The 72,089-nt window shown below is 34.4% G+C and overlaps 5 protein-coding genes across 5 annotated transcripts; 2 read left to right on the forward strand and 3 right to left on the reverse strand.

The window, feature by feature from the left end:
• Window positions 1-24,623: 24,623 nt before the first annotated feature.
• Window positions 24,624-26,486, forward strand: LOC132310198 (uncharacterized protein At4g13230-like). The gene is made up of 3 exons (XM_059808407.1): window positions 24,624-24,756; window positions 25,674-25,799; window positions 25,927-26,486. The coding sequence occupies exons 1-3, from the start codon at window positions 24,652-24,654 to the stop codon at window positions 26,140-26,142; spliced, it is 447 nt and encodes a 148-aa protein (XP_059664390.1). The 5' UTR covers window positions 24,624-24,651; the 3' UTR covers window positions 26,143-26,486.
• A 1,361-nt stretch (window positions 26,487-27,847) lies between these two features.
• Window positions 27,848-34,638, reverse strand: LOC132306724 (LRR receptor-like serine/threonine-protein kinase RGI2). The gene is made up of 3 exons (XM_059804249.1): window positions 34,539-34,638; window positions 28,909-34,121; window positions 27,848-28,541 (listed from the first exon to the last, which is right to left on the reverse strand). The coding sequence occupies exons 2-3, from the start codon at window positions 31,835-31,837 to the stop codon at window positions 28,048-28,050; spliced, it is 3,423 nt and encodes a 1,140-aa protein (XP_059660232.1). The 5' UTR covers window positions 31,838-34,121; window positions 34,539-34,638; the 3' UTR covers window positions 27,848-28,047.
• A 98-nt stretch (window positions 34,639-34,736) lies between these two features.
• LOC132306725 (alcohol dehydrogenase 1-like) lies at window positions 34,737-39,457 on the reverse strand. Its single transcript, XM_059804250.1, has 10 exons — window positions 39,300-39,457; window positions 38,923-39,059; window positions 37,234-37,280; window positions 36,340-36,665; window positions 36,137-36,219; window positions 35,983-36,058; window positions 35,799-35,860; window positions 35,585-35,680; window positions 35,087-35,248; window positions 34,737-34,978 (listed from the first exon to the last, which is right to left on the reverse strand). Exons 1-10 carry the CDS (start codon window positions 39,334-39,336, stop codon window positions 34,862-34,864), a joined length of 1,143 nt encoding a protein of 380 aa, XP_059660233.1. The 5' UTR covers window positions 39,337-39,457; the 3' UTR covers window positions 34,737-34,861.
• A 5,305-nt stretch (window positions 39,458-44,762) lies between these two features.
• LOC132306726 (putative kinase-like protein TMKL1) lies at window positions 44,763-49,653 on the forward strand. Its single transcript, XM_059804251.1, has 2 exons — window positions 44,763-46,595; window positions 48,699-49,653. The coding sequence occupies exons 1-2, from the start codon at window positions 45,188-45,190 to the stop codon at window positions 49,337-49,339; spliced, it is 2,049 nt and encodes a 682-aa protein (XP_059660234.1). The 5' UTR covers window positions 44,763-45,187; the 3' UTR covers window positions 49,340-49,653.
• A 410-nt stretch (window positions 49,654-50,063) lies between these two features.
• On the reverse strand, window positions 50,064-55,293 carry LOC132306727 (probable pectate lyase 8). The gene is made up of 7 exons (XM_059804252.1): window positions 55,057-55,293; window positions 54,544-54,597; window positions 53,723-53,797; window positions 51,422-52,064; window positions 51,220-51,323; window positions 50,981-51,119; window positions 50,064-50,871 (listed from the first exon to the last, which is right to left on the reverse strand). The coding sequence occupies exons 1-7, from the start codon at window positions 55,158-55,160 to the stop codon at window positions 50,650-50,652; spliced, it is 1,341 nt and encodes a 446-aa protein (XP_059660235.1). The 5' UTR covers window positions 55,161-55,293; the 3' UTR covers window positions 50,064-50,649.
• Between the last annotated feature and the right edge of the window lie 16,796 nt (window positions 55,294-72,089).

Consider the following 72,089-nt stretch of genomic DNA (forward strand, 5'->3'; position numbering starts at 1 on the left):
TTTTTGGGTAAATGGACAAGCACCCACCCGTTACAGTTGGTATCAGAGCCAGACCCAGTCCTTAATCCGGTGTCACACCAAGCGCCCGACCCGGAGAGCGTTCAGGTCTGTCCCCGAGTAGACAGGGTGGTCTGACCGCAACGAGGGTATTGCGCAGGTTTGGGTGGGGGAGAATGTTACAAGTGAAACTTGTCCCACATCAGATTTGGATGGGGGTTGAAGTGTGGATAAATGGGTGGGTATGCAGCACTACCCAATAGTTCGAGCTTTTTGATAAATAGGTAATCGCCCACCCATTACAGTTTGGTATTGATTAGTGGTATACTGTGTGCGTGTGAGCATATATATATATCCTCTCTATGTGTTATCTGTATCGGACAAAAGTCATCTCCGTTGGAATAGAAGATCTGTTGTTCTAGCCGGTCCTATCTGTATCCTTGTAAGTAATGGAAAATTATGTTTCTTCTTTATTGCTTTGAATTTATTTATTTATTTTTTTAATGCAGGCCAACATCCATACATCATTGATTAACCCGTATTCACTAAGGGCCGTTTGGGCAACTACTTCTATTTTTTTAAAAAAATTTGTCATTAATGTACTGCAACGAAGTAAAAGCGCGAAACATGTTTGATAATATGAATAATACCGAAACGCTTCTGACCAGAAGTATAAAATTGATGCTTCCACGCTATAGTAAAGACACTATCAATACGATGTAATGAATGTCAGCAACAGTACCAAAGCCATAAATAATATGAAGGTTGGTGAAAAGTCCCAACAAATTCTTCATCTGATCTCTTTCATTGAAGTGGGTGGAGATGTCTAAGATTTGAATATGCATCTAGCTTAATTTTCTTCTAATATAATTATGACCTTAGTGCATTAAACCACTCTAATTTTAAAAAGTTGCACAATATTCCCTTCTCCTTTGTTTTTTTTGGAAGCAACAAACAACTTCTATTTACTAACTTGTTCTAATGGTTCCTCGACTATAGGACCTTTTTTGTCAGCTCACTATTAGGGCTGCAAATAAATCAAGTTGTTCATGAATAGCTCAGGCTCAGCTTGTTAAGGGCTCGTTCGTTAAGTAAACGAACCGAGCTCGAGCCCAATTTTTAGGCTCGTTTAGTAAATGAGCCAAGCCCGAACCACGTTAGGCTCGGCTCGTATGGGCTCATGAACAAGGCTCGTATAAGGCTCGTTTAGACTCATGAACAAAGCTCGTATAAGGGTCGATTATTAGCCATTCATAAGTTCTTGATCCAGTCCATATGCGTGAGTCCATTACAATTATACATGATAAGCCCATTTGAAAACCATTACTATAATCTAAATAACAAAGCCCAAAAAAAAATGGCCCATATCATTTTAAAGACCCAACCCATTTATGTTAGCAAACAAACTATTCTATATTTAAAGTGTTAGCCCATATAATACATTAGTTTAGCCTAACTTACATCCTTTCATTAATAAGGCCCAACGACCATTGGCCCATCATCAGATAAGGTTGCATCTTAGCCGTTCATTTTAGTACTCTTAAGTGAAAGAATAAACCCTAAAGAAGACAGTTTCACCACGTATCATCTTCATAGCTGATAAGCGCCGAATATTGCATATTCTAGCGCCCTTATTTACATTAGTTAAGTACATTAGTTGATTATGCAGTATATATTAGCTTTATTTGCATGCTTTTGTTTATTTTTAGGATTGGTTCCCCAAAGAGAGTTAAAAGTGATGCTTTGATAAGTTTTTGAAGATCAAAGTATGCCGTTGCTGGGAACCTTCGTTTTGGCCAAGATATATGACCCATAGGACTTGTGACGCTCTATGCAAAAAGTTCCAGGAAAAAGAAACGCATCAACAGGCCAATCCAAGATCAATAGAAGACAATATGGTGAAAGGCAGAAGCAGCATCTTGGGCGGCCGCCACAGATCCGCGGGCGCCCGCCAATCACTCCAGTAGCTTCTCGCCGCCGCGGGGCCCCGCCGTATCTCACGGGCCCACGCCATCAAGCACCACGGGCGCCCACCAGAAACCTGCGAGCGCCCGCCAAAACCAGCAATACCCTCATGAAGTCGCGGGCGCCCGCCGATCTGCGGATAGCAGATCAACCACCCTTGATTTTGTGCTTAAAGTTGTCCCCTTGACCCTATACTGTGGTTCTGATTTCTCCTAGGGTTGTTGGGGCATTAAAATGGAGGGAAAATGAGATTATTTTGGCTAGATAAGGGCCTTGAGGCTATGGTTAGAGATATCTCACATTTTTACAAGTTTTAGAGAGAGAAATATTGCAAAGTGTGAGGGTTTGTGGGTCTTGAAGCTCTGGGTGCGGAAATGGAGTTGAAGATCACTCTTTTTCCTTCCTTCATTGCTCCTATGAGTAACTAACTCCCTTTCTAGGGAGGTGATGAAGCCCATCCTTGTAAGCATGCTTTAATTTTGATTTATTTTAGGGAATGAAATGTATGTATGGGCCAAGTTTCATAATCTAAAGCATTTTACAATGTGTAATGAATATTATTTTATATAAATAATCATGTTAAATCAATTATCTTGTCTTAGATTATTTGTTCTCATGGTTGTATGGCTAGTATTTTCATAGTGACAATGGATATGAGATTATGAAATGGTTTTAATGGCATGGTTTATGAAAAATTTGTTAATCCATAACTTAGGGCTTCCTTTTGATGGGTTAATCTTGTCTCTTGACTCTATGTGCTTTTATCATTTGATTGAGGGCTTGATAATCTCTAACTTGGTGAGCATGTCTAAGGCTACACACTAGTTTAGGTAATTCAAACATGTAAAGCTTTGATAGGTTATCATTGCCTTGTGATTTAATGAATTTCTTGAAGATATTGTAGCAACCACGTGTTGCTGCATATCATGGTCACATATGTATATTATTTCCCCGAATCAATCATATATTAGCATGTGTAAAGGGTTGGAATGGATTCACTTCCCTAGTCCTTTCTATCTATATTTCTTTCCTCTAAATTTCTTACACATTATTGTTTTATGAAATTTTAAGTTAAGTGACAAATCAAACACAACTCTATACCCCTTTTATAAAACCAAAAGTGAATTTAACGACCTTGGTTGCCATAAACTAGCAATTCCAGTGGTTCGACTTACCCGACCAATAGCCATATTTTACAATGATTTATGCTATTGCAAAGGGTTGATTTATTATAGATCGAATCTCAAACCGATCAATTTTTGGCGCCGTTGCCGGGGAAGAGATTCTTCGACCACTTCATCGACCACATCAATAAGAAAACAATCATCCTCTTCCAAAGGATGTTGAGTGGCATGGAAAATGTGGAGTTTGACTTGCATATTTCCAAAAGCGATGTCCATCACCCCAGTTCGGTAATTAATTGAAGCGTTAGCCGTAGCCAAGAATGGCCTACCAAGGATCACAGGACTATGCTTCTTTGGATCATGGACCGGTTCCGTGTCAAGAACCACAAAATCTATCGGGAAGTAGAATTTGTCCACTTTGATTATGACATCTTCAAGAATGCCCCATGGATGCTTGACCGATCTATCGGTAAACTGCAAAACCACAGAGGTTGGCTTTAAATCTCCCAATTCAACCTGTAAGTAAACTGAATATGGAATCAAATTTACACTAGCTCCTAAGTCAAGGAGGGCCCTTTCTATCTTGTTGTCGCTAATGACACACGTGATTGTTGGGGCACCCGGATCCTTATACTTTGGAGGAGCACTGTGTTAAATGATTGCACTCACATTTTCAGTTAATCTTACCTTCTTTGGCAAATGATTTTTAGAAGTTCGTTTTTAAGTGCACAAATCCTTGAGGAATTTTGCATAGGGAGGGATTTTCTTTATAGCATCTAAAAGAGGCAAGTTGATTTTTACTTGTTTGAAAACTTCCCACATGTCTTGAACTTTACAATTTTTGTTCCCAAAATGTGTCGACTCTTGGAGACGTTGGGGAAACGGAGCCTTAGGCTCATAAGAAGTCTCCACATTTGGGATGACGAGCTTAAAATTTTTAGTGCTAGCATTTGGATCTTTATGAGTGGGCTTTAGATTAGAAGAGCTAGGATTTGGGTTTTTGGGAGGAATAACTTTTTCTTTCCCTCCATCAACCTTGTTGTCCACAACTCGGCCACTCCGGAGGGTGGTGATTGCTTGGACTTGTTCATGAGTAGGCCCACTCGGATGAGGGGTTTCGTCAATCACGTGCATCCCTCTGGGATTCTCAAATGGTTGAGTGGGAAGTTTCCCCTTATCTCTTTGAAGAAGTTGGTTCATTGAAGTAGCTATTTGTCCTACTTGATTTTCAAGTTTTACAATAGATTGAGTATGAGAATGAACCATTTGAAGAGTGGGCTGCAATGATGTCAACAGTTGCTTGTTAGATTCCATCATTTGCTTGTTTAGAGATTCCATCATTTGCTTGTTTAGAGATTCCATCATTTACTTGTTTGCAGCGAGAATTTCATCAGTTGGAAATGCAGGAGGTTGATTAGAGACATTGGGATTATAAGGGGGATGGTAGCTTGAAGAAGCCTGAAATTGCCTATTTTGAAATTGAGAAGGGGGCTGGTTTTGTTACCCTTGATTTTGAAATTGCGAATTTTGTGGGACTTGTTGCCTCCAAGAGAAATTCGGATGATCTCTCCATCCCGGATTATAGGTATTTGAATAGGGGTTGTTTCCGAGCCTGGAAAACATCGCATTTGCTTTCTCTTAATTGGGATCAGGAAATTGCTCCGGTGTGGGGCAATCTTCCGAGAGATGGAAATGACTCGTGCATGATGCACATACCGCACTTGCTGAATTTTGAAACAATGAAGGAAAGAGGTGTGGTACCATCAATTGATAGAATTTGTGAACTATGGCATCCACTTGATAGGATTCTTCTCGCATTGTTTTTGGTTGACAAGAGTTGGTGTTCTTTATATTGGTTGAGGTCGGAGCACTACAAGAATTATGTTGCAGTGAGTTTTCACTCAAGTTCTCAAGTAGGGACCATGCCTCATCCGCACTTTTGGACATAAACATCCCTCCACATGATGAGTCAACCATGAATCTGTGGGTATCGGTTAAACCAGCATAGAAAACTTGTACCAATTGCCATTTTGGAATTAGGTGGTGCGGGCATTTCCTAAGGAGGTCTTGAAGTCTTTCCCAAGTCTCATGGAGTTGTTCCCTCTCGCTTTGCGAAAAGCTAAGAATGGAACGCCTCATTAGGTTGGTTTTACTAAATAATAGTACTTTTTTAAGAATTCTTATTGCAATTGAGCCCATGTAGTAATGGAATTTGCAGCAAGGAAGTTCAACCAATATTTTGCCCTTTCTTTTAAGGAGAATGGGAAGAGATGCAAATGCAGAGTATTGTCAGGGAAGCCCCTCAGCTTGATGGTAGAACATATTTCAAGGAATTCATCAAGGTGTTTATAGGGGTCCTCATTTTCAAAGCCATAAAAAGATGGAAGCATTTGGATGGTGCTAGATTTGATCACATATTGGGCTGCCTCGATGTTTGGCATCACTATGCAAGAGGGAGAGGCATAAGTTGTATGGATGAAATGGTCCCTAAGAGTCATAGGAGCATTTGGATCTTCAGCCCTATCATTATGAATCCCCTCATTCCCGACATTTCCCTCATTGTTGGCCATTGTATTAATCTCAAGATCAAGTCCTCTTAAATTTTCTGATTCCCTAAGGTTTCTTCTAAGAGTTCTTTTAAGTGAATTTATATCAATTGGCACTTCAAAAATAGGTAAGGATAGTGACCACCTATGGCCCAACATCAAGTACGCAATTCACAACAAATATAATATCCCTGCACCATCACATCCACATACGATATTCCCGTTCTCCTCAATTATTAATAAAGACAAAAAAGTAAATGGCCACGACAAGGACCGATGCTTTGCAATATAGACAAACAATAAAATAGCCTCGACAAGGGCTCCACAAGCTAAGTATCTCTAAATTATACACATGCAAGATATTCACAACTTTGAAACTAGAACTTCGAAAACTTACCTGAAATCATTTAGACTTACAAATTTGCTAGCCTTCGCTCAGTAAGCCTTGAGTACCTAAAATCTCACTAGAATACTTGAAACACAAATTTGTCGAAACCAACAAGAAAATATGTACAAGAACACAATATTCACAATCAAACCAAAGTTAATCCTAAAACCTCGGTTACAAAATCATTTGCAATCCTCGGCAACGGCGCCAAAAATTGATCGGTTTAAGATTCGATCTATAATAAATCAACCCTTTGCAATAGCACAAATCATAGTAAAATAGGGCTATTGGTCAGGTAAGTCAAACCACTGGGATTGCTAGTTTATGGTAACCAAGATCGTTAAATTCACTTTTGGTTTGATGAAAGGGGTATAGAGTTGTGTTTGATTTGTCACTTAACTTAAAATTTTATAAAACAATAATGTGCAAGAAATTTAGAGGAAAGAAATTTAGATAGAAAGGACTAGGGAAGTGAATCCACTCCAACCCCTTACACATTCTAATATATGATTGATTTGGGGAAATAATATACATATGTGACCATGATATGTACCAACACGTGGTTGCTACAATATCTTCAAGAAATTCATTAAATCACAAGGCAAGAATAACCTATCAAAGATTCACATGCTTGAACTACCTAAACTAGTGTGTAGCCTTAAACATGCTCACTAAGCTAGAGATTATCAAGCCCTCAATCAAATGATAAAAGCACATGGAGTTAAGAGACAAGATTAACCCATCAAAAGGAAGCCCTAAGCTATGGATTAACAAATTTCTTATAAACCGTGCCATTAAAACCCATTCATAATCTCATTTCCATTGTCACTATAACAATGCTAGCCATACAACCATGAGAACAAATAATTTAAGACAAGATAATTGATTTAATATGATCATTTATATAAAATAATATTCATTACACATTATAAAATACTCTAGATTATGAAACTTGGCCCATACATACATTTCATTCCCCAAAATAAATCAAAATTAAAGCATGCTTACAAGGATGGGCTTCATCACCTCCCTAGAAAGGGAGTTAGTTACTCATAGGAGCAATTGAGGAATGAGAAAGAGTGATCTTCAACTCCATTTCCGCACCTAGAGCTTCAAGACCCACAAACCTCTCACCTTGTAATATTTTTCTCTCTAAAACTTGTAAAAATGTGAGATATCTCCAACCATAGCCTCAAGGCCCTTATCTAGCCAAAATAATCTCATTTTCCCTCCATTTTCGTGCCCCAACAACCCTAGGAGAAATCAGGACCACAGAAAAGGGTGAAGGGGAAAACTTTCAGCACAAAATCAGGGGTGGTTGATTTGCAATCCACAGATCAGCAGGCGCCCACAGTCGCCGGCGGGCGCCTACGACTTCACGAGGGTATTGCCGGTTTTGGTGGGCGCCCACGGTGCTTGATTGTGGGGGCCCGCGAGACACGACGGGGCCTCGCGGCGGCGAGAAGCTACTGGAGTGATTGGCGAATGCCCGCAGTGCTGCTTCTGTCTTTCACCATATCATCTTCTATTGATCTTGGATTGGCCCGTTGATATGGTTCTTTTTCCTAGAACTTTTTGCATAGAGCGTCACAAGTCCTATGGGTCATATATCTTGGCCAAAACGAAGGTTCCGGGCAACGGCATACTTTGATCTTCAAAAACTTATCAAAGCATCACTTTTAACTCTCTTTGGGGAACCAATCCTGAAAATAAACAAAAGCATGCAAATAAAGTTAATATATACAGCATAATCAACTAATGGACTTAACTAATGCAAATAAGGGCGCTTGAATGTGCAATATTCAGCGCTTATCCCACCCCCAAACTTACATTTTGCTAGTCCCATAGCAAAACCAAAATGCAGAACCTAACAAAAATGACAACATTTGAAATGTTATCAACATGCATCAATCATGAAGCAAGAAAATACCTACAAAGCTCAAATGTAACTTGGAACAACAGAAAATTGGAGACAGAATCATTAAGCAAACTACCTTGCATATACAAAGCCTTGATAAAACAAAATGGCTAAACATATTTTAACTTTCATGCCTCAACATCATAGTCTATATAAATACTTCAATTGTCATCTCTTGAATAGAAATGAACTCTAACTTCAGTGAAAGTAAACCGGATTCCCAATATGTGGCTTTTACCCTCTTTATCCAATCTTAGGAACACAAGCATTCAATTCATTGAATTTCCTTTTAAATGAGGTCTCTAAGGCATGACTTTATTCACAATACAACTTTTGTTACTTGCTGATATATATATATATATATATATATATATATATATATATATATATATATATATAGGTTAACATCAACATGATACGTATTATGGTCGTGCAATGCCGAAGTCCCTTAAACTTTCTAACCAACCCATATAGTAAACATTAGGCCAGCAACTCCCAAACCGGACGGCTTTAGGGTGCTAAGTGTAGAGACACTCCTAGAGCTTAATAACTTGAGTTGGCAAGGATATGAATTCCAACGAACCATATTTATTTTTTTATTTTTGTGAATGACCGTGCAATGTCTAAGTCTCTTAAGCTTTCTAACCAACCCATGTAGCAAGCGTTAGGCCAGCAACTCCCAAACCAGATGGCTTTAGGGTGCTAAGTGTAAAGACACTTCTAGGGCTTAATGACTTGAGTTGGTAAGGCTACGAACTCAAACTGGTTATTATCATTATTTATTTCATTTCAAAATAGGTTCTTTTTTTTTTTTTTTTTTTTTTAAACATGCCAAAGGTATCCATTCATTAAGGTCATCAATTCACATCAACTGTGTCAAGGTTAAGGTCAATTAGGTTACATACCTCACAATTAGGTTTCTGATGTGCATCTGTACAGTGTGAAGCATAGAAAAGTAAGAAATCCGATGAAAATCTAATTGAAGCATTTATACAAACCATCATGAATTAACATGATCATTTTAGATTTTTCTTTTATTTTCAAAACTCTAATTTACCTCTATACACAAAGTCTTAAACACATGCTTCAATCTCTAATAAGTTCCAAATTACAAGATCATTGTTTTCAACAAAAATTGATTTTATTAACTTCCATACGAGCAAAAATGTAATAGTTCCTCCTCCACTCCGATGATGGAGTGATTTCATGATTTTAGTTTCTATTTTTCTTTCTAGTAGTACTTCTTAGACTTATTTTGGGGCCGCGTTTGGCATTTACTTTCCAGTTCATATTTTGAATTTATAACTGCAACTCTTTTGCTGCTTTGCATGGATTTTGGTTTTTAGATAAATAACTTGCAGTTATTTATATTCATCTTTGTTCGGATTCATATGATGTTACTGTGTATAGATGTCTTTTGACAGGTTTTTGAAATCAAGTTTGGGGGCATGCTCTTGGAATTCACATGGTGGCTCATTTTTACACCGCCACTCAATTCCTCTTCAACTTGGTACTTTTGTTCTTGTTACACTCCTCATTTTTCATTAATTATCCTTTATCTTCTCACATTGAGGACAATATGACATTCAAGTTTGGGGGTGCATTATTACATTTTTGCTCGCATGGAAGTTAATAAAATCAATTTTTGTTGAAAGCAATGATCTTGTAATTTGGAACTTGTTGGAGATTGAAGCATATGTTTAAGACTTTGTGTATAGTGGCAAATGAGAGTTTTGAAAATAAAAGAAAAATCTGAAATGATCATGTTAATTCACGATGGTTTGTATAAATGCTTCAATTAGATTTTCGTTGGATTTTTTACTCTTCTATGCTTCACACTGCACAGATGCACATCAGAAACCTAATTGTGAGATTTGTAACCTAATTGACCTTGACCTTGACCTTGACATAGTTGATGTGAATTGATGACCCTAATGAATGGATACCTTTGGCATGTTAAAAAAAAAAAAATTAAAATAAAATAAATAATGACAATGACCAGTTTGAGTTCGTAGCCTTGCCAACTCGAGTCATTAAGCCCTAGGAGTGTCTTTACACTTAGCACCCTAAAGCCATCTGGTTTGGGAGTTGCTGGCCTAACGTTTGCTACATGGGTTGGTTAGAAAGTTTATGGGACTTAGACATTACACGGTCATTCACAAAAATAAAAAAATAAATATGGTTCATTGGAGTTCGTAGCCTTACCAACTCAAGTTATTAAGCCCTAGGAGTGTCTCTACACTTAGCACCCTAAAGCCGTCAGGTTTGGGAGTTACTGGCCTAACGCTTGCTACATGGGTTGGTTAGAAAGTTTAAAGGACTTCGGCATTGCACGACCATAATATGTATCATGTTGATGTTAATCTAAAATATATATATATCAGCAAGCAACAAAAGTTGTATTGTGAATAAAGTCATGCCTTAGAGACCTCATTTAAAAGGAAATTCAATGAATTGAAAGCTTGTGTTCTTGAGATTGGAAAAAGTGTGTAAAAGCCATATATTGGGAATCCGGTTTAATTTCACTGAAGTTAAAGTTCATTTCTATTCAAGAGATGACAATTGAAGTATTTATATAGACTATGATGTTGAGGCATGAAAGTTAAAATATGTTTAGCCATTTTGTTTTATCAAGGCTTCGTATATGCAAGGTAGTCTGCTTAATGATTCTGTCTCCAATTTTCTGTTGTTCCAAGTTATATTTGAGCTTTGTAGGTATTTTCTTGCTTCATGATTGATGCATGTTGATAGCATTTCAAATGTTATCATTTTTCTTAGGTTCTGCATTTTGGTTTTGCTATGGGACAAGCAAAATGTAAGTTTAGGGGTGCGATAAGCGCCGAATATTGCATATTCAAGCGCCCTTATTTGCATTAGTTAAGTCCATTAGTTGATTATGCTGTATATATTAGCTTTATTTGCATGCTTTTGTTTATTTTCAGGATTGGTTCCCCAAAGAGAGTTAAAAGTGACGCTTTGATAAGTTTTTGAAGATCAAAGTATGCCGTTGCCGGGAACCTTCGTTTTGGCCAAGATATATGACCTATAGGACTTGTGACGCTCTATGCAAAAGTTCCAGGAAAAAGAACCGCATCAACGGGCCAATCCAAGATCAGTAAAAGATGATATGGTGAAAGGCAGAAGCAGCACCGCGGGCGCCCTCCGTAGATCTGCGGGCGCCCTCCGTAGATCTGCGGGCGCCCGCCAATCACTTTAGTAGCTTCTCGCCGCTACAGGGCCCCGCCGTGTCTCTCGGGCCCCCGCCATCACGCACCGCGGGCGCCCGCCGCAGATCCGCAGGTGCCCGCCAATCACTCCAGTAGCTTCTCACCACCGCGGGCGCCTACCAAAATCGGCAGTAACCTCATGAAGTCATGGGCGCCCGCCGATCTGCGGATAGCAGATCAACCACCCCTGATTTTGTGGTAAAAATTGTCCCCTTGACCCTTTTCTGTGGTCCTGATTTCTCCTAGGGTTGTTGGGGCACGAAAATAGAGGGAAAATGAGATTATTTTGGCTAGATAAAGGCCTTAAGGCTATGGTTGGAGATATCTCACATTTTTACAAGTTTTAGAAAAAGAAATATTGCAAGGTGAAAGGGTTTGTGGGTCTTGAAGATCTAGGTGCGGAAATGGAGTTGAAGATCACTTTTTCTCCTTCCTCCATTGCTCCTATGGGTAACTAACTCCATTTCTAGGGAGGTGATGAAGCCCATCCTTGTAAGCATGCTTTAATTTTGATTTATTTTGGGGAATGAAATGTATGTATGGGGCAAGTTTCATAATCTAGAGCATTTTATAATGTGTAATGAATATTTGTTTATATAAATGATCATGTTAAATCAATTATCTTGTCTTAGATTATTTGTTCTCATGGTTGTATGGCTAGCATTTTCATAGTGATAATGGAAATGAGATTATGAAATGGTTTTAATGGCATGGTTTTTGAGAAATTTTTTAATCCTTAGCTTACGGCTTCCTTTTGATGGGTTAATCTTGTCTCTTAACTCCATGTGCTTTTATCATTTGATTGAGGGCTTGATAATCTCTAGCTTAGTGAGCATGTCTAAGGCTACATAATAGTTTAGGTAGTTCAAGCATGTGAAGCTTTGATAGGTTATTCTTGCCTTGTGATTTAATGAATTTCTTGAAGATATTGTAGCAACCACGTGTTGCTGCATATCATGGTCACATACGTATATTATTTCCCCGAATCAATCATATATTAACATGTGTAAGGGGTTGGAGTGGATTCACTTCCCTAGTCATTTCTATCTAAATTTCTTTCCCCTAAATTTCTTGCACATTATTGTTTTATGAAATTTTAAGTTAAGTGACAAATCAAACACAACTCTATACCCCTTTCATCAAACCAAAAATGAATTTAACGACCTTGGTTGCTATAAACTAGTAATCTCAGTGGTTTGATTTATCCGACCAATAACCCTATTTTACAATGATTTGTTCTATTGCAAAGGGTTGATTTATTATAGATCGAATCTCAAACCGATCAATAGCTTCACCACATACACGCGCCGGAAGCCCTCACAAGCAACAGAGCTCTGATAAACTCCAACGTATAATCTGCTAGTATCCCTCCATAAGCCACTCATCCCTCCACTCATCGCTGTCATCAAAGGAAGGCTTATAGTGAAAACCTTGTAAGATCTAATTTTAACTTCTTTATTTGTTACTTTCTTTCTATATTTTTTCTTTTTTCTTCTTCTTATCGATTAAGATCTGATCTCGTGAAAGAGAGCTTGTTTAGTTCTTTTCTTGAATCGGGAATTAATTCTACAACTTTGGAATTTTAACTTCTTTATTTGTTTTTTTTCTTCTATATTTTTTTTTCCTTCTTCTTAGATATTGAGATCTGATCTCGTGAAAGAGAGCATGTTTAGTTCTTTTCTTGAATCGGGAATTAATTCTACAACTTTGGGTATATGCGCTATTGTCAGTTCTTTGCCTTCTTCTATGGAAAATTGACTAATTGCATAAATATGCCCTCTGATGACATCCCTGTTATGCAGAGTTGGGATGCAACATTTGGAGGGTGCATGTAATCGAGTCCGAGCCGAACCGAGCCCGAGCTTCTGGAAAATCTACCGAGCTCGAGCTTGGCTTAGCCAAGCTTGCCCGATCCTGAGCCGAGCCCGAGCACCTCTATGGGAGTGACGAGTCGAGCCCAAGCAACCCAAAGCTCAGCTCGGCTCAGTTCATTTGTAGCCCTACTTACCATGAAGATTGTGTTTTTATTTTTTTATTTTTTTTTTGAAATACAAAACTATATTAATAGAAGCAACTTCTTTTTTCAGGCCTTGAAGGGCATTATCCGATAAAACCCGGACCCAACTTAATTTATTCTATATAAATTAAGGCCCTTTTGCTAACATGGTCCCACCAAATTGGCACAATGCTGCTTATATTTATTTCAACTCATTAAAAAAATAATATTAATTATACATTCAAAATGTAGCCACAGAGCTTTGACTGATCTAGAGGAATTGGCCGGATGTAACAAAGGTCATTTGGCCCACATCGAACCCAAATGAAAAAATGATTGGATATAAATAGATGGGTATGCAGTACTACCCAACAACTTGAGCTTTTGGGTAAATGGGCAAGCGTCCACCTGTTACAGTTGGTATCAGAGTCAGATCCAATACTTGATCCAGTGTCACGTTAATCGCCCAACGCGTCCGATATTTTTACCCTGGGTAGGCGGGGTGGTTTGATCGCAACGAGGGCGTTGCGTGAGTTCGGGTTTAAGAAAATGTAACAAAGGTCATATGTGCCACATCGGATCTGGATGAAAAAGTGACTGGGTATAAATGGGTGGGTATGCAGCACTACCCAATAGTTTGAGCTTTTAGGTAAATGGGTAAGCGCCCACCCATTACAATAAGACTATTAGATTCCACCCCTAGTGTAACCTGGAAAGTAAGTGGTAGATCAAAAAGTGAATTTGTGTGGAATAGGGGAGATGATAACATTGTTGCATTCATTCTAAAAATGTAAGAGTTACATCACATCCAAAATTTAATTGAGTGGATTAATCAATTAAAAGATAGATATATTAATAATATATCATATTCTCTACGCACAATTCAAAAGGAGATTTGAAGCCAACACTTCATACTGCTTGTTCATTTCTAAATAGGAGATAGGAATGAAGATCTAGAGACACCATAGTTCGTTGGAGATCAAGAACTATGGATATCCATTTAGCAATCAATTAATTATCGGTGAAAAACAATTATTTAATATTGCCTACAAGGTATGTTAATCAAACATTCTTCAATAATTGAGGATTAATAATGATTCGTTAAAGCTAATTTTGAGATGATCTGGGATGCTCGTAAAAAAATTATTTTTATTAAATTAAAAGTTGCTTCCGCTTTATTATTTTATTATCCTATGTGCTATGTACCCAACATAAATTTTAAGCATATTGAAGATTTAGAAGATTCCATTCAGAAAGCAGGGTTTTTGTTTTACCTTCACAAATTCGGAGGATTGGATCTAGCTACACAGGGGATCGAGCATTTGTGGAGTGTTTGCGTTCTTCTAGCTACCATTCTACAAGGATTGAGGAGTAAGCCTGAAGTCTAAAAGATTTGAACTGGGGAGTCGCAAAGCCAGTGGAGTTCAAGAACTAGTTCTTGGTAGAACTAGTTTGTTGTACTTTGGTTTGAGGTAGTGGATCGTTTTGCTCGAGACTACAAAAGTCTCCGTGGTTTTCATTCCAATTAGTCAAATTTCTTCCAACAAGGTTTTCCACAAAATTCCGGTTTCTATCTCTAACTCTCTATTTACTTACTTGAACTTTGTTTTTGCTTTGTGGATTGATTGTTAGTTTTATTTCAGTAAAATTAAATTAAGGAAAAGTCAAATAAAATGGCGAGTTAAACCTATTCACTCCCTTCTGGGTTATTTTTCAAAAGCATTTTTCCACAACCATTCCGCCTAACAGAACTCACACTTGGTATGAGAGGAGGTTCTCTAAACAGTGAGTTGTTCCTAGTGGATCAAATTGTTTTCAAAATTTTATTTTTGTTTTCAAAAATTGATTCCATGGAATCTATGATGAAAGAGGGTAGTTCGAATCAATGTGGTCATTCAAATGAGTTAACTATGCTTTTTGAAAAACAGAGATGATAGCTTATTTTAATCAAGGTAAGAAAGTTGCTCAATAATTGAAAAAAGTTATACTCCTCCAACAATCACTATTGGTGGATGTGATCTTGAGACAGAGTTTGTACGATGTACTTTGTTTCGAGATAGTGATTCGTTTTGCTTGAGTCAACGAAAGTTTATGTGATTTTCGTCCTGGTTGGTCGGATTTCTTTCAATAAGAGTTTCCATGTTAAAAATTTGGTATCAATCTCTAACTCTCTATTTATTTACTTACACTTTATTTTTGTTTTGTGGGTTGATTGTTAGTTCTATTTTTTAAGATTAAATTAAGCAGAAATCAATAAATTGGGCATTCTCACCTTGATTATATTAATATAGTCCTAAATAATTTTTATTTAAATATTATTCTCACTGCATAATTTACAATAAGCTCAAGAAAATATAAATATTTTAACTTTATTTATAGATGGTAATTTAATTGTAATTTTAACTACATAATTTACCCTAAGCATTGTCTTTAAAATATATACATATATATATATATATATATATAACTAATATTATAAAATATAAAAAACTTATATTAAATAATAAAATAGCAGTTGTATTTATTTAATAATTAATACAATACGCAAAAAATAATTACTCCATTCGAAGAAAATATATAACTGATATAATGAGACGTCGTCCACTTCTTCTATTGGGGGGCCTTACTTGACCGCCTTAATTGCGTTGAGTTGGCACTGACAACATTCTTAAAAGAAAAGGAAAGTACTGTTACGCTTGATGATAAATTATTTATTTATTTATTATTAAATGTGACAATCAATAGTTTCCAACAATTCTTAATTAGTTATAGATAAAAACGTGTCTCTTTCCTTTCAAAATATATAACTAATATAATGAAATCTGGGGTCAGTTCTCCTATTGGGGGCTTTAAACAGCCACCTTAATTGCTTTATGGTGGAGCTGCTCAGTCCAATTGGTCAGTCGTTATGGTGTAATGTCAAAAGTTGATTCGAGCAATGGTCACAACAAATTATAATTAAAATTTTCTCCTTTTCGCAATATAACAAAAAAAAAAAAACAATTATATTATTTAATAAGATTACACACAGAAAAAAAAAAAAAAAAAAAAAAAAAAAGTTAATCAATGTCACAAATTTCTACTCCTGAGCTGTTTTGTTGACGTGGCTTTTCATAATTGGACGTTATAAAATAGGTAAAATAATCAGCAACAAATTAAGATTTATTAAATCTATAAATTAGGGGTATGCTTGCAAATTGTGAGATACAACAGAGCAAATTCTCCACACAAGAATGGCGAAAAACAGTAGCTCTCTATGCGTTGGATTCTCAGTGGCTATTCTATCCACCTTTTTGCTTCTGAGTTCAGGTCAATTCATATTTCAACTTTTATAATACATATAAATATATATTGTTAGCACTATGCTTGTTTTGAATTATTTTACCCCGATTTAAACTCACTTTAGTGGTAAAACGCTTTTGCTTTAAAAAGACTTGTTTGGTTAATCAGATGAAATATATTATTTTACAATTTATTAACTAATGAATTGATTAAATTTGTATCGTAATTAGTGTTAGGCTGATTCATGTTCGAACTGATGCATATTTGATAATGAGAACCTGAAAAATTCTTCTTTATGTTGTTCACTAATCAAACATGTCTTTTGATCAAGTTACTTAATCTTAATCAATTTAATAATAATCACTTATAGAATAGTCAAAATCATTCTGAATAATCTTTATTTTTTTAATCCAAAATTATTCTTAAATAAGCATTTAGGCTCTCTCTCTTTTTCTTTTCTTTTTTTGGGATAGGCTTTGCCCTACTTAATTCCCGAGTCACCGTACAAAGCGCTCCCTTCACATTAATCGGGGGTTACTTTTAAGATTTTAGATATCATGAGGTACCAGACGCACGTGAGCCGACCGGTTTAAGTTTTGACAAATATTCAAAAATTTTGTTGCAGGGGTAGCAGCTACAGACGTTGGCATAGTGACCCCAATCTGCTTATCGGATTGTCCAAAAAATCCAGGCGACTGCTGGAACGAATGCATCCAGAAAGGGCATCCTAAGGGAGGAGCATGTCTGGGTAGCAGTGTATCGGGACCTTTTCAATGTTGTTGTTGGGTATGATATATGGTTGTACATTAGAGTACAACTCTAAGTCTAATCTCCCTTCTCTGTATCTTTTCGAATGGCTAGCTTTGAGTTGTAACCCTTTAAGCAATAATGTTGAAAGTTCTATATATTTAATATAAATGCTATGCTTCCATTTGGTTTTCTTTTCTTTTCTTTTTCTGTTTTTTTATATATATATAACTGCAAATCTATTAAGTTTTAATTCGGTTCATCTTCGTGTACAACAGTACAACAACGTTGTATAGAAACAAATACTGTCTGGAACCTGTGATTTCTAGCCGGTTTCCATGGCTTTTTCGAGGCATGATACTTAGATTTTGTTATTATCTCATCACTTGATTTATAATTAATATAAGTTATTGTTTCTTATTTAAAATTCAGTTCAATTACATCGGCTGATCAAGTTCAAGAATATTAGACTGACAGAATTTTGGCTTTGAATTTATAAACAAAATATAATGAATCAAGCTACTTGATTCATATTGAGAATTTTTTTTCTATGGTTAATAAACATTTAACACAAAAAGCTAAATCATAATTTTATTTTTATTTTTATTTTTTTCTAATAAACCTTAAGCAACACTACCAGCATGGACTTGATACTCAATGCTGTTTGTCAAACTCGTAGTTTAACCTGTTTGGCATGCGTTTTGTTTCTACTGTTTTTGTTTTTGGATTGCTACAGTGTCGATTTTGGCAACAAAAATATATTTGGTACGGCCTTGTTTTACTTTACATGTTCATGAAACACCAAAAAGTTATTTTTTCTTATTTTGATAACAGTTCATGACTCAAAACCATAACAGTAGCACAACACAAGCCAAAAACAAAACGCCTAAAACATCGTTTCCAAAAGTGTTCGATTTTTTTCCAAAACACCCCTACAGCAAAAACGTTGTTTCTATTTTAATCAAAAACAAAATGCCTAAAACAAAACGCATGCCAAACGGGTAAGGGTTATGGACTTATGTGTTTAAAACCAAATTATTTATTAAAAAAGAAAAACAATAACAATTTACCCTTATTTAATGAGACTTATACATACTCAACAATATTAACAAAGGTCCAGTTTTATGCTAACTAATTGAAACACAAGCTGTTATGACCTTCCACTAATTAGCACTTATTTTTTTCCAGACAATGAAGGCAAAACAAGTTTAGTGAATAAATAATATTATGAAATTTATTATTATTTTCATATGATTTTTAAAATGATTTAATGCAAAAAAATTGATAAAAATAATCACTAAAAGCTGAAGGGAGGTAGATTTTTAGTTCAAAGTAAATTAGGCTATAATTCTTTTCAAAACATTAACCAAATGATGGATGAAAAAAGTCTCATATCCCAACATTTATTCTGCAAAATTACCATATTGTTTCTGTAATTTACTATCTATGAGTCTCCTCTTAAGCAAAACTGCTTTTAGCATTTCTATTTGATGGAAAAGCATGAATATATAAATTTGGTACAGTTATTATTTTAAATATTTTCCCACTTAACTCATGTTCACAAACTATGAAGTATGCATATTTATTTGGTTATGAAGTATTTAATGACTTTATTTTCTTATAAACAAGTATTTAAAATGTTGTTGTTAATATAAATGCTTGAAATTTTATGAAGTGGGAATTAAAATACGGTCATTCTGCCAAAAGAGAACAGATAGGAGAGAAATTCTTCTAATATTGGTATTTTAATTCCCACTTATATTTATACCCATGGTACTTTTCATCCAGATCCGATGTAGGATAAGTCTCTCCTTGTAACATTCTTCCCCACTCGCGCAACGCTCGCACCTATCCAGGATGAAGACCTGCGCTTAGTGTGATACTGGATCAAGAATTAGATCTGACTCTGATACCAACTGTAACGAGTGAACATTTATCTATTTCCTTAAAAGCTTAAACTGTTGAGTAGTATTGCATACTCATCCATATATACCCATGTCACTTCCCATCCGGATCCGATGTGGGACAAGTCTCCTATTGTAACACTTAACCATAAGGCAATTAAGACATCTCTTAAGGCCTATATATATATATATATATATATATATATATATATATATGGGTGTCAGGAGTATCTCATTTATAAGGCAATTATGATAGTCGTCTAAGAGCAACTCCAATAGCATCTCTAAAATTTGACTTTCCGGATTTGCCATATTAACTTTTTGGAGTCTCCAAATTTTAATTATCGCATGTACTCCAATGGTACATTTTTGCTCTTCAAAATTATTAATATTTTAAAAACATTAATAATTTTTTTTATGCATGCAATATTGTAAATAATACAATATCTATTGTTATTTTATTTATTAATTTATGGAGGTGAAAACGACGGCACATTTATAAAAAAATTAAAAAAATCATTTTTTTAAATAAATTTCATTTTGTTAGGGGAAAAAAAAAAAAAAAAAAAAAATTCGAGCCAATATAGCCGTTAAGGCACTGTTTGGTTCAGCCAAACAGTGCCTAAAACGGCTATTATGTCAGTAGGAACATTGATTTTTTTTTTTTTACTAAAAAAAAAAAACAAAACAAAAACACTTTTCTCCATTTTTTTTTTTTTTACTTTTTTTGCCCAACAAATCATTTAAGGCATTGTTTGTGTCAAGCAAACAGTGCCTTAACAACTCTTTGGTTCAGTTGTGTGGGGAAAAAAAAGGCTAAAAAACTCCCAAAAAAACAGGTTTCTAGAATTTGTTTTTCCAGCCAAACACACCCTCAAATGGCTTTCGGGGCTACAATGTTTTGTGTCACAAAAATTAAAGGGCAAAAAACGTAGTGGGCCCATGCGCCCGCAATCGCCATGTGAGTCACCCAAAAGGCGACCCATTTCCTGATCTAAAAATTCTGGCTCACAAATGGCGACCCACAATGAAATAACTAGGTCGCCACAATGGAGTTGCTCTAAGGCCCAATATGAGGCCTCCATGAGGCAATTAAAGCGATTTTCTAAGGTCCCCTATAGAAAAAGTGGCTCTGTGCATAGTTATATTAGTAATATTCTTTGAATTCATTATGATTCGTGCATTATTTTAATTACTAAATAAATATAATCGACTATTTTGTTGGTCAATACAAGTTTCTTTAATATTAATTATATATATATATATATATATATATATATATTAATTAATGATTTATTTATGAGGCAATTATGGCAGTCCGTCCCCAATAGGAAAATAGGCTCAATATATCATTATATGAGTATTAGTTATATATATATAACCACTCTTCTATTGATGAATACAAGTTTCTTTAATATTAGTTATATATATAAATATATATATTAATGATTCCAATATAAAAATAGGCTCAATATATCATTATATTAGTAATATATTTCATCTATAAGGCAATTATGGTGGCCCCAAATAGAATAAGAGGCCCTATATCTCATTATTAGTTATATATTTATTTGAAGGGTATTGTCTGGGCAGCTCATCCATGAGCCAATTAAAGCGGTGTCTAAAGTTCCCAACCGAAAAAGAGGCTATATAGATCATTATATTAGTAATATACTTTGAATTAATTATGATTCGTGTATTATATTAATTACTAAATAAATATAATCAACTATTTTGTTGGTCAATACAAGTTTCTTTAATATTAATTTTATATATATATATATATATATATATATATATATATATTAATGATTTATTTATGAGGCAATTAAGGCAGTCCGTCCCCAATAGGAAAATAGGCTCAATATATCATTATATTAGTATTTTTTTTTAATGAATTAATTATGATTTGTGTATAATATTAATTGCCAAATAAATATAATCACTCTTCTATTAGTCAATATAAGTTTCTTTAAAAAAAAAAAAAAAAAAAAAAAGATATTGCAAGGGATATCAGTGCACGAATCACGTGCAAAGTAATCTCAAAATAAGAAAACAATCACTCTACACGTGATTCGTGCACTGATATCCCATGCAATATCTTTTTCTTTTCTTTTTTTCTTTATTTTATTTTTTATTTTTTTTTCATTTATGGAAAAATGGCCTCTTGTTTCACTTTAAGATTAGGTTAAAGAGATATAGGAGAGAGGGGGTGGAGAGTGCCAACTAAATTGTCAACGTGGCTACTCACGTAAACTCTGCCTAACCAATCGGCCAAATATTTTGATTGGACGTATCATTTTCCTACATAACAAAAAGATTACACTCGTAACTTAATTGCAGTGAATTGTCGATCCGATCATAACCCACAATCCGATCATACAATAAAGATTTTAGCGCAATAAATGGGTATTTCTATAATCATAATAAATGTTTTATTTTTCTACAAAGAAACAAAAGGTATATATATATATATATAAACTCATAATAAATGTTTTATTTTTCTACAAAGAAACAAAAGGTAATTATGTCCCTAATTTCTGCTCCTCGTGAGCTGTGTTATCTTGATGTGGCTTTTCATAATTGGAGGTTATAAAAAAAAAAGGTAAAATAAGTTTACCACCAACTTATTAAATTAAATCTATAAATTAGGGTTTAGCAAATGGTCAGATACAACAGAGCAAATTTTCGACACAAGAATGGCGAAAAACAGTAGGTCCCAAAGCGTTGGATTCTTAGTGGCAATTCTGTGCACTTTTTTGCTTCTGAATTCAGGTCAATTCTTATTTCAACTTATAATAAATATATATTGTTAACACTATGCTTGTTTTGAATTATTTTAACTTAGATTAACTCACTTTTATGTTATGTTTAGTGGTAGAGAAGAATTGAGGAGGAATGGATAAAAGGAATGTAGGAGAGGGAGGAAGCAAGGAGGGATGAAGCATTCCTTCTTTCTTTGTGTTTTTCTATCTGTTCAGTTTTAGGAAATATATAAAGGAGAGAAAATAAATAACTAGCTACACATATACAAATTTTTAATTCTATTTTTTTCAAAATATTTCAAATGGATAACTACCTTATATTATTTTATACAATGAGGGCATATTGATAAAAATATATATAAAAACTCTTTTTCCCTTACGTCTAACTAAAAAAAAGAAAGTTTTACTCCTTCATTTCTACTATACATTCAACCAAACAAAAATAGGAAGACATCTTTCCTTCCCTAGGGATTCTTCATCCATCCCTGATCCCTTTCATATCTCTTCTATCCATTTTTTCATCCCTTCAATCAAACAAAACTTTAGTGATAAAATACTTTTGCTTTAAAATACTTGTTTGTTTCATGAAATGAAACTCATTATTTTGTAATTGTTTAAATAATGAATTGGTTAAATTTGAATTGTAATTAGTCTTAGTTGGATTTTTTTTAACTAAATTTTTATTGGATTCCAAATCCAAATTACTAATTTGATACACTCCCAGTCACAACATTAGGTTGATTCGTTTTGGATCGGATGCATCTTTGTTAATGAAAATCCGGAAATTCTTAAGTTTCCTAACCAAACATGTTTTTTCACCAAGTTACTTGTATCCTAAACAATTAAAGAATAATCACCGCTGTAATATTCAAAATTGTATTAATATTGAAAAAAAAAAAAAAAAAAAAAAAAAATCATTCTCGATAATCCAAGCAAAACATAACCTAAGAAACATGTTTATTGTACATTACATTACATAATCTTGATGGAAATTCTGATGGAAAATATGGGCGGATATTCTATTGGGATTAATTTATTGTGAAGGTTAGTATTTTTCATATATATATATATATATTTTCACATAATGTATGTTGATTAAATTGCAGGGCTAGCTGCTAGAGAAGGGATAGTGGAGCCAGTGTGCATAGGGGATTGTCCACAAAATCCAGGAAACTGCAATAACCAATGCATCCAGAAAGGGTTTCCTAAGGGAGGAGTGTGTTTGGGATTTAGGGGGTCGCCTTTTTCTTGCTGTTGTAACCCTTAGTAATGCTTAATTACATCGTGCCTTAAGACTACAGCTCTGGTCTAATTTATAATTTCTTTATCCATTCAAATGGCTTTGAGTTGTAAGAATCGTAACCCTTAAAAGAATAATATTAAAATTATCGTAAATTAATGGAGATGCTTTTTGGTTTCATTTAATTTCTTTTCTTTTTCTTTTCTTTTTCTTCTTTTTTCATTTTTTGAGATATATACAAATCTAATTAAGGCAAAATTTTAAATTATTTTGGCTTGGATTTTTTATTATTAACTCATTGGCTTTGGCTTTTGACTCATGACAAGGTCAGAAAACTGAATTTTTGACTCACTTCATTTTGGTGGAGTGTGTTGTTGTTACTTGCAAATTGCAAGTGCAAACTTCTATAGATACAAAATGTAAGAATGAGAAACAATAAATCAGTCTAGAAACTGCAGTTTTTGTTCAAATTTTTGATTCATGTGTAAGGTTGAAAATTTTATAAAAATGAAATGTGTGCGCGTTATCTATCAGGACCCAATTTAAATATCGTTATTGAGAACTGAAGTTAGACTCAGTGCTATCCCGCTAACAGAGCTGCCGCTATCTTTATTGCAAGAATGTACGAAAACAGCAGCCAGTCCTTGGAATGTCGAAAGATTGAATCACTTACCCAACAAGCTAATTCTATGGCCTTAGCAAAGAAGGAAAAACATCTGATTTGAGTGGAATCACTTTTCCTTGATACTATTCTATTGTTATGGCTTATGGGATTGTTCATGCTAAACTTTTCTAACTATTGTAAGTCACAATTCTCAATGACGACAATTCTTAATGTGTGAAAACAGCAGCCAATGGCATGATTCACACTGAGACACGCAAACTTTTTAACGGTATTGCTCTCACGCTCTGGGTATATTTTTATTCTCACGTTCTGTACACTTTCTTTCGTGTTTTTACTATTTGTGACTTAATTTTGTTATTTTCATGTTACTGATTTTATGTGACTTAAGATGCATATAACTTATGATAGTCAACTCAGTAGGGTGTCGCTTTCACACTCCAAGCGTGCTCCCGCTTTATGTGACTTAGGATGTACATAGTTTATGATGATCAACTCACTAGGGTGTCGCTCTCACGCTTCAAGTGCGCTCTCGTTTTATGTAACTTAGGATGCACATAACTTGTGGTATTCAACTCATCAAGGTGTCTCTCTCATTCACTATTTGTAATTTAATTTTGTTGTTTTATGTGACTCAGGATGCTCATACCATAAGGTAGTGAACTGATCATGAAGATGAAACTTGATTCTCGGGAAACAAACAGAAAACCGACCCTCAAATACTGGGTCATCTTGATCACAAAAAAGTAGTTAGTTTATTGCCATAGAAAAGAGAGAAAATCGGCATACTCTACACTAACACCTAAAATGAAGGACACGATGTCCCAATTCAGTTGCACTCCTTCCCTTCTTATATATATCACCTGAATAGTCAAGACAATTAATTAAAAAACACATACACACACGTCACAAATTAACAAGCACAGAAAAATGGCAAGCATGGCTCTTTCCAAAATTCCACACGCAAGAGCGATAGTAGTACGTAGCCCATGGAGCTCCAGGGTCTTTGTTAGTGTTGCTCCCCGGCCTTTCCAGGTCAAGTTCAATCATCATATATCTTTATTTCTATATATCTATTTAAATTTGTATTGCCTATAGTGAATTGCAATGTATTTTGTGACAGTTTGATATACTTTGTCAAAGGTTCTTTAAATTCAAATATCTACATTTACATTTACATTTCTTTTAAGCTTAATTTTATCTATTTGTACAAGTTTGTACTTCACTTTGTTTAGTTTCCTTGCTTTGCAGTAATTTTATTTTATTTTATTTTATTTTTTTTAAGTTTTATAATTATTATTTCTTTTAATATGTTAGTTTGAAATGGCAAGAAAATATGAAAAGAAAAGAAAGGAAAATTTTTTTAAAAATTTTGAGGGAAAATCACTTTCTATAACTATCTAATATTGCCCTATCTTTTATGATAAGTTTCATGCTATTCAAACCACAAAATGATAATTTCCTATAATTTTCTTGCAAAATTTTCAAGCTAACGTTACTAGTTTGGGTCTAACCAAACTGATGATGGTAAATGCAATGAAAACATAGATATATGATTAGGGACGAAGGCATATTGAAGGCAGTGGGGGCAATTACTCACACTGAAATATTTTTTTTTTACTGTTATATATTCACTAAGTTTTCTTATTTTCAATTATATACCTATAAAATTTTCACTTTGTCCCTCCTAAAATTACATTAAATTCACTTTTGCCCCCCTTCCACAACTTCTTGGATCCGTCCCTTTATATGATCAATCAAATATCTAATAATTTCCATATATATCATTTTAGTTCAAAATTCCTCCTTTTTCTTATTACTATCTAAATTTCTAACTTCAACACTATGCAAGAAGGATGATGCATGAGGAAGGGAGCGAGAGCTGTGTGTGTGTGTGTGTGTGTGTGTACATTTTAGACTAGTATTCTCACTGTTTGTGCATTAATATATAGGCAAGTTCAAGGCATGAGGCCACAGCTGCATGTGACAATGCTTCTGGGGCAGCAAAGCAAGGCGCCAATGAAGCAATAAGGGTTGGCCAAGACATGAAAAACAAGGCTGCCTCTAGTGCACAAGATGTCAGAAATCTACTCCATCTATTACTATCGAATTTGATCTGCCAATTCTTTCTTATAATTCACTGTACAATTTATATATAATGTATCACTTTTTAAAAATTGACCTTATATATGTGTGTGTTTTAAGGTGAGCCAAAAATCGAACGATGTGGCCGGAAAGGCGTCTGAATCTGCACAGGATCTAGCAAATAAAGCGAAGCAGACGGCTCAAGATGCATGGGGTTCGATGAAGGATGCCACACAGAAGATCAAAGAGAATGTGGCGGGAAATGCTGAGGGAGCAAAGGAGGCCGTTAAAGAAAATGCTGAGACTGTTAAGCGCTCAATGAACACCAAAAATTAATATCGAGTGTTGTCCTATATATATATATATATATATATATATGTGTGCTAAAATTTATTAGTTCAATGTTTTTGTTTTTGTTTTTTTGTTTTTGGTTTTTTTTTTTTTTTTTCAGTTTTCTTCAATCATTTTCTTGTGATTTGAGGAACCCAAAGTTGGGCTAATTGTTGCTTTTTAATTTAAAATTGTGCCAGATGATATGATCCATTTATGTTTTGTTCTTATAGTCATGCTTAGAGGGTTCGAACCCCTCAACTTATTTAATTTGGTATTTCACTATATCTTTAGATTAAATTCAATAGGGTTTATTTTGGTATTTCACTATCTCATCGACAAAGGTTTTGTTTCTGGGTAAAACCAATACGAAAAAATACATAGTTGATTCCCATGGGCCAAACCGCCCAAACAGCAACTGTAAAATAATGGGCCTCTTTGGACCAACTACACAAATGGCATACCTGATCCGTGGTGGGCCTAAAAGCTCGTATTTTCAATCTCTCCTCATGCATTTTTAGTGAACCCTCCTCAATTACCGTTACAACGCAATTGAATTTAGAAGTTATTCTTTCCAAAACTTTTCCAACAATTTTTTGTTCATTTAAATTTTTACCAAGAGACTTTGCCTGATTTACAATAGAGGTAACTCTAATCAGATAAGCATGAATTGTCACATAATTTTTCATCATTAGGGTTTCAAATTCACAACCGATAGTCTATAACTTTAAAGCAATTACATGACTCCATCATTCGTACTCATTCCGAAACAACTCCTATACTTCTTTGAATGTTTTAGCTCCCATTATTCTAGAAAAATAGTATCATCCAAGCCTTGTTGAATATAGAACAAAGCCTTAACATCTTTCTTCTTGTTTTCTTTCAATGTTATTCTTTGTGCTTCACTCTACCAGATTACCATTTTTTGCATAACCATTAAAAAAACGGTGTTCATTTAATACCATGGGAACAATTGGATGAGATTATTGTTCATTTTATATTATGGGAACAATTGGATGAGATTATTGTTATATGTTTACAAATAATACTATTTTTAATTTAAAATTGTATCAGATGATATGATCTTATATAATTTTGGTCTTATAATCATGCTTACAGAGTTCGAACTCTCAACCATCCATTTGAAACGAAAATATTATTGATAGAGGATTTGATTTGTTGCGGATGGATGCAATTCATTGGGCTCTCCAAGTGAGCTTATTTGTTTGGCTTAAAATAATTATCCTTTTCTTTCTTTCTTTTTTATATTGTTATTTTTGAGCCTAAAAGCTGGTATTTTCTATTATTTTCTATTTTTTGCTTGAAAATTCCTCCTTTTTTTCCCTAGTCTTTTCTATCAGACCCCATTCATTGCGTTCTTTTAGAAGTCTAATGATTGTTGCAGAACCATATAAACATATGAAAATGTGGGATTCTGATATTATTACATCACTAAAGATAGTTGAATACAGAGCACCAAGATTGCTTAGAAAACTGTAGTAAAAAGAAGTCCTGTAATTATGAAAGAAGATTCACGATCATAACAAACCTAAAAGTTGTAACACCACAAGATAACTGAGTAGACATAAAGTTGTAAGTGGGATTCAAAATTTTGTATTTTGAGAGTCTGGGATGAATGGTAAGAATTCAAGTCTGCGTAGCGACAAATGGGTGCAAGAGTTTCTTGCCAATAAAATTAAACATTGCTATGATAAAATAAACCATTTCAATTGCATCTGCCATAGGAATAGCTTGTTTGATCTGTTCATCTTCAAATTACAATATTCGAATTTCTTTTTTTGTTTTACAGCAAAAACCAAAGTTAAAGAACTAGAAAGGGGGTTGAGGAAACATAAATGTCTATTTTAGACACACACAACTAATGAACTAGGTCTAACAAGAAAGCAAATCTCAATCTATATTAAAAGCAAGTCTTGCATTAGATGAAGAAGAGTATAGGAGTGATGATGCAGAAAAACTTGTATTATTGCTGTGAGAGTACAAGCTCTGCATTGTTGTTGATGAACCTCCTCCACCAGAATGCTTATTATCTTGTCCTTTGAGGAGCATGTCAGCTTTCACACCCTCCTCTCTGTCTTGCCTTATTTCCATCAGCATTGCAGCCACATCCTTCATGGTAGGCCTGTCCTCGGGTGAAGGGTTGACACAAAGCAAAGCCACTCCCAAGGTCTGCATCATCTCCCCGATTTCAGACTCAGGACGGGAACATAAGCTCGAGTCTAACACCTCAATCCCACCTCTCCTCTGCCTTACCCAGTCCACAATGTGTAGCCCTTCTGGTATGGTTGGATCAATGGGTTGCTTCCCCGTTAACACTTCCAAAACAACTACACCATAGCTGTAAACATCGCTCTTCTCTGTGATCTTCATCATGTATCCATATTCTATATTGAACAAGCAAGATGATATTGTTGGAATGAGTGTTACCATTGTGACACATTAGGATCAGCCAAGCCTTCTAGGACTAGTAACTCAAGAATTGTTTGTTTAATATGTGCTAAAATGGTTGGACTCTTTTGAATTACAAGGAAAACTTTAGTACTAGTTTGAAAATTTTGAAATTGTTGACATGATTGTTACCATTGTGACAAATTAGGATCAAGTATTGTCTGTTTAATATGTGCTAAAACAGATGGATATACGTTGGACTTTTTTGAACTACTGTGAAAACTGTAGGACTAATTTGAGAATTTTGAAATTTCATCTAAGAACACTAATAAGGTGTATAACTTTTAAGGAAGTTGAACTAACCTGGAGCAATGTAACCATAGGAACCAGCAACTGTGTTAGAAGATCTTGCATAGTCTTTATCATCAACAAGCTTGGCAAGCCCAAAATCAGCAATGTAGGGCTCAAATTCAAGACCAATGAGGATGTTGTTGGCCTTTATGTCTCTATGAACAATGGGAGGAACACAATCATGGTGTAAATAGGCCAAACCTTGAGCTGATCCTAACACAATCCGATACCTCAAATCCCATTCCAAGCAGCTACCACTTCTTTCATGAAGAAGACTGCCTAAGCTTCCGTTAGGCATGTAATCGTACATAAGCAATCTGGTGTTTTGGTTCCAACAGCATCCCAAGAACCGAACAATGTTCTTGTGACGGATTGAGCCAAGGGTTTTTACCTCTGTTGAGAAAGAATCGCGAACCCCTCCATTAACTCCAAATTGGTCATTAGGACAGTTGTATCCAGCAGCCACTGTTGTAGGCCACAGCTTCTTCACTGCAATGACTTCCCCATTTTCAAGTTCTGCACGATAAACTATCCCTGAACATCCCTTGCCGATCACATTAGCTTCCACTAGGCATCTCAGCACTTGCTCAACCGAGAAATTCAGCTTTTGGAATGGAGTGAATTGCCAAGGAAATGAGTCCCCTCCACCCATTTCAGAATCATTATCACCACCACTCATTCTTTTCACGCGAAAAACTGCCACTATTCCAAGAACTGTCAATGCCACAGCCACAATGGTGAGTAAGGCAATGGCAAGCTTAAGCCGGCTTGACTGCCTAAAATCACTGTCTTCTGACATTCCAGTTGCTGCAGCATTACTCAAGATACACGAATCAAGACCCGAAGAACACAAGCCTTGGTTTCCCTCTAACTCTGTTGCTGAGAGCTGTCGGAACAGCTGGTTGTCAGGAAGATAGCCAGTGAAATTGTTGTATGAGATGTTCAGGGACACTAGGTTCTCGAGTCTGGAAAGAACCATCAAATCACCTTCAAGCTTGTTGTGAGAGAGGTCTAGGGTGGACAACTTGTTAAGAGCAGAAATTTGGGGTGGGATTACACCTGTTAGTGCATTCCAACTCAAATTCAAACAAATATCAAGGCCTTCAATTTTAAACAGTTCCACTGGAATTGCGCCAGAGAGAGCATTGCTACTAAGATCAAGCAACTGAAGACTTGAGCAGAGGCCAAGCGACGAAGGAATTGATCCTGAGAGAGTGTTTCTGCTTAGAATGAGCCTATCAAGAGCATTAAGATGACCAAAACCTCCTGGAATCTGACCCACAAACCTGTTAATGGACACATCCAACACCTGAAGCCTATTGAGAGATGACAGAGAACTAGGCAAAGTGCCTCCAAGGGTGTTGTTGCTTAGGTTCAGCATCTGTAAATTTGTGCAATTGCCAATCTCATCTGGTACTGATCCAGTTAAGCGATTCTCAGAGATATCAAGAAAACTGAGGCTATTGAGACGCCCAATTTCTTTAGGAATCTCTCCACTGATTCTATTATCAACCAGCCTGAGCCGAATGAGAGAACTGCAGTTACCAATCTCCGGTGGGATCAAACCTGAGATGTCATTGGAAATCAGGAGAAGCTTTGTCAGATTTTGAAGCTGAAACAGGCTAGGAGGCAGACCGCCGGAGAGCAAATTGTGCGACAAATCTAGAGCTTCGAGGCTTCTGCAGCCTGCCAAAGATGAAGGAATGCTTCCCTCGAGTTTGTTCTGCCAGGCAAAGAAAACTATTAACTCAGTCAACAGCCCAAGCTCTGGAGGAATCAAACCTGATATGTGATTAGTATCAAGCTGCAACTGTAATAGGCTTGAAGCATTGGAAAGAACAGATGGGATCGAGCCAGAGATATTATTGTTACTAATCATCAACTCTACCAGCATTGAGAGGTTCCCAAGTGACTGAGGTATGGAACCTGATAAGAAATTCAGAGAAAGATCAATAATCTTTAGGCTTCTGCAGTTCCCAACTTCTTCTGGAATAGGCCCAACAAGATTGTTCTGCCAAAGCAACATCTTCTCTAGCTTCTGAAGCTTGCCTAACTCCGGTGGAAGCGGACCTGAGAGGCTATTTTCGTACAAATACAAGTCCATGAGGTCTGAACAGTTGCCCAAATCTGGCGGTATTTCGCCTGAAAGCATTGTTGTATAGACTGACAATGTTTGAAGCTTGCCTAGTTTACCCAATGAAGCCGGTAAAGAACCAGAAATTTTAGTATCTGCCAGACCTAACACCTTCAGGTTCAAGCAGTTTCCTAGCTCATCTGGGATCTTCCCAGAAATTTCTTTGTTCCCACCGGCTCGTATAGCTTCCAAATTCGAACATCTTCCTAATTCAACTGGAAGATCCCCACTAAGCTGATTATCAAACAGTAGGAGATTCTTGAGGTCAACACAATTGCCGAGCTCTATTGGGATCTTCCCAGTGAGCTGATTGGAGTTCAATATCAAGTCCTGGAGGTTCAAGAGCTTACCAATGCTTGTTGGAATAGTACCCACAAGACTGTTTGAACTGACATCAAGGACTCTAAGAGAATCACAGCCTCCAATGTCAGGAGGGATTGTTCCTGTGAGATTAGCTCCGGAAATAATGAGTGTTTGGAGAAAAGGAAACGAGGAGAGGTTGGAAGGGAAAGGAAGAGCTAAGTGAGTGAACTGTATATCAATTTGGGTAACAAAGTTTTTGGGAGAACAAGTGATGAATGACCAGTCACAAGGAGTGGGGTCTGAAGGGTTCCAGTTTGAGAAAGCTGCAGGGGGTGGTGAAGGAGAGGTTTGAAGCCATGAAAGCAGTGTAATGACTTCATTGTTTGCTGCAGAAGTAGAAAGTGATACAACAAGGACTGTAATGACTAGGAAAATGAGAGAGTGGTGGTGGAGATAGTGGTGGCTTTGGGTGTTGAAGGATTGCCTCGGCATCGGCATTTGCATTGGCCTCAAATTCCAAGCCACTCTCCTTGGTTTTGCATTCTGTGTGTGTATGTGTGTGTGTCTATCTCTTGGTTCTTTTCTTGCACTCTTCTCTGTTACTGCTTCTAGTGAAATTAAACTAATGGTATTCTACTTGCTTTGTAGTGAAGCAAGAAAAGAGGACACACAGAAAGAGGAAATTTGATTTAAAATATGGAATCACTCACAACACCTCCACCATCTTCACCTCGGGGTTCTCTCACTGCGCTCTCTGTTTTCTTTCATTATAATTTTGAATACTCCATTGTTGGATTGCTCACACTAGAAACCAGATACACACCATGTGGTTTTGCATTGTTTTCATTGCCATAGTCAGTGATATGAATGGTTTTTGCTTTTGAAAATTGGGCCACACCTTTGAATGACAGTTAAATTTGATAGAAAACCCTCCTCTGGAATTAAACAATTTCAAGTTTGATGCCAAAAATTCTTTGGAAAATGAAAGCTTTTTACTCTCTTACAGGTAAAATAATTAAGTTGTTCTAGCAAGCCTAACAAGTAAATCATGTTCTTGAATCTTAATCTAGTTGTTCACAACCTAAATTTTACCACGTGAATCAAGATTATTATAGGATCGACTCATTTATTAAACCGAGTTTACTATTTGAGCTAGACTCATTTACTAAGTAAATGAAAACAAATCGAACCCTTAACTCGTCTGAGATAATTATAAATAATTCAGTTAGTTTCTAAATTTTGGATTAAGGCATTGTCTGTCCAATTAAGATTAGTAACATGGTGCAATAAAGACTGACCAGTGCTCATGTCTAAGCTGGTCACAAATTGCTTGTAGTAGGCTCTATCTAGCCCACAGCCAAAACAGTGTGTGTTTGTGTGTGCGCTAGGGTTTTGTGTAAGCATCTAATATAAGCAAACCTAGCACATGGTTTAGAGGGAACTAATTAGATTACCGACAGTTAAACGTCATTTCCTGATTTTAGGGCCAAAACCATGTGGCGTGTGAATTCTTTTTGCTGACCCATACCAAACCCTTTTCTTATGAATTATTTGATTTAAAGTTACTATTGTTTAATGGACAAAATGTTACTAGTACATATTAGTATATTTCATATAGGTTATATTTCATATAGGTAACTATAATAATTACTAGGACTGCTGACCAAAGGCACAAACAAAGGTGAAAAGAAAATGAAATTAAATGTAGGTGCCAAGGACCAGAGTTCTAGGGCATGACCTTGGAAACCTCCCCCAATATGGAATCTATACACGTTTTGTTTTGTCAAAACCCTAAAAGGATCAATCTCTGTTGATAAAACCAAAATTTGCCACCCCCTTTTTCACAATGGGACCAATTATTGTCATTAAATTGCACTCGATCTCTATCAAATTAAACAATTGTTCAGGCTGAACTTGAACTCAAAAAGGGAAAGAAAAAAAAAAGTAATTAAATTTTTGCTGGAAATTTGAAAAAACAATAGCAAGTCTCATAGTAATTGTTTTTGTCTTTAATTTATGAGCAGTGATATTCACACCAAATACTTATAGTGAATTGTCTAATTGAATACTTTTTTTATTGGTATTGGTTATTTATGTTAAATACAAGTAAGTGGAAAACCCACTTCTTTATTTATTATATAAATGACTAATTAAAAATAATAGGTGTAGCAATTCAGTGCAAATAGTTGATGCAAAAATTATTTCATTAATTTATATATCCAAGTCTGAGTAAAAAAGAGCAACTGTGTAGGCTTTTGAGAACATATGTTATATATTTGAAGGCAGATAATGGCAAATGACTGAGGTGTGCCGGTGTTGTTCGAGTGGTAAAGGGTCAGGTCTAAAATGTCCCTACTACTAATTTTAGATTCGAATCCCCTTCTGCCTAACTCCACTAACTTCAAACTCTCTAACCATTGTCAAGTAGGATACATATATTTGAAATAGACAAATTTTATTTTTCATAGACTACAATGAAAATCATCGTCACAACAAATGATTTCATTGACAATGTTAATCCCAGTGCAAAGGGAATGCTTCAAATCCTTGCTGAACAGAGATACGGACCTTTAGAGTCTTTGATGACTAAGGGAGCAATTGGGCGGGCCAAACCCAGGCCGACTCGAGACCAGTCTAAAACATTTCAGGCCTGGGCTATATAAATTGCAATTCAGTTCGGGCTTGGGTTAAAAAGTAACTAACCTGATTTCTTTTCAGGCTAGACTCAGGTAGTCGGGTTAGTGTGAACCGAGCCCATTCCGAATAACTCAAGCCCAAACTGAGTCCACTGCGAATTATAAAACCAAACGAACCCATCTTACAAAACCGAACAATGAACCAGATATATTTGTAACATATCATATACAGTATAATATTAATGGCCCGTACTTGTGTTGGTTTCATATCCTTCAAAAATATTAATGTTATGTCTGGGAGCAGCAAATCAGTGTCTTGGATTGGAGATTGAAATTAGCTTGGTTTAAAATTATATTAAATTTTCTCTAATTTCAAGTCCAAGGCGCCGATTCGATGCCACCAAACATAGCATAAGTTACATCAATCTAACAACCTCAATCCGAAATAGCAAACAGAGCTGGAAGCACGAATTCAACTCAAAATTTCAGTCCGAATTCAACCCAGGCTTAAAAAACTTAAGAATGAATGGGGCTCGGGTTGACGGTTGGGTTGGATTGAAGATTTATACCTTGGATTAAGCCCGAGTTGAGCCTCCAATCCACCTGAATTGCACTCCTAGATGACACAATGTGAGGCAGACTGAAGATGCAACCAAACATCTAGTGTGCTTTTATACCTCTAATGATATGTTTCACATTCTGCCCCCACTTCTTTTTCTTCTTACTCATAGAAAAATGCAGTCTTTTTAGCTAATTCACCCTTCATATAGTCAAAGAAGGTACTATAGAAACCATATTATGTCATATACATCATAACAAGACTTAGAATACATCTGGAAAGATAAAAGGATACATATAACGATATTGTTTTTCAGTTTCTCCATCCAAAACACTAGTCTTCCATGCTGATTATACACCGCAGGCCCTCCCCTTTCATCATGTACTCGAAGGCCTTATTGATTTCGGAGAATGGGAGACGATGGGTTATGAACTTCTCTACTTCCAGTTTCTGCAGGGCAATACAAAGGTAACTTTGTGTACAATTTCAAATGCAAGCATTGAAGGCGAGTGAAAGAATTGGAATTTGTAAGAGAGGAAAGTCAAAAAGTAATATTACCTTGCTCATGTACATTTCAACGACAGAGGGAAGGTCAGTCCGAGGTTTATAGTTACCAAAAAAGGTTCCTTTAAGCGTCCTTTCATTAAGCACATTAATTGGCTTGGTCTTGAAGACTGCGTCTTTGTTGGGCACTCCAACAAGCACGGCCACGCCCCATCCCTGCATTGTATAAATGGTCCACCATAATAAGTGAGATAAGCTGATATTCGAATTATGCAGGTCAGTCAGCTCAGTTTAGTATGATATATCGATGCCACTTGAGAAACAACTTGAGAATTTGTAATCCAAGTATGATTTGCTCGGTAAGTTTGAGGCTGGGACGGTTACTTAAAAGTTCTTTGTGGAAACTATAAAAAATAAAAAAACGATAAGAAAATAAAGCTTAATGATCTATGTTGAGCCAACTTGACCTACTGTCACAAACCCCAAGTTGCTGCATTCTCAGTACTAGCAACTAAATAAACCCCTGCATGAAGAGCTAGCAAAAGAGCATACATCGTGAACACATTCGAAAGCAGAAATCATGGCATCAATGTTGCCAGTACATTCCACGCTCCTGTCAACTCCACCATTTGTCATCTCGGCAATAACCTGTGGAGTGTGGGGGTTAACCGTTAGAAAGGTGAAACGCGCCATCACGAACAATGATGCACATATATATGGCTTCCATCTGAAATGGAATTTTTAAAATAGAGAAAAGAACTTCCACCTCTTGAACTGGTCTGACATGGTCCTTAAGATTCACAAACTCAGTCACTCCAAATTTCTTGGCTAACACCAAAATATAGAAGAAATAATAATAATTAAAAATAAGTAAAAAATTCACCATTTTCCTCCATTAATCACTTGTCACCAAGGAAAATGAGAACTTAACAAACTATGACAAGGGATACCTTCTTCAAATCTTGCGGGATTCCTATCAATCCCGATGATCCTCGATGCCCCAGCAATTCTTGCACCTTCAGCAGCCTAAAAATATATGACAGGTAGGTAATAAAGCCAAAATGATGCCACATTAGATTGAAAAACAGATTTCGCCCAACTTACAGCTAGGCCAACAGCACCCAATCCAAAGATAGCAACTGAGGAACCCTTTTTAGGTTTTGCCACATTCAAGGTTGCACCCAATCCTGGTTTGAAATATATATACATATATCAATATACATAATTTGGAAAGACAATTTACTCTATTTCCTAAATACATAAGGGCAACCAAAAAGTGGAGAAGAAGACGAAGAAGAATTCAAAACCTGTTGAAATGCCACAGCTGAGTATGCATACTTTATCCAGCGGTGCCAGTGGATTGATCTTTGCAAGGCAGCCGGAATGAACAACTGTGTATTCACTAAAGGTGGATGTGCCAAGAAAGTGATTGATAGGTTTCCCGTTTATGGAAAACCTAGATTTTCCATCACTAAGCATGACTCCTCTGTCTGTGTTTATTCTCAGCAAGTCACACATATTGCTATCCTCAGACTTGCAGTGGCCACATTCTCCACATTCCCCAGTGAATACTGGAAGCACATGATCCCCAATCTGGAGGTCTGATACACCTTCCCCAACACTCTCTACAACACTGAAAGGAAAGATTTAGCAGTGAGGATGTGGAAAATTTTATGAAAACATGTCTAATTTAAATACCAACAGCAGAGATTCATCCCGAAGAACCAATTGAGAAAAAGAATCAGGAAGGGAACTTTACGCATAGAACTGAAAGTTAATAATGGTCAGAAGGGGATTCTTGTAATTGCCATTGTTCTTTTATTTGAGAAATTTTCTGTGTGTATATTTTTTTACTTATATAGGATCATCTTCAATTAAGTGGACAATTAAATGAATGATATTAATTCTAAGTAGCATCCAAAATCATACTTACAATGATGATTAATAGCTGCACATCATCTGCAAGACTATTTGAATGTTGGTGTTTTAGCGTTGTTTTAAAATATAATTTTCAATTCCAATTATTTCAATTCCCATCTTAAAATATAACCCCGCATACATGGAATATGAAATGAGTAATGCATTCTTATCAAGAACCTGATTCTTCAATTAAGGCTTACTTGGAGAACACAACATCTCAAATGGAACAATTACAATTTCTAAAGAAACATGCAAAATAATGTGTATTCTCAAAAACATACCCGGATGCTTCATGACCAAATATGCGAGGAAACAATGGCGTCTGGCCCTGTAACTCAAACTCCATAAATTAGGCTTCAAAATATGGCAAGGGACTTTATGCATAGAACTGAAATTTTCTTTTAGTTGAGAAATTTTCTTTCTATAAATGTTTGTTCATGGCTTGAAGGTAAGATGCATATACTTAATCTGGAACAATTTATCATCCGTACATAATATGAACTTTGAATCTGAATCACAACATCTATTAAGAAATAGGCTAGCATAAACTTAATCAGGTTTCACCAAATTTAGAACAGCTAAATCTTTAGAACACAACGACAACTATCCCTGCATAATTGTCACGTTATTCTAGTACAGAGAGAGAGACATAGAAACCTTGGCAGTAGTACAAGTAGTAGTATGATGATGATTCATAGCGAAGACTGAAAAGTGATTGCTGCTGATAATCTCCTAGTAACTAGGCCTACTACAAATATCTTCCCACCATACCTTGAGATGTGGACGATCGTCCAGTAAGGAGCCAGCCGAAGTATAGGTGAGTTTATCTATTGGATTAATATATTTTGATGTAGAGAATGAAAGAATTTTACTTTTGAAGAAAATGAGAGAGTTTACCTCCACCAAATCTCCATTCTTTTCATCCAAATACAACAGTATGGATAGGTTCAACTTGAAATAAATAAATAGAAATAAAAAGAAACTGCATATAGTTCATACCATAATTGTCACTTTAAACGGATGTCACCATGTTTGACATCTTAAAAGTCGTTATTAATCTGATGCATATATTTCATCCATTCAAACAGATAAGTTTTACATGGATAATAATCACCCGTTGTAGCCTCTCTATTTGGAAAAAGAAAAAGAACGGGGAAAAAAATCAAAAGCCAATTCCTTCAAGTTTAATTATTATATATCAACAATGAATTAACCAAATGGTTCTATAATATAATGGTAGCTTGAGTTTCTAAAATTGAGTTTCTAATACCAGACTTGAATCCACAACAAACTGCAAAACATGTAGAACAATTATGAAGCCCAATTGGGATAGCTCTAAACGAAGATGATGAATTGTGGTAATGTTAACTAATTTAAATTCCCCGATAAGGTCATGTTTAGGCCGAAAATAAGAAAACTTCTTGGAAAACAATTTATTTTATTTTAACTTCTGAATAGTAAAAGGAATAACTACACTTACCTTCCCTATAGATTGCCTAAATAACAGGAACCTCCCCTCTAATTTTAAAAATTAAACACTGATCTCGCCTCGTCTCGCCTCTGGTTCAGGTCTAAGTACCTTGTCATAATATCTGACACACTTCTCTACTGATGTGATGCTCAAAATTTACTTAAAATTCGATAATTTCCTTAAAAAGCTTGAAAATGTTATTTTATACGTATGTTGAACTAATAAAGTGCAATAGCCAATAGGTATGATAGTCATTAACCCCAAAGGTTGGAACTTGGCTCGTGAAGCATCGTGTCTAAAGTTCGAATTTAACACATTTGGAGCAAAGTTAACACTGACGGGAAAGGTCCCTAGAGGTAAGTGTAATAATAATATATATAATTGAGAATCAAACTAGAAGAAATAGTAATAACTATTTTGGTACAATGGTAAATTGAGGAAGAAATGATCCATGAGAGACCTAGACAGATACTGTGGAAGTTATGGTGTACTGACTGACCTTTGCTTCCCAAAAGTAGAGATCAGTGCGACAAAGTGAGGTATATTTAATCTTGACCCTCACTTCCATGGCCTGTGGTGGAGCCACCTCCACATTCTCCATCACCAGTGGCTTCCCTGCTTCCCATGAAACAGCCGCTGGAATACACACAGATTCCAAATTTCCCACATAATCAGGAATTGCAAGTTAACAAACATTTAATTTAAACCCAATCTAAGAAAAACTATATTATATATTTATATATATAAATCAATTCATCCTTTACCCAATTCAAGAAGGAAAAAAAAAAAAAAAATTTGAAGCCCAAATAAATAAACAAAGGAGAAAAAGGGAAAAGAAGAAAAGAAGAGAAGATGAATTGATGTGATTTATTATACCTTTGCAGGGAATCACAAGACCAGCAGTACTCGACATGGGTCTGTGGAAGAAGGAGCTTTCTGAGATTAACAATGTCTATTAAAAATGTCCAACCTTAAACCTCTGTATATCACCTACATCTATGTGAATATATGTGTGTAGGTTATATTGGGCAATTGATTGCTGGACCTGTGAGGGTCCATTTCATGATCAGATGTGGACGCGTTAAGTTGAGTAGTTGGTGTCTTTCTCTAGGAGTATTTGGGACTTAGGTAGAGTCCGATTTACCTTTCTTTATCACAAACAGAACGATTCAAGATGTGCATGATCCACCAACTACTGTAGTCAATGGGTCCCTATTAATATCAATAGGGTCTCATAGGAATGAGTAATTAATATGTGATCGTAGAATGAACCCACCTGTTGATGGCACCTAGATAGAAAGAGAGGGTAGTTTAGACTTTAGGATTAAGAAGTAGCCAATTGGAGGAGAAAAGCATATTGTCATCTTATCATGCAATTTCGCGGGTCCAATCATCTATATATATATAAATTTAAAATAAAAATAAAAATAAAAGGATTTGGATGGAAAATGAGGGTTAGACACTCTCAATTTTTATATTTTATTAAAAATAGGAGAAAAATGAGAGACTTATTAATGAAGAGTTTCATAGTTCCTATATTAGTCAAAGCTTGAAAAAAAAAAAAAAAAAAATTTGACTTAGGTTTAAATTTGAGCTAAAATTGATATCACACTCCTCTTATCTGGTTTGATTAATTTTTTTCTGACACTCTTCTTTAAATTAATAAAAAAAGAAAATGTCTAAATTACCTTTCATTATAATAATTAGCTTGGTTTTGGGGACCGATAATATTATCATTTCACATTTTACCTTACATATTATAAGTTTGGGAGTTAAATAAAAAGTTAGGGATAATTTAGACATTTTGAGTGACAGAGCAAATTAAACCAAACCTCATAAAGGGTGTGATAGCAATTTTGGCTGTAGTTTTAATCTAACAACAATAAACCCAAGCTTTAGAAAGTGTGGAGCATTTAATCCAAATATATATATATATGTGTGTGTGTGTGTGTGTGTGTGAGGAATAAAAAAGTAAAAGAACCCAAGCTTTAGGAAGTGTGGAGCATTTAATCCAAATATATATATATATATATGTGTGTGTGTGTGAGGAATAAAAAAGTAAAAGGTAGGCAAGATGCTTCCTCTCTTTTGTTGTCCAGAAAACAAAAGAAATTGTAGAGAAGACCCTCCCCCTTTCCCTGTCTCTGACATCAAATTTTGAGAAAAAAAAAAAAACAAATCATGTTGGAAAATTGGTCCCCATTCATTCCTTAAATAAATAATTTAATTCTAAACATTGATTATGTTGTTTTTTTTTCAAAAATTGAACTTTTATAATTGAAAGTTTCTTCCCGCGAGTAATTTTCAACTTCCACTGATCTTTTGTGCAGTCTTAGCTATGCTTACAGGGTCGGTTTGTATAAATTTATATCAGAGCCTTTTAAAATATTGGGTCTCTCAAGACCGATCTGTCTGTCTATATATTCTTAAAGAAATCTTAAACAGTAATTCTACAATCTCTCTAACACGTGGATTTACTAGAGAAATGGGGTAATTGAAGAAGGGTATGGGTCAATTTGATGAATGATTGGAGCCTGAAGCAACCAATAATCAAACCATAAACTCGTTTTAAAGCCATTAATTACTTATATAAAGTGTCTCAAGAAACGCCTAGTAGGGTATCTTAGACTCAGAATCTTCTTCCAGTTACTACTAGCTGAGGCTTCAGATTCCAAAAAACATGATAGGTAAGCATGGCATCACTCGACCTAGATATATACTTTTGAGAGATGGGATTGAAAGAATCAGTTTAGATAGTGAAAAAAAAATGCTATAAACTACAAATTTAATTAGCCACTTTGATCCCACTTCTTTTGGATCATTCAAATCCCAACTTATTAATTAATTCTTTCTTCTAAATCAGTTTTAGTTCTTAGCTACTCATGATTAGTCTTATTGTCTTTTTGGTCCTAACAGTGCATAGAATTAAGATCTCAATTATAATATTACTCAAATTAATCAAGTATTCTATGTAAACTCAAAAACAATGATAAACAATATTGATTCAGTGGCGTGCGTCTTCACTCCCATAAATTAGTGAGGTGAATTTTTCAAATCATTTTTCATAAAGTATTTAATTCTAAAACATTGATGAGGTGGAATTTTTCAAAAACAAAACAAAACAAAGCTTTGGTAATGAAAAGTTTCTTTTGCTTATTTTTTATTTTATTTTTCCATGGTAAAAAAAATATATATAAAAAATAAAACATATGAGATAAGCCTCATTTCGCGCCTAAGCCTTGTATGATTGGGCCAATAACACATGAGAAAATGCAGCTTCTGTTATTGGGCTTAGGTAGGCCCAAAATTCAGATATCTCTCACAGACTAGACCTTAGTGCATTTCTTATTCAGTGGTTTCCAAGTCCAGGGTCACACAACATTAGAACATTTTGTTACAAAACAATGAAATATGTTTTTAAAAAATATTGCATTGATTGCAAAGAATAAATTGCTTTTGACAAGAATGCAAAGGAGGCTTACTGATAAATTCATTATGTGATTTTGACAATATTAGAACATGTTGGATTCCAATGTTTCCTTACCAAACCGTACACATATGAAACCAAGATAATGATTAATATGTTCCCACCATGCTTAACATAGTTTAGGGCTTTATGTTTCATTGTCTTTGGATTGTTTTTTTTTTTTGCTGCTAAATTTGATTGAATTTGAAAAGACTGACTGTTTGAATATTGAAAGAATTGGAATGAAAAAAAATGTTTGGGAGAATAATGAAAACTTAAAATTAATTGTGTTCCACTAAAAAAAATAGTATTTAAATTAAATAAATAGGAGAAAAATGAGTTTGTTAACCCCTCAAATAATTGAACAAATGATTTTCGGTTTTTACCTTTTATTCAAACAATTTTTTTTTTTTTTAATTTTTTATCCTTCTGATTTTATTTAGGGTGAATTGCCTAAAACTCCAATTTTAGTTTTTTATTGCCAAAAAAACCCCTTCAACTAATTGCGGTGAGTGTATTTTTGGCAATTAGTGAAAAAGTAACCCTCTCGGAGGAGTTTTGGGAAGTTTACTGTAAAAGACTACCAAGAAGAGTGGTTTAATGTAATTTGCCCTTTTATTTATTCATTCATGAGATTTAATTGAATTCGAAACAAACTCAGGGTTGAATTACTCTAATGTAGTGATAAAAAAATAAAAAAATAAAAATTTACTCTGGGTAAAAAAGCTTGAATGATTAAACTATATGCCATCCCTATACAAACAAACAGATACAACATATGTAGTCATTGGAAGCTCGTACAGTTGACTGAGTGACACATTATCAACATAAAAGTTCTTTTTAGACTGGCGTGAGTTTGTTCAAGTAAATCCCATCATATAACATTTTGTGGTTTGGCCAATTGGTTCTGGCTCATAGAATCTCCTACCTTTTTTACCCTCTTGTACTCTTTTAATTATAAGACATGTTTCTTGTTCTTTTTTGAAATTATTTGTGGGACGTCTTTACAAATTATGATTTCTATATGGAAGTCTCAAGGACTCTTTAAAAGCATAGTAGTATTTAATTATATAGAGGCCGGGATAGACTCTAATAGCATTTTGTCAAGTCGGTTTGCACACTCTCTGCTCGCATGGTTTATACGTATTTACACAATTAAGGGATATTTACTTATTTTGTTGAGTCGGTTTGCACACTCTCTGTTTGCATGATTTTTAAATATTTACACAATTAAGAGATATTCACATATATATAACTATCATCAAACCTTTCACTCTAGACAATATGGAATGTTACAAATAGACTAAAAGACTAAATTCACTAATTTGATTTTTCCGTTCGTAAAATATTGCATGAAATATGCGGGTTCTTATTTCTTGGCACAATTGAAATACAAGAAATACATCTGTTATTGTTTTGAACTATGCAATTTGAATATAAGAAGTGCATTGAGAATTTCACATACTTGTCGTTGCTTGGCATAATGATAATGAGTTGCACAAGATACATACGATAATAAAGTAATTTTAAGGCTTTGTTTAGATATACAGAAGAGAAAACAAAAGAAATTATTATAAATGAAATGAAATGAGCTTATAGTTATAATTTATATTTATGTTTGGATAGATAAGAGAGAAAAGAAGGGAATTAACAATATTGTTGTTTGGATGACAAAAAAAAAAAAAAAAAAAAAAAAAAAGGTGAAATGACAATAATAAAATTATCATCTTACCCTTTTTTATGGGGTTAGTAGAGATTCCAAATGAAGGATATTTTTGTCATTAGCTCTCTTTCTCTCCAAATTCCTCCAAATCTTGTCAATTTTGAAGGAATTCCAAATGAGAGATTTGGAGGAATAGCTATCCTTTCAAATCCTTCTAAATCATTTCTTTCCCCTTCAAATTATCCCATCCAAACATAACACTCCTTATCTTTTCTTTTCTTTCCAAGTCTCCCCAAATTTTTCCATCCAAACGAAGCCTAAGGAAATAGTTTAATGATAAAACTCTCGTCTTACATATCAGCGATTGAGTTCAAATCTCCTGAAATAAAATTTTCAATAATGATTCGATACATGTGAATATATTGATTCACGATGTCTGAAACTAGACATCACTAAAGCGTAAGACAGAGTTGAGTGGGACTATTGACCATGAGTTTTGAAGGTGATGTGGGATAAAGGTAATGAGGGACTGTCTTTCTCCATTGAGTGTTTCTTTCATGGTGAATGAGACCTTCAAAGGCTTTATCTATCCTTCCAAAGGATTACACAGGATCTCTCTTTCCCATTGTCCATGCTTCTTTGTAGATTTATCAGTCTAATAAGGTTGAATGGACTGAAATGTCTATAGACTAAAGTTTTATTTTTATTTTTTTATTTTATTTTATTTTAAGTTGGAGGGGTTATTTTAAAACATGAGATGATTCATTCAAATTATTTATCTCTTTTAACATTTTGCCTTTCATGGAATTTAGAAGTCTATGAGAAAATGATTGTGTGTGAAAAAAAACCTAGTGAAAGTCACTTTTTCTGCCAATAACTTGTTCAAGTGTTTTCACGTACTAGCTGGGTAGCTGGGAGAACATGGACCGACCTCCAACCTCTTCTTTTCTTCATCAGTCCCTGCTTTTGGACGGTGGCCCACAAACCACCTGGCCCCACCCACCACAGAACAACACACAATGCACACCAAGTCCATCGAACCCAACACATACCCATCATCTCTCACCCTTTATAATAGACCCACCCCCTGTCATCACACATCATCGACACGTGTAGGGTGTAAAACACTTGGTTCGTCTTTCATCAATTTTCAAATCCAAGCTTTATCTTGAGTGGACAACACTCGGTGCCTTCCTGCAAAGCAGTTTCTCCTTCTTTCGTGAAAGAAAGCTTTGAAATGAAAGAATCTGCAATGCCAAAGGTGAGCGTGCAGTACATATATATATTTATACTATTAATAATATATAAACAATGTTTGTGTTTCATCTGGGTAGTACCTCTTCCTTTAATCCACACCGTCTGATCATCATCACATCCTTGTGATACTACTTAATAGTAGTATCCAACGGTCAAGATTAAAAAAAGTGGACGTCAAACACACAACTCAAGGAATAGTTATAGTTTTAGAATTGAATCAACACCGTACAATTAATAGACTATGAGATCACTCATAGTCAACACTCTGTCAGCTTTCCCCAAAAGAAGAAAACATCAAAGAACTCTTCCCCAACCAAACACTCTTCACTTTTTCCTTCTCTCTCACACTTTGTTTCTCTCTCTTTTCCTGCTTCGACCATGGCGGTGTTTCTGAAGCTTTTCTCTCTCTACATCACCTTCTTATTCTTCTTATTCTTCATCTTCACAAGCTCATCTCACATTTTCACTCAGTCTTTATCTCCTTCTTCTATAGATGTTGAGCTTCTCTTGAGCAAAATCAAAGCTTCACTACAAGGCAACACAGAGAACTTGCTGTTGTCTTCATGGAACACCTCTGTACCACTCTGTCAATGGCGAGGACTGAAATGGGTCTTCACAAACGGCTCTCCTCTCGTCTGCAACGACCTCTCTTCCCCGCAATGGACGAACCTTTCTCTCTCTAAGGACCCATCTCTCCACCTTCTCTCTCTAGAACTCCCATCGGCTGGACTCTCCGGAACACTACCCAGAGAACTGGGAGAGCTTTCTAATCTCCAAAGCCTCTATCTCGGCGTCAATACACTCTCTGGAATCATCCCTCTCGAGCTGGGTTACAGCTCGTCGCTCACAGACATCGATTTGGGGAACAATTTGCTCAATGGGTCTCTTCCCACATCGATCTGGAACCTCTGCGATGGTCGACTCGTCTCGCTTCGTGTTCACGGTAACTCTCTATCTGGGTCTCTCCCTGAACCTGCATTGCCAAATGCTACTTGCAAGAATTTACAATTTCTTGATTTTGGGCACAACATGTTTTCGGGAAATTTCCCCCAATTTATAACTCGGTTCCATGCTCTTATTGAGCTTGATCTTGGGAACAATATGTTCTCGGGTTCGATTCCGGAGAGTGTAACTGAACTATACTTAGAGAAATTGAACCTTTCGCACAATAATTTTAGTGGGGTGTTGCCAAATTTTGCTCAATCCAAGTTTGGGGTGGAGGTTTTTGAAGGAAACAATCCTGGGCTATGTGGGGCTCCTTTGAGGAGCTGTAAGGGACGCTCTGGATTGAGTTCCGGTGCTATTGCCGGTATTGTGATCGGTTTGATGGCCGGAGCTGTGGTTTCGGCGTCATTGTTTATTGGGTATGTGCAAGGGAAGAAGAGGAAGAACAGGGATGAAGAAGATGATGAATTGGAGGAAGGAGACGACGACGAAAATGGCGGTGGCAGCAGAGGTGTTGGCGAGGGGAAGCTGATTTTGTTTCAGGGCGGCGAGCATTTGACACTCGAGGATGTGTTGAATGCGACGGGGCAGGTTATGGAGAAGACGAGTTATGGGACTGTGTATAAAGCAAAGCTTGCTGATGGAGGAACTATTGCCTTGAGGTTGTTGAGAGAAGGCAGTTGTAAGGATAGGAGTTTGTGCTTGCCAGTGATAAAGCAGCTCGGCCGCGTTCGGCACGAGAATTTGATTCCCTTGAGAGCTTTCTATCAGGGGAAGAGAGGGGAGAAGCTCCTCATTTATGATTATCTGCATAACAGAAGCCTCCATGATCTCTTACATGGTAAGTGTATAGTTCATATTTTTTATGTTTAATTAATCAGCATTTGTATGTATGTGCTTTGATTATAACTTATCTTGTATGGAGGAGGGTTTCGGAAATTAATAAAGAAACATAGGAGTAACTAGAAGAGATACGATTAAGAATCTATTTTTTAAGAAGAAATTTGGAGTGTCACAGTGGTAGAAGACTAGAATAAGAGAAAAAGCATGTGTAGTTGCACTAACAAAGCTGAAACTAACAAAGCTGATCTTAACATAGTGAATTAATAGTAGAAACAGCTTCTAATAGAATAGGGTGGAGGAAGAGAATTTATGTGGCCTGACCTCATTTGATCCCCTCATTTGATTGGGATCAAGACAACCACGATGAAGATAGATTGTTAATAGATGCTACAAATGTCACCAATGTAAGTACATTTAACATTGTAAAATTCATTCTGTCATACACTCCATGGGAGTGAATTTTGAATTTGTGAAATTACTTTCAGAAGTCATCCAAGAGTTCTCATAACAACCTTCTCTCTTTAGGCAACACAGAGACAGTACGTAACATGAGATCTTATGTCTCAACTTTGGTAGGTTAGCCATCCCACAACTAATGCGTCTGAAATCCGAAAACCGTCAGGAAAGTCCAAAACAAATGAACATTTTTTTTTTTTTTTTTTCTATTTGGAAGTTGAACGAAGCATCAATTGGTATCATATTTTCACTTCAAAATTCCTAGTCATCTTGGCCCAAGATTTGCTTTGGCTAGGTGAGGATATGTACTTATGCAAGCATGTAGGTTCTAATTTGGGCTTAATGGAAGAACCTTTTGGTTTTTAGGCCAGGCCCAAGCTCCATAAACTTGAACTGAGCTTTGCTGATATGGCTGACAATGCTTAGTCACTGTTAGGTATCTACATATGTGTTACAAACCTTAGTTTTTTAATGTAAATGTTTATAATATATACTTGTATGTCAATTTATAACATAAAGCAAAGCCTAGACTCAATAATGTACTTTGCCACCATTTTGAATGTTTCATCTTGACACATGCCACCTTTAATCCTAAAGAGATGGAAAATTGAAATAATTTCTGACCTATCAAAAAATATATATTTGAAATAATTTCTGAGAAAGTATCCTACCATCAATCAAATTCTGTTGAGATGACAAAAAAATCTTCATCGTCTGTGATCGTTTACACCACATTATGTCTGATGATCCAAAATCATTTGCACACTTTGGCCATGTTGTTGTGTACATGGTGATCAGATATCCACAAAATTGGCCTCTTTTATTAAATTTTTTCCTTTTTCTTTTTCTGCTTCCTGTATATCAAGCTAGCAACTATTGAATGTTGTATTTCTACAAATAAGATCCATCTTTAACCAACTTGCAAAAGCTTGGAAATTATGTGCATATCTATGACAAACCCAAAGACAATGTGAAAAATAAAATGATAATCTTCAAAAGTACTTTAATTAATGAATCCCACTTATAAAAAAAAATATTAAAAAATAATAATAATCCAGAGTCCGAAAACTGAATGTTACTTTTCATCACAAAATAAACCAATCTCAACAGATTTATGCAAGAAAAACACCTGAACTCATGGCATGCCTCTGCACAGTGGTGTATGGAATGAGAATCACATTCTACTTTAATTATTTAACATTTACCATGCCCCCTATATGTGGCTTGTCTCCCTAAATCTGTGTATCAATTATAATTTTTAGGGTGATGATGAGGAAGATTTAACTTTAATTACTTGTATCCTCTAAAATCAAACTCGTGGAAAGGGGGAAGGGGTGATTGGTTACCATACAATGAGTGTTTCACATATAGTTCCTTTGCATAATCATAACTAAGTTCAAACTTCACAGCAAAAGGCAACGTCTAATTACTCAAAGCAACCCCAAACTAACAATTTTCTTTGGGGAAGGGGTGGGGAAAACAGCATATCTATAGACACAGTAGCACTGATATTTGCTTCGGCTCCTGTGAGTTTGACGATCAATGGTCCACAGTTTTGCTATATTATGATTTCTGAATAATAGGTGCTGAATAGAAATTTCTATCTAACTCTTTTTTGTAAACTATCCATCATGGTTAATTGCAGAATCAAGGGCAGGGAAAACGGTGCTGAATTGGGCTAGGCGACACAAGATTGCGTTGGCTATAGCCAGAGGGCTAGCATATCTTCATACAGGTCTTGAAACACCAATCACTCATGGGAATGTGCGATCAAAAAATGTGCTTGTGGATGAATTTTTTGTGGCCAGGCTCACTGAATTTGGACTAGACAAGCTAATGATCCCTTCTGTTGCTGATGAAATGGTGGCACTTGCTAAAACTGATGGTTACAAGGCACCGGAACTCCAAAAAATGAAGAAATGCAATTCTAGGACAGATGTTTATGCGTTTGGGATACTATTATTGGAGATTTTGTTGGGGAAGAGGCCTGGGAAAAATGGGAGAAATGGTGAATTTGTTGATTTACCCTCGCTCGTGAAAGTGGCAGTCTTGGAGGAAACAACAATGGAGGTTTTTGATGTGGAGGTTTTGAAGGGAATAAGGAGTCCCATGGAAGATGGGCTAGTTCAGGCATTGAAACTTGCAATGGGCTGCTGTGCACCGGTGGCTTCGGTTAGACCTACGATGGATGAAGTTGTGAAGCAGCTAGAGGAGAACAGACCAAGAAACAGGTCTGCATTGTACAGTCCTACTGAAACTAGAAGTGAAATTGATACCCCCTTTTGAGCTTTGCTTTCTACATTTTCATGGTGTTATTTTATCTTATTTTCTAGTTGTTTCTCCTAAAGGAGGGACATGGGGTGTAAGATATAGCGTTTCCTTTTATTTTATTTTATTTTATTTTATTTTTTTTCTTGCAAGGGAGATTGTATTTCGAAGGATGCAAAATTATTCAGAAGCTATTTTAGTTCTTGACATTTGTAACTTGAAAGCAGCTTATTTGATTGTTAGAGACGTGCATAAGAAACTGTCTATCTGAGCAAAACATTATTGTAATTCACACATGGATCGTTTCTTATACAAGTGATATATTTCATGCCCGTATCTCTCTTTTCAAGAGTTTATGTTCTTTTATTGTATTATTGTATTTCACAAGCATATGTCACTGTTTTAAATGTCTGGCTTGTGTGTTAGATTTCACTCATTGTTTTTTTATGGTTGGACCTAGTATATATTCTGTGTATATGGGTATGTCAATTATATTGCTGAGATGAAAGAGACAGCAATTACTTGTCCATTGTATTTGGAAGTTCATATTCAATCACCACCACCACCACAGCAAATCTTCACAATCCTATCATGTCTCTGATCATCATCCAGATTTGACTCAACGCATCATATTTTTTTGCTATGATATGCAACTAGTGGTCAACAGACAACTAACCATGGCAGATATTTATGAAGACAAAACACAAAACAGAGAGAGAGAGAGAGAGAGAGAGAGCAGAAATGGTGAAAACAATAATTATATTACAGAAGGATAATAACAGAAAATCTTGATGCTAAACATCATCTCATATATGACAAAAACGCAATATAGAAACTATTTTTCATTTCTCATTTTCTTTTTTTTGGTTGTCCCTTTTGTTTTTTCTTTCTTAACTATGCATTTGACTTAACCCCAAAGAGGAAGAGTATTGAGAAAGGGAGTGGGAACCATTTAGACCCTATTAACCAAGAACAGGAGATGTAATTGCTGAGGCGAGTGGATGATTTTGAAGGGAAATACAGAGATGGAGTAACAGGGACATGAACAACGCTTCCGGACCTGTTCCACGGATGTAAATTTTTCGAGTTGAAGCAGGCTGAGGTTGAGCAATGGGCATGATGAAACGCAACTTACCGACAGGGACATACAGAGCACTTCCCGAAATTGAATGGGTGGGTGGGAACTGCTAGATTTTGATACAACAATGCAGAGAGAAGGAAAAGAATGGACACTTTCCCTTTCTTTCTTTCATTTTTTTTTTTTTTTTTTTTTTTTTTTTTTTCCTTTTTTTATTTATTGTTTTTGTTTTTGTTTTTTTACGACAAGATCAACACCGGAGGCCCCTGCGGCAGGCAAGAGCGCCGGCACCAGAAGTAAGGGAGCCCACCAAGGAAGAGGACTTGGCTCCTAAGCTTGATGCCCTAGCATAGCTGGCTGCAGCTCCAGCTCCAGATGGAGTGAAGTAGGCTCCATTCAGCATCATATCTCCCTCTGATCTCCAATTCCAATGCTTCCATCCACCATTGTCTAGTTCTACTCTCTTGGTCACCTATTCATAACATTCCACAAAAATTGTACATAATTCTCATTATCAATAAAAACACAAAATGTTGAATATCAATAGTAGATGTAAGGAATGTTCTGTTTCTTTTGCATACCTCCTTAGCAAAAGGGTTGACAGGGGCTAGGTATCTGTTGCCCTGGCTGTTTATAGTGGGGTCAGCACTCCCGCCAATGGCATACATTTCCCAGTGAGTGTAGTCATTATTCACCACATGGAAATACCCATGCCTACATCTGCATTTTTATTAATTGCTTCCCAATGAGAATTGTGAAACTCAAACAAGAAAATACACTTTTTATAAGTATGTTCATGTTATATATATGTCTTATATACCTTGGCATTCTCTGGATCAGACCTTCTCCAAAATGGTTGTAGGCAATTGTCACTTGCATGATCTTGTCTCTAGTGTAGGTGTCACTGTGACCCAATAGCATCACCTGTTTATGAGTTGGGAAAAAAAATTAGTGTCTGGTTACATTAAATAATTTGAAATGATTGAATTAATTGGTTATGTGGATGTATAAGATATAAATACCTCATTGTGGTGGGTGAAGTAATTGTTGGAGATAGTAATTGCAGTTGAGCCCATTATAGCATCAATAAGGCCATCAGCGCAGTTAGACAGAGAGTTATGATCAATCCAAATGTGGCTTGAGCCGAAAATGGAAATGCCGTCGCCATCAGCAATTGTCCTCCACCCATAATGAGAAGGCGAGCTTCGGACCATTGCATTGCCAGTGGGCTTGCAGTCATGAATATGGAGACCGTGAATAATGACGTTCGTAATGAATTGGAGCGTGAGGCAAGCTCCATTGGAAATGTGGACATTGGTTCCCCGAGCGTCAATGGTCTTGAAGCTGTTCATGATCAGCTCTTCCTTCAGTGTGATCACCATGTCGCGCTTGAACACAATCCACAAAGGCTTGTCCTGGATGACAGCATGGCGTAGGGTCCCAGGTCGGGGATTCACAGGGTCGTTGTCGCTTGGATCAGTGACAACATAGTACTTCCCGTCACGTCCACCAATGGCATTGCGTCCGAAGCCAATGGCACAGTCGGCCAGGCTTTTCCGGTTGCGTTGCCAGTTGGGGTCACAGCGCCAGCAGTCATCAATTGGGTTGCCAGTTCCACACGACAAGAACCCCAACTCCCTCCTCTCTGTGCTATTGCGAATGCTCCTGCACATTTCAAACTCTTTTGTCATAGGAAGCATTTTGAGAAACATAGTTAACAATATTGATCAATTATTATCTTGATAATAGGACATTATTTGAATTGTCCCTATAAAAGGTGTTGTACTTGTTCAAGAATTGAAAGATGGTGTCCATGTCAATAAAGAGTAGGCCAAGTGAAATGACTCCATTTTACTATGTTATTGCACGGATAGATGGAATACGGAGCATACGGAAACTGAATGATTTTCTTGTACACATTTTTCTGTCTGAAAATAATTAATGGCATAAGGAGGGAGTGTGATGTGTCGGTAAAGGCCAAAGGGTGAGTCACTGAACAGATCTGAGGTCATTAAATAAGGTCATGGCTGTGTCAGTCGGACACAGCTGATGGTCTAGCCTAAAATTTCCAAGAGACATGACGGTGTGCGATCCCGGATCTGAATATATTTTGGACATGGTCGATGCCAGGCTGGAGAATGGGAACAAGATTTATTTGGCCTACTCCAACTTGTTGAGAGATGGGGTTTTTGCAAAATAATGGAGGTTCTGATTGTGACCGACACATTCCCCTTGTTAAGAAGGTCCAGTTTATTTACTGCAATGACCATTCTCACATCAATTATTACATCACTTATGCTAATTACTTTTCATTTAAACAAATATTATCTGAATTGAACAACGTATTTGTACCGAAGCCCAAATGCCTCTATAAAAGCAAATTAAAGAGACCAACGTGAATCAAAAGAAACAAACATGGGTCCATAAATATTGTAACTAATAAATCTAGAAAAATAAAAAAGAATAATGAGGAAGGAAAAAGACGTGAAATAAATTAAATACGTGATGTGCGGATCTTGTAACCGAGGCATGTGGGGGGGAGAGTTGGCAGCATTCAGTTAAGTAGACTATTACACTACTAGTATATCTTACTTCAGGGGCACGAAGGATGTTTATTCCGTATACGACTAGAAAGTCTATTACATTGAATAGAATATTTGACATGGATAATCAGGTATTTCATGACTAAATTGTGCAAAGCATTCCTCCACACGAGTAGGGTTTTAAAAGGTATATGTTGTAGGCCAGTAAACTCAATAGAAATAGAAGAGGAGAGTAGGAAGAAATGATAATTTTTAACTACTCACCAGTGAGTAGTTTCATCCAACTCATCCCTTGTGTGTTCCAATAACAATTTAACACATCACCTTTAATAAAAAAATAATTCACGTTTATTCAATAATTGATCCGAAAAAATACTGAAGGACGTGATTATTTTATTATTAAAATTGATGTGATAAACTATTATTAGAAAACAAAAAGTAAGTAAGATGAAACTATTCACCGATAAATTGTTAAGCATTATTAAAAAAATAAAAATAAAAACTTTACAAAGGGACATTTGAAGAGCTAGTGGGTGGTTTTGAGAGGAATTGGGTCGGTGAGAAATGCCCAAATAATAAAGGGCACTTTGGGTTTGTTTTTGGGGCAGTGTACGGATCATGTGGTGAGAGTAGTGAGACCTTCTCACTGACCAAAGATTACCTCCTAAAAGAAAGAGATCATTTAATGAAAACACATGACTTCCAATTCCGGGAGAGGGAATGAATCATTTATTGAGAGAATTACACTGAAATTAAACTATCCTATGGAGAGAGACTCACATATCAACCATGGATGCCACCTCTTCCGGATCCTCCACGGCGTGCTCATTCCGGTTTTCAGCTTCAACGTTCGACCTGAAAATTACATAGCATCTCATGGTACTGGAAAAAATAATACCCACACGATCAAACAGTTTACAATGCCTTTATATATATATTGAAAACGGATCTTCTCATGGTCTATTTTTCCAAACATTTAGGCCTCTAAATTTTACTATTAGAAAAATGTCATTTTATCACTTATTTGGTTGTTAACAATATTAATATTTTATATAGAATTTTATTTCAGTAAAAATAATGATTTGGTGTTCTTAATTGTCGAATTTTACCTGAATTCAATGATAAAAAAAAAAAATTTTTTAAAAATTTCATGACAAATTTTAGGCAGAAAAGGATGATCCATGTCCTTTTTTATTCCATTTGAACAGGCCAGACTGAAAGTTTAGTACTCCTACAGAGAGAAGCTATTGGTTCACGACTCTAGTAAAAAACTGGAAATTTTACATACTATATTAAATTACGAATATAGCCTGTGTTCTGATTAGGAATTTAATAATTTTGTAAAAGAATTGGGGTTGTGTTGTGAGTCTTGTGACTGAGTGAGTGTCGGTAAAAAGAATTTGTTTTACGGGATGCGGACAACCACCGTAATAAAGGAATAAGCGGTGCAGATTCAGCAGATCCGATCTGAATGGTGAGGATCAACTGAATTTTGATGCTCTGCTAATTGCAGAAGAGTCTACGTGGACAGCTCAGATAAGTTGTAGCATAAGAGTCGATCTAAAATCGAAGCTCGCAAAACTATGAGGAATGTAACTAACCTATCCGCCATTGTTGAGTTCTTTAAGCTTTGCAACTGCTTTGTTTCTTCAACACTGTCAGAACAAACACGAAGACACAACGAAGTTTGAGGAACTAAAACTGAAAAAATTCTTCAAACTAAAACTCTTCAAATGTTAGTAATGATCAAAAGCTCCAGAAAATCGCATCAATGGTGGTTTAAGTGGTGTAATGAAACTGTAGAGTAAGAAATCCTAAATTCTACTTTTTCAAGAACAATTCCATGGTTTCTAAGAACAAAACAGAGTTGCAGAGTAAAGAAAACACAAAATGAGAGCAAATTTTGAAGTTTTAACGGTTGAAATTCAATAGAAAACAACGGAATCGAACTGAAATTCAGAACACTGCGATTCAATGTCACAAATCTACTACATAAACATTTTGAGAGGAGTTTTGAAAACAGAGTGTTACTGCTTCTGATCAAATCCTCCACATTGTATCGATTTCAATGGAGAATCAATTAAAATCACAGAGAAACGAAGGTTTAAGTGTACCTAGAGTGTTGAATCTCATCCCTCTCTGTAATAGCATTCACGCCGACGAACAACAATAGAACCAGCAAAGAACAAGCAGCGAAGCATCTCAGAGGAACTGCCATTGTTGCTTCTTCAAACTCTCTCTATATATATATATATATCCCTCTCTAGCTCTACTGTGTTTCTCTCTCTATATATGCAGTGAATGAATGTATGTGTTTCTCTCTCTATACCGAAAGAACAGAGCACATGGAAACATATGGAGTCAAAGAAAAAGCTCAACGAAGCAGTCCTTTTTATAGGAAAGAGAAGCGCAATGCCTAACTTGGTTAACCACGAATGGGTTAATTATTAACTCTTGTAATTATCCCACTCAACCACATTACTGCCCTACCTAACTAACTGCTAGTAACGGACTTTCTCTCTCTACTTTCTCTCTCTAGACACCCCTTCTCTCTCGTCTGCTGCACCGCATGTGCTCCGAGAAGTCCACCACATGAAAGTTCTGTAACCTGCGTCGGTCACTCACGTGCCCAACCCTAACCAAGCCGAATAGAAGGGTTTGGGACCAAATGAGTAAATGTAAAACGCCCAATTTATGTTCATTAAAATTATCATGATTACTTTTTCTTTTTCTTTTTCTTTTTTTTTTTAACCACCGAGAAATAGAAAAAATCATTCAATATCTTAACAAGTACAATCAAGATTCAAAGCATTTAAAAGTCATATAGTGGTTAACCTATGTACTTTATTAAAAAAAAAAAAGGGTATAATAAATTTACTAATTAAGTTCCTCTTATCTAATATAGTAATAAAGTTTTTCTACTTAAAAAATATTTTTTAAGAAAGAATAATTGATTAAACAGGGTAGAGATCGGATGGAAGAAATTAAAAAGTGATAGATCTAAATAAGAGAGATCTTTTGTTAAGTAATTTTGAGCTGAGTAAGAAAATGTTACACTAAATGTATACCAAAAAAATCATTTCGTTCTCATTCTAAATCAGAAATGCAATTAAGATGAATTCAACGAGTTAAGGGATAAATGCGTACAAAATTTTTAACCGGTTATCCAAATTGCTTGACGTTTAATTTGTGTTTCGAAGTTGAGCCGAATTTGCATTAAAATGTTTGACTTTAATTTCAATACAAATTGAAATGTATATTTGGTTTTATAAAATTATAAAGAATTAAAAGAAAAATCTTTTATCATAATCACTCTACCATTAAAACAAATAAATTAAAATTTTATGAACTATTGATTATTTCTTACATCAATAAGTATCCACCCATGTAGTACATGCACATTGGTGGTGTCCAAATGTAGAAAATTATTTTGTGTGACTATGATGTTTTAACCTAGGACTGTACTTATTTTGATACTTATATTAATTATCATTTATTCATAAAACTTAAATTGTGACTTACATTTATATATATATATATATATATATATATATATATATATATATATATTATTTGATATACTAGTTTCAAAACAAGAGAAGAGGGAAAAGAGTGGTAGGCATGTATGCATGTAGTTCCATCTACCACCCCTAGAAAGAATAATCACAATAAACAATCTTTTGGGAGTAATAATTTGTAAAAATATTAATTTTTGATGATATGAATAATTTTGATACTCTTTAATAAATAATAAATAAAATATTACATTTTTTTAGTAATTAAATATAAACGTCAATACCTAGATACAATGTATATAAAAGAAAAAGAAAAAATTGCAATTCTCCACCGTCAATCAATTAACCTCTTTCACGAATGGGACCACCAACTCCACGTCAGCAAACTGAACTATTATCCATACTCGCATATGACTGCGATAACTAGTACTCGCTGTCTTTGCTCTCCACGTATCCACGAGGAGATGTGAACAGTCCATAACTAAATACTATTCCGTAATTTTGTACCGTACAGAACTGTTTGGATTATTATAAAAAGGTCGCCCATTGACAGGTGTCCGTTCGACCCGTGAGGTACTTCCGTATTCAACCTCGCATTGTCACCGGCTATTCCGGTTGATGTCTGTACGCGAACTCCAAGGAAAGAAAACATATTTCCCACTTTTTATTCGGTAGAATTAAAAACTTTTTTATTTTTTTTATTGTGAATAGTTTGTTAATTAACTTAATTTTAGGAGGCTCGATAACGTTCACATGCAACCATCATAACATGATTCCACGCCCAACCAATCACAAGTACTAAAATTATAATACCGTTTTAACCCTTCGTAAATTGTTAGACAAATGTATTGTCTGATAAAATTGAAAATTCTTTGTAATTAATGTGTTAGTTGATAAAATTGAAAATTAAGTATTAAATTTTAAGTGATAAAGTTTTTAAGTGTTAATTAAAAATTAAATATTTTATGAATTCTCAGTTTTCAACATGCTAAGTGAAGTCCTTAGTACTTAAAATTATACTTGATTTTAAATGACACTTATAATTTTCAATTATATTCAAAATTTCAAATTGTATTATCATATATACTTAATTGAATAAATGTTTAATCATTTAAGTGTTGAATTCAATTATCAAACATCACCAAAATATCTTGTCCTAACTCCAATCTAATTTTGGAGAATCCATTCGATATACCCGGTGCACCATGTTTTGTCCTGATTCCACTCTAATATGGGAGAATATATTCGATGTGCTTGGTGCAACGTGCACCGGGCCATCAGTTTTCGCACGTGTTATGCACGGATAACTTTGATGTGCGCGGTGTATAGGACACGCCGAATACATTCTCTTAATCTGGACTAAATTAGTAATATGATTAAAATTTTAAAAAATTATAAAATAGTTGAAAAGTAATTTTGTTGCCATACAATTATTATTTTCCTTATTATTAATGAAGACTATTTTCTAAGAGCATGCCAATTAAATGAATCATTTATTATTGCAATAAAGATTGAAGAGTTACTTATATCATTAATAATGATTTTGTCTTTTAGGCTTCTCAGCCCTTTTAATGCAGGATTAGTTACATAAATAATTTTTTTAATGATTTATTATTTATTTGTCTTTAATACCTCTATCCTCTTCATTCTAGATTTTAGTTTGTGCTTGTATAAGTATATATTTGAAGGTTTTCAATTTTATTCATATATTACATCAGTAACATCAGTAACATCACTAAAAAAATTCACTTAAATATTTCCCCTATATTCCAACATTCCACTGTAATAGAACTCCAAATTGATGCATAACATAAGCTATTCTTTCTAGAAATAATGAAGAAATGGCTTAAGAGTGAAAATAAATGATTTAGGGTTCCCTTATTATAGTATTGCATATATATATATATATATATATATATATATAAGAAATTAATATAATTAGCAACTACAGGGCAAGGCGGGGAGAGGCACCATGCCCCCGGCCCCGCCCTGGCCCTAAACCCGCGCAGGTTTTCTCCCCTCAAACCCATCCCCACCCAAATTACATAAATGGGCCCCCAAATCCGATTAAAACAGGGTGGGACGAGTACTTGTTCCCCGCGAGGTAAATTGCCATCCCTATTCGTGAATGGTTAGGCTAAGTTGTTGTTTAATAAAAATGAAAATCAAGTGTTGAATTTTAAATGATAAATTTCTTAAGTGGTAATTAAAAAATAAATATTTTGCATGTAATGAGAAGTGATAAGTGATGTTCTTTTTATTTAAAATTTTACTCAATTTTAAGTGGCACTTATAGTTTTTAATGATATTCAAATTGCATTATCAAATACATTTTATTGAATAAGTATTTAATCTTTTTGAATTAAGCGCTAAATTGAATTATCAAACAGAACATAAATGTTCTATCCTAACTCCCCCTCTACTTGGAACTAAATTAGTAATATGATTGAATTTTTTTAAAAAAAATTATATCTAACCCTCCCCAAAACAATTGTAATACTTTTCTTGCCATACAAATTATTCATGGATACTTATAGGCATGTCAATTAAAAGAATACCTTCACCTAAGGCCTAGTTTGGTGCGGTGGAATGGAATGCAAAGAAAGTGGAACGGAATAATTTTTATTCCATTCTTGTGTTTGGTGTCTAATTTTAAACTTGGAATTGTCATTCTCCACCATTCTTGGAGAATGGTCATTCCATCAAAATCATTCCACATTTTCACAAAAGGAATGACCATTCCATTCCAACTTTAGAAAAATACAAACTAAAAAAATATTAAAAAATAAAACCTAACAAATTACAAACCCACGCATCACCATCTCCTCCATCAAACAAACCGTCGGCATCATCACATCCTCTGTCAAACCCACCGCCGGCATCATCACCTCTATCAAACCCACAGCCGGCATCATCACATCCTCTGTCAAACCCACCGCCGACATCATCACCTCTATCAAACCCACCGCCGGCATCATCACCTCCTCCATCAAACCGCCGGCGTCATCATCTCCTCCATCAAACCCACCACCGGCATCATCATCTCCTCCATCAAACCCACCGCCTGATCTTGAACTTCAAAGTGATGGACCAAGACATAATAAAAATTCAAAAGTAGATCTGAAACTTTTTTGTTTTTTGGTAAGTTAAAAAAAATAAATAAATAAAATAAAAAAAGAAGATCTGAAGCCTTTTCGTGATACTTTTCAAATCTATTTACATAAGCTTTTTCATTGATTTTGTGAAAGAATTGCTGAAACCATTCTTTCCAAATCAGATCCGTCCTCACCCGATCGCACTAAAGTTTGTAAATCGGATCACCATTCTTTCCAAATTGGATCACCATCTTTCCAAATCGAATCACCATTCTTTCCATCGCCTTTTCTCGCCCCAATCTCCAACACCTCACTTGCTCACTTGCCCAGTTTCTACTTTCTCTCTCTATCTATTGCCTCAATTTCATTCTTACATACCTATTTCTATCCACTGGATTGGAAAAAATTTGATGTTAATTTTTTAGTTAATTTTTTTTTTATTAATGATAAAGATAATTTGGAGAAAACAATATAAATGATGAATAAGGTAAAACATTATAAATTTAATCCATTTTTATTTTTAGTCCAACCAAACAAATAAATAGAAATTATTATTTTATTTTTATACATTCCATTCTATATTTGCAATCAAACAAGAGAATGAGAATCATAATTCCCACTCTATTCCATTCTCATTCCATTCCCACCTCTATTCCCATTCCATTCCAATTCATTCCACCACACCAAACTAGCCATATGAGTCACTTAAATGAATCATTTATTATGGCAATAAAGATCGAAGAGTTACTTATATCATTAATAATTATTTTGTCTTTTAGGCTTCTCAACCCTTTTAATGCAGGGTTAGTTACATAAATGATTTTTTAATGATTTATTATTTATTTGTCTTTAATACCTCTCTCCTCTTCATTCTAGATTTGAGTTTGTGATTGTAGAAGTAGATTTGAAGGTTCAAACCCAAGGCTGAGTTTGGGCTAAACCTATTTGAGATGCACAAGGTTTCAATTTTATTCATATATTACATTATTAGAATGAATGGGAAAAGGAACAATTTAGAAATTAAATGTCCCCGTACCTTTTTGGATGACTTAATTGATAAAGCATTAATTAATATCAACAAGGTTCATATTCATAACTAGTGTGTGTTTTAATGATCCCATACCTTCTCCACGATTTCTTCTTTCTTTTTCTTTTTAAAAATATTTTTGAAATGTCTCACAAAAATGTATTAATATATTTATAAAAAAAAAATTCAAACATTAATTTCTATTGAATTAGTCGATTAAACATAAGATGGTTTATAATTATTTAATATTTTTTTATTAATTTTTTTAAAAAAATGACGTGATTTGTATATGGGAGCGTGTGTGCTTTTCCTACCCAATTTTTTTTTTTTCTAGCATAGTAAGGTTTAACATTTTTAGAGGAGAGAAGAGACCTCTAAATTGCATTGAAATAAGAATTTATGACAATTTCACAGTGATGTTAGGGCTTGAAATAGAACAAATATCTAAATTATTGTGAATCCAACTCCAAATTCATAGTTTAAATGTCAAGAGTTCATAACTAAATTGGGATTGGATTTTATAAAGTTGATTTTTATTTTACGCATAAAAAAATTATCATAAACAAAATAAGATATGCTCAATTTGGATTCGATCTCTCATAAAATCCACCCTACATCTTTCAAATATGATCCACATATTATTCAAAATTAAAATGATTTCAAATTAGGACCTTTAATAATTTTATGTCTGAATGTGTTTTTGACTTTAAGAATAGCGTTATCAAGTTATTGAAAATTATTTAATGACTTAATTGATAAAGATTCAAGTATGTGAACACGTTTGTTTCGATGTCAAGTCGCTACTCCTCTAATTTGCAGAGGAAAAAAATAAAAAATAAGGCCACCATTGACCAACCTAGGTGTTATTGATGGTGTGATATAGATGCATATATATAGCATCTGATGTGATGGGGTCTTCTTTGTCATTCTCAATCACGGCACAACATGTATTCCCAATCTGTGCAGCTGATATAGCTACCTACCCTGTGAGATCTCAAGAGATAAGTTCTACATACTTCCGAGTTCTTGATCTGACACTTGTCCATGACGGGGACTTTAACATATTCTGGAACTCCAATTCACCACTCAGCCCATTACAGGATCCAGCAATGCAATGCACAAAGAGCTTTAGAAAATTCCCTAATTATCCTTCTTCTTCCTTATTTATTTATTATTATTATTTTATTTATTATTTTTTACTGTTGAGGTAACCTCATTTTCCTTTTCTTTTCTTTTTAATATATATATATATATATATATATATATATATATATATATAGATGTTGCCCTCTTCACTAAACACAGGTTTCGAGTTTACTTGATTTGTTACTCAAAAAATAGTTATCAATAATTCATAAAATAGAATAATGTTTTTAGATGGATAATTATAAAAACAGTTCTCAGACCTCTTTTATAATTGAGTTTTTATAAAATTATTTTCATAAAACCGAACTAAATAAAGTTTTTGTACAGTTTTATGAACAAACTCTTCTTTTCTCTCATAAAAAAGTACAAATCAAAAAAATGTTATGAATGTCCAAGTTGATATGAAAAGTGATTGTGTTTAGTAACATTTTCGTTTTTTGTTTTTAAAAACTCAAGAAAATACTTGTTGTTGTCACAATTTTGAAAGTAAAAAAACAATAACATGTTTAATAATACATATCTGGTACATATGTATATAACATTTTTTAATTATTTTTAATTTTTTCTTTAATACTAAAAAGCCTTAAATATGTATGCAATTCAATTATTTCACAAATATTAAAAATAATAAAATATAACATTCAATTTAAAATAAGAGATCTTAATAATACCAATACATAAGTACAAAATAAGATATATTAGGACAAAAATATTGTTGCCTAAGTGCATGCATATATATCATCTATACATTTATTATACAATATATAATATATATAACATATAGTATATATAATAAATAAAATAATATATCTATAATATAATATAATATTATATATATATATATATATGGTATATAATAATATATTATATATGTTGCATAATAATTTAATAATATTGTATAAAATAAATAATAAATATATTAAATCATAAATATTTTTTATCCCAAAAAAATAGTGTATTAAAAATATAATATAATACATTTTAAATATATATATTTTTGTTAAATAAAATATAATTTACACTAATATTAATATAATATAATTATATATTAAAAATACAATTTTTATTAGTATTTAATATGTAGCATTAGTATAAAACATACCCAACATAAATTTTATTTGAAATAAACAATGTATATGTAATAATAATAGTGAAAACGATTTTGCTCAATAGTGTCGAAAACATAGGAAACATTTTTTTATGTTTATTTCTTTCTTCACAAAAATAAAAAATATTTTCTGTTATAGAAAAACAAAAATATGTTATTAAACATGATTTTTGATTTTTTTTTTTTAGGGGCTCATAATAAAAAATAGAAAACGTTTCACATTATTAAAAGCAGCCTAGTTTATTAAAGTATTTTCTATTTCAAAGAGTGACACGGCTTTGTTCCGGTCCATTCAAAACTTTTTTACTAATAAAACTAGACGTATCAAAATCTAATAAGATATTATTAGAATAAAAATTTGACTATGAGGGAAGAGTTTGAAACGTGGGAAATTTCGGAAGATCAAAAAGGAAATATTTTGGTAAATTAAGTAAACTATTTCTCTCTCTTTCACCCTCTTATTTGATAGGGCTCCAGTATATATATATATATATATTTATTATTATTATTATTATTATTTTAATACAGGGCTCCAAATTATGTAATATTTGGATAACAACACATTACTGCAATACTTTTAACTTATACCAATCTAATTCTTGTTACCCTCTTGATTTTCATAAGGACTTTATGGCCACAATAGTCATTAGACTCATTATAAGATAGCAAAACAATTCAAATAATAATAATAATAATAATAAGAAAAATAAATAAATAAATAAAGGTTTCGTTTGTCCAATAATTGGTCTACACAACGTGGTTGACATGCTCTGGCACTTCTAAGGCTGAATGTGGAAATTGGACCCAGGTCTTTAGTATTAGTCAAAAACAATTCATCACATAAGCTTGTTCACACCTTCAATTTAAATAAACAAAACCCCTATCTATACCCACATTTTTATGACCCTCTTAATTCATTGGTCCATTTATCCCACTAGTGCACATGCACCAATTGATAGAATAATCTAATAGGGACATATGTATATATATATATATGTCACACACATAATACACAGGCAATTTGTTATTGCATAAATTGCGCTATTCACATCTTAATGCTCATGCTTTAATAGTAACACTACTATAAATGAAAGTACATGTTAATTTGGCATTAATTTTTTTTGTCATAGTCATACCATAGAATGCTCAAACTTAGGGAATATAATTTCCCCTTTATTATTATTTGAAAGATATATATATATATATACAAATTTCAGTTTGTGGCCTAACAAGACCCATTGACCAACTTCCATGTCCATTTCTCATTTTCATTACATAGCATTAGTTATATATCGTTGTATATAGAGTTTGAATGTTTATATATTTGTTTAGACAAAATAAAACAAAACAAAAAGGAGTTTAAATTATTGACCAAAACATGAATGTCCCCTGACAAAACCATTAATGCACATGCACTTAATTGCCATGAATAGTTTCAATGGTTGCACCGTCTCTGGCGATGACAATGACCTCAAAATTCACATTACTCACCTAAGCCTGTAGTTTTTAATGCCATTAATTTAACTGTATGTCACTAATCATTCATATATGTAATTAAAACTAAGGGTATTTGAAAATTTTTTTTTTTCGTTTTTTTTTTTTTTTTTTTTTTTTTTTTTTTGTCAACTAATCATTCATATATGTAATTAAAACTAAGGGTATTTGAATTTTTTTTTTTCTTTTTTTCTTTTTTTTTGTCAACTAATCATTCATATATGTAATTAAAACTAAGGGTATTTGAATTTTTCTTCTTCGTTTTTTTTTTTTTTTTTTTTTTTTTTTTTTTGGATTTGTCAACTAAGGATATTTGAATTACTCCATTGAATTTTCCCATAAAATCATTCAATCTTTAAAACCTTGAATTATTAATTAAACGGCGAACAACAGTAGTGTTGTGATGAGTTACGAATTTAAGTTACAGCATATTTAAGTTGTTGTTTTTTTTTTTTTTTTGATCAAAATTTTTTTAACACACAAGCTTGTTTATGTAATCTAATAAAATAAATAACCCCCTTTTATCTGGTAGGTTTTTTTCCTTCACCAACTCTTAAAAAATTATTACATGACACCCATTTTATAGACTTTGGTTTGTTTCACCATCATATTCAACTTCCCCGTGATTGTGGTGAGTGAAAAATGAATGTTTTGTTTATTTATTTTCTAGTTGAATAGGACCTAAAGATTGGAGGCAGCTGAGAGGTTTGTTTTGAATCACATCACATCACTATATACTCGACTATATATATATATATATATATATATATTATATACTCACCGGTAATCAAGGGGAAATGGTTGATACAAATTAGTGGTGGTGTTGTGTTTGCTCACGGAGTGATTTATGGTCCGTCTGAGTTTCTAATGATGGATGGATGACTGATGACCTTCACCTATATACATGGTAAGCACGAAGACTACTATAAAATTAATACTTCCATTCTTGTCAAATTCAATGAACTACTGCCTACCAAATACAAACATATACTACGTCCCTAAAATAGAAATTCATATTTAAAAATTGAAGTTTTTAAGGGGACATGCAATTAATGCATTGTCCCCTTTTAAAATTATCAAATTGTTCTTTTTAATTTAAATATATATAGTTATAAAGTTTGAAATTTTTAAAAAATATAAAGGACAATGATGAAAATATAATGAAAAGATGCTTTGACTTTTCAAATAGGACAATTAATTTGGGATATGTAAAAAAGAGAAAAATGAACTACTAATTAGGGACGGAGGGAGTATGACCTTCACCTATATACATGGTAAGCACGAAGACTACTATAAAATTAATACTTCCATTCTTGTCAAATTCAATGAACTACTGCCTACCAAATACAAACATATACTACGTCCCTAAAATAGAAATTCATATTTAAAAATTGAAGTTTTTAAGGGGACATGCAATTAATGCATTGTCCCCTTTTAAAATTATCAAATTGTTCTTTTTAATTTAAATATATATAGTTATAAAGTTTGAAATTTTTAAAAAATATAAAGGACAATGATGAAAATATAATGAAAAGATGCTTTGACTTTTCAAATAGGACAATTAATTTGGGATATGTAAAAAAGAGAAAAATGAACTACTAATTAGGGACGGAGGGAGTATAATATAAATAGAGGGAGAGGGAGGCTATATCACACACACTCCTTTTTTTTTTTCAGAAAAAAAATTAAACTTTATATAAATTAAGTCTTGAGAGTATTTTTGTCATTTAAAATATTTGAAGCCGAGCAACTTGAAGAACTCAGAAAAAAATTGAACTGTATATAAATTAAGTCTTAAGAGTATTTTTGTCATTTAAGATATTTGAACCCGAGCAACTTGAAGAACTCATAGAACCCATACCATAAGTCAAGAGTTAAGGTATTGGTTTCCTTAGGTCTTAGAGTTGGCGCGACTCGCGAGTTCAAATTTTGTTCTGCAGAGGATCAATTCAATAAAAGAAAAGCAATTGGGGTTGATCTTGAAACAATTCATTGCATTTTACCTAGACTTGCTACATCCACCAATTTTCTCATTCAAGAACGAGGGATGGTTTGAGCAATTCAGGGAATCGTTGACCTTAGAAGTGAATTGTGCATTGTGCATACTTCTAATTCTGCGAATTGGTCCAAATTCCAATTTTAATGCCAACTACTTGTTTCAAGTATTAGTACCTCAAGTATTAGTACCTCAGGTCTGACGTGGTTGGAGCCTCTTAATTTACATAACCTAAAAATAATTTGACGTTCACAGTCTCTGTAATACTCCAGAAATTTAAGACCTTTAAAACTTGTATCTATTTAAACCGTTATTTAACTTCCAAATTTAGATGTCGGATTGGTACCCTCTCCTTCTTTTTGATTGAAATTGAGGACTTGAAATAAGCGAGAATACATATCATTATGTAGCCACCATATAAAATTTAAGTAAATTATACTGATCTCTCTTAAAGTTTGAACAAATTATATATGAGTATACCGTTCAACATTTATAACTTTGACCTTTCTTAAACTCTTTCGTAAGCGAGCGAAAAGTGAATTTGAGCGTGAAAAGTCAGTACTGCCCTTATATTATAATAATACTCTCTCCGTCCCATAAAAAGTGTCACTTTTAGGGAACCGTGACTCTCACAAATTGAACTGTCCCGGTTTTCGAAACACGACACTAATTTTGGGACGGAGGTAGTATTATATTGCATTTTATGAAGATTAGGGCAAAAATGTCATTTTATAAAATTAGGTCAACATATCACTCATGAAAAAATCGTTAAGGGTGTCATTAAACAAACACGTCAAATCTCAAGGGAGATCAAAGTAATAAACATTGAACGATTTAGCTGTGTGTAATTTATCCCAACCTCAGGAGAGGGTAGTATAATTTATCCGTAAACTTAACTTATACAATAAAAGTCTAAAGACATCATTATTTATACCTTTACCATGAATATTTGAACATAGTAGTAAAGCACTTGATTGTGAGCAGCTAATAGATAGAAATAACTTTGTCAACCATGGCTTACTGATTGTGCATTTGAGGTTGAAAATGAAGTCCTCTCTAAATTCTTTGGATTGTGCATAAGAAGCACTAGTTAGTGTGTTGTGAGTTGTTGAGATTAGTATGGACTAATACAACTAAGTGAATCAACCATTAAGCTTCACAATGATATAAAGTTTTTAAGCTGCCCAAACTTTAAATTAGTGGTTAGATTTTGGGTTGGTGAAGGGGACAAAAGGTACCTTGATTATCTTTCATGACAATTAGCAAAAGGAAATTGCTTTCTGGTTGAGTCAGTTTCCAACTTTCCAAAAAGTTTCATTTTCAATTCCCATTTCAACTTGTCACATTCATTTGATTTTACCGTCAATGTCCCTCCTTTTTGCTGTAACACAAGTTATATTGGGACCCAGGCAAAATTGCCACATTTTAGTTTAATATGAAGTGTTCTTAGCGGAAAATTATTAGATGGTCTTGGTCCATTAATACTTAATGGATCAGTTAAATCCAGACTCTTGGATTGAGAAAATGATCTCACAAGAATATATTAATATATTACGAAGAAATCTCAACAACGGTCTGAGTTGAATTGGCCTACCACGTGTCAAATGGATCAGAACCATTTAATAATTTCTCAATGTATAATGTACTAAAGAACCTGAACTTTGGTCCAAACATGTGAGGATTCAAGTCTGCCAAGTTCTCAAGAAATGTACCACAATATTGATGGAAAACAACTCATATAAGGTGAATCCATGCTTTTAAATGCTTGTTATGATTTATAACAGTGTGATCATGTCATTTGAACTTGCGAGCAAGGAGCATGACCCGTATACCAGGGGGAGACAATGCTATATGGAGCTCATTGGGAGGATTTGATCCACATAAATTTGACATTTACGGCTTCTTCGGACATAAGCATAGTAGTCATTTTTCATGGTGAGCCAATAGTAACTGGTGGGAGGATTTTCTTTGGCAGCAAGTGTCCATTCATGTGCGGGCCACAAACTCCCTGGTGAACCTCTGTCATGATGTGCTTGTTCTTAGCTCAAACGAATATATTTGATTGGTCATTAATGCATGATATAAAGAAGTGTTCTCGGCCGAAGGGTTAGACAGAATTCTTTAACGAAATACATTTGATTGGTTATTAATGCATGAGGTAAGGAAGTAGAGGATCCCACTTTCTTATATTTGGCATGCATCGACCAATTAATAACAGTACATCTAAAAATTCTGCCCAACAACTTGACTTTAAAATCATTTTCCAACTTTTAATAGAGGTTAACTTGTGATTAAATGGGACATTACTCAATGACTTAATTGATAGAATGCCTAACTCTCCAAACGAATGTGTTTATATTCGAATTAGGAAACAAACATAAGTAAATAAATATAACTCGTGATTAAGTGATTTTCTTATAGTGGAACCGTCATCCAACAAGTCTATATGACTTTGTTTACATTGTATACGTAATAGCCCAATTGTTTGTTTGCCTACCATTACTACTCTCTCTCCCTCTCTCTCTAGGTGACATTGTTGTTACGATAGCTTTGACAAAGAAATCACAATGAGCTAAAGTTCCCCAACCACATGTTTGCCCACTTCCAATCCCCTTCAAAGCAAAACAAGAACATCCCTAACAAGATTAGTTGATGGGATTAGTTTAAGGGAAGGTGAATCCACATTGAAAACTGCAATTTTGGCGCCTAATTAAACCATCCTAATCTTGTTAGTAGTTGAAATTGACCATAGAGTGCCTAATTAAACCATCCTAATCTTGTTAGTAGTTGAAATTGACTATAGGGTAAGTTAATCTCATTGACTTATTTGCATCATTAGGTTTATCAAACTAGTCAAAATCATTATACCCATGGACAAAGTACACAATTGACATTCACCTAACATAACATCTTTATTTGGCATTTGCTAACATAACAATTTTGTAAGTTTTATATTACATGACAACGTTGGTCATGTTGACGTAAACCAACCAAGTGGTCAAAAAGTCACTAATTAACTTCTATGGAAATACATAATTTACTGAAACTCTGGCACCGAATTTTATCAAACCAGTTTACTTGAACCCTTTCACATTGAAATTAAAGAAGATATCGCTAAATCATATGTCTTCGGGCAGAATTACAATATTATTTATAAATGAGAGCTGATATTAGCTCTCAGTAAATATATTTTGACACTTCACTTTCTTATTTTATTAAATACAATGATCAAATTATCCCCTTAGTATTTAATATCAACTGTGAAAGTTTTCTTTCTCTGTTGTTGTTATTATTATTATTATTATTATTATTTTGATTTGTTCAATTTGGTTTTTTCTTTTTCTTTTTTTAATGAAAATTCTCTATGTCTTATTGTTAAAACGTTAACTTCTTCTTGGTGTTAAAAAGTATTGAATCAAATAAAAAAAGAAATTATATTCAAGCTTGGAACCGAAGAAGAATTTAAAAAAAAAAAAAAATTTAGAAATTGTCATTTATTTTGTAAAAATAATTTCTTTCTATGTGTGTCAATGTTTTTTGGAAAGATTAAAATTGTCTCCAAATTTAATATCCAAGAAGAGTGAAGAAAAGAAAATGGAGACCCCTTGGAGCCGCGAGTGCCCCTATTCTCCCTTCCGCAAAACAACCCCTCTAACTCCATTATTGCATCCACTTTAACGTTCATGGCGTTAGTTCCTCTATTTTCTATTCTTTTTATGATTTTTTTTTATTGATCTTCTAAAATTATGCTCCTTTACATTAAAGGGTACGTACTTTTGCAGGGTGTATCAATCATGGTTCGTCGTATTGTCCAATACCCGACGTATCGTTCAGTTCGTAATCCTTTTTTAAATGCATGATATAATTAAATACTCTCATGAACTGGCCGGTTCGGTCGTTTGATACCAATATTCATTCGAATCCATTATATCACGTCCATTACATCACGCCCGAGACTGTTACCGTGACTGCGATGATGTCTCTATATCTGCTAATTTTATGCATGTAATGGTTTGGAAGGATATATTTATTTATTTAATTTTTTTTTGGTACTTCACACACACACACTGAGTAACCCACACACACTAAACATGGGATCTTTTTAATCTTTATTTTTTACAAATCATATCTTTATTTATTATGATTCTTCTAGAACAGCAAGCCTGCAACTCAATTTCTTTTCCATCTAATGTAATGTTTTCTAACACTAAGATAAAGTTAAGGTTTAGCAAAAGAAGAGATAGTTTTCAATTCAAAAAATACATAAATAAAAGTATAAACCAAAGAGAGTGAACAAATCATAATACAAAAAAAAATGGAAAACTGTGACACTAAATATTAAGAGGGTTGTTTGGGCATTATATATACTAAAATAAGAAGGTGGAGCGCCATATTATATTTGTGGAGTGCTTTTTTTTTTGGCTAGCACCGGAACTCACTTGGGCAGGGCTCCTTCGAAACCCACCCCAAGCTACAAACTGGGGATGCTGTCGACGACCCCACATCTCAGTAATAATTTCAATCGAGGGGTGTTTGGGCATTATATTTACTAAAATAAAAAATATTTGTGGAGCATCATATCAGCTCCCTCTATAAATTACCAAGTTCTTGTTTATCGTATCACCACTTCCTTTTTCATAAGAGATTAAAGAATCACTCAAAAATTCTTTTTTTAAAAAAGTCAAATACTACTCAAAATAACTTTTAAGCCCAAAGTCAAAAACAACTATTAAAACTCTCTTTAAAAATAAGTCAAATACTACCCAAAATAACTTTTAAACCCAAAGTCAAAAACAATTTTTAAAAAGCCAATTCAAACGGGCCCTACTTACGAAAATCACTCGCCCCCCAATAACCTCGCATTATTCCTTACAAACCACCTCCCATATATAATTTTAATAGAGAGCACTTGGAATTAAGAAAATAGAAATGGAGAAGAGAGAAAGGGAATATTGTGATGAGATTATTCCTATGTAGTTGTGTTTTTAGAATCCTATATCATAATTGTCTTACTCTGTTTAAACTAAATTTATTTGAATTTCAATTTCAAAACAGATATGTAACACCTATGTAATTATGTTGCGGAGGAAATCTTGAAAGGAAGACATTTCTCTCTGTTTTTCTTTACCCGTGACATGTACCAAATGTGGCATACATAATAATGTATGAAAAAGCTCTTACTTTCTACTTTGGGTATTTGCAATTTGTGTGGAAGGCATTATTGAGTTTGAAATTATGTTGCGGGAGGAAAGAAATCTTTTAGAACAATAAAAGTTTCTTAATTTTCACAATAGTGGAAGATATTTCTCACTGTTTTTCTTTATCCGGGACATATACCAAATATGGCATACATAATAATGTACTCGCATTTTTTGTGTTTGGATTACGATCACAAAATCAAGCTTTTTATCATCTATCAAAGAGTGGATAGAGAGTGGATAGATAGGTCTTTTTCGTGTTCCCCTCCACATCACATAATCATGCTAAAGTAGTCACTTTTAATTATATAGCCTTGAAATCTAATCCTAAAGCTAATTGAAGAGTCTTTTCATTATAGTCTTGAGATCTAATCCTAGGACTAATCGAAGAGTGAGTTATTTTGAGAAATTATCATTCTTTTAATTAATATTAATTGTGAAATTATTATAAGGAAAAATTTCTTAAAACGAAAAAAAAATTAATATTCTATTTTAGTTAACGCACAAGGTCCCTTTTTCAATATTACAATTAATTTATGTCTATGAAACAACTACTTACTGAATCATC

Source organism: Cornus florida, unplaced genomic scaffold, assembly GCF_030987335.1.
Source record: "Cornus florida cultivar Cherokee Brave unplaced genomic scaffold, ASM3098733v1 CherokeeBrave_3.0.0_Hap2_Chr05, whole genome shotgun sequence".
Lineage (NCBI taxonomy): Eukaryota > Viridiplantae > Streptophyta > Magnoliopsida > Cornales > Cornaceae > Cornus > Cornus florida.

What these genes read in the sequence shown, in the direction of transcription:
- LOC132310198 (XM_059808407.1), top strand. Translation starts at nt 24,652, where the DNA reads ATGGCAAGCATGGCTCTTTCCAAAATTCCACACGCAAGAGCGATAGTA. An exon ending in TTGCTCCCCGGCCTTTCCAG is followed by an intron (nt 24,757 to 25,673) that starts GTCAAGTTCAAT and finishes ATTAATATATAG; the next exon opens with GCAAGTTCAAGGCATGAGGC. An exon ending in CTGCCTCTAGTGCACAAGAT is followed by an intron (nt 25,800 to 25,926) that starts GTCAGAAATCTA and finishes GTGTGTTTTAAG; the next exon opens with GTGAGCCAAAAATCGAACGA.
- LOC132306724 (XM_059804249.1), bottom strand. Translation starts at nt 31,837, where the DNA reads ATGCAAATGCCGATGCCGAGGCAATCCTTCAACACCCAAAGCCACCAC. An exon ending in CTATGGTTACATTGCTCCAG is followed by an intron (nt 28,542 to 28,908) that starts GTTAGTTCAACT and finishes TGTTCAATATAG; the next exon opens with AATATGGATACATGATGAAG.
- LOC132306727 (XM_059804252.1), bottom strand. Translation starts at nt 55,160, where the DNA reads ATGGCAGTTCCTCTGAGATGCTTCGCTGCTTGTTCTTTGCTGGTTCTA. An exon ending in ACTTCACCCACCACAATGAG is followed by an intron (nt 51,324 to 51,421) that starts GTATTTATATCT and finishes ACTCATAAACAG; the next exon opens with GTGATGCTATTGGGTCACAG. An exon ending in CTGATCCAGAGAATGCCAAG is followed by an intron (nt 51,120 to 51,219) that starts GTATATAAGACA and finishes ATAAAAATGCAG; the next exon opens with ATGTAGGCATGGGTATTTCC.
- LOC132306726 (XM_059804251.1), top strand. Translation starts at nt 45,188, where the DNA reads ATGGCGGTGTTTCTGAAGCTTTTCTCTCTCTACATCACCTTCTTATTC. An exon ending in CCTCCATGATCTCTTACATG is followed by an intron (nt 46,596 to 48,698) that starts GTAAGTGTATAG and finishes GGTTAATTGCAG; the next exon opens with AATCAAGGGCAGGGAAAACG.
- LOC132306725 (XM_059804250.1), bottom strand. Translation starts at nt 39,336, where the DNA reads ATGTCGAGTACTGCTGGTCTTGTGATTCCCTGCAAAG. An exon ending in TTTGGTCATGAAGCATCCGG is followed by an intron (nt 36,666 to 37,233) that starts GTATGTTTTTGA and finishes CTTTCCTTTCAG; the next exon opens with TGTTGTAGAGAGTGTTGGGG. An exon ending in TTGAAATGTACATGAGCAAG is followed by an intron (nt 34,979 to 35,086) that starts GTAATATTACTT and finishes ATTGCCCTGCAG; the next exon opens with AAACTGGAAGTAGAGAAGTT.